Raw genomic sequence first — 72,089 nt, 5'->3', positions numbered from 1 at the left:
AAAAGATTGAAAATATTATTCTAATAATTTGCTTATTATAGAGTAACTCAATGACATCAAACAAAATGATGCTTTTATGTCACTTAAATTATTTCCTTCAATTCAACAAAAAGAAGTCCTAAATTCTAAATGGATTTTCTATTAGTTACCAATCTAAAGGTCAGGTGCTTCTTAATGATAGTTTGCTTTGTATTTCATATATGTTAAAGCTGTGAATTTTAGCTGTTACATAGGTGCATCCATGCGGTCAGTATCGTAAGAACACTGTTGTTGGCATCCTTCAAGCAGAGCATGGGTTGGCGCCTCTATTTCGTATCCAAAAATGCTTTTTGGAAGTATGTTATGTAATCATCATAAAGATAAGTCTCACATGCTAATAAGGTTTTCAATTTCCAATTAGCATAAAATATGGTTTCTCTCTTGCAATCAATATTTCTGCATACCCTTGCATCTGAGAATCTATCCATTTTGTACATGCATTTTCCCTTGACATGATCCTCTTAGCTGTTCATCGACTGGATCGTCTTGTCTCAGGACTTCTTATTTTGGCTAGAAATGGGTCAAAAGCAGACAATTTTAGGCAACAGGTAAATTTTGGCAGGGACTTTCCTTTTGTTCTTCATTTTTTTCTTCTCTTATAATATTTGTTCTTCTATCTTTAATAATAGTAAGTGTTTCGACTAAACATAGGAGGTTCCGTTGTTTTGCTTAATGAAAATATTGCAGCTGAAATATTGCATCAGAAAAATACAAGTATTAGGTATATTCTGTTTGGTTGTACTTGTATGTTAGTTTTTTTTTTTAACTAGATTACATGTTAGTCTCTTTCTTTTTCTTTGAACAGTGAACTTGCATATAGCAAACATAATTAGCATGTATCTGCATATAGATACTTTTTTTCTATACATACATTATAACTGTAGAATTTGAATGTTACAGATTGAAGCTGGCTTAGTCCGGAAACAGTACATAGCAAAAGTAGTTGGAGAATTTCCTGAGGATGAGGTATTTTTTTATTTGGGCTGGAGAAGTTATGTTATATATACCCATAATTACTATGATATTGAAGAAATAAGCCCTGCTTGTATTTCATATTTGATAACAATATGATATCATTTAATTTCTTTCTTTTTTCATGAACACAAATTTGAACTCCGCCTATGTATGTTCACATAGTTTGTCCCAAGCTAGGATAAAGAACTAGGGTTGTGTCTAGCATAGCGTGCTGGATGTAAAAAGAGCTACTTTTATGAGATGAACCCAAATAATATTTAATTGAAGTATTGAACATATTATGCATTAGGATTATTTTGTTGATTATGTCTGATATCCTTTTCTTCGGGCATGCTTAACGATTTATTGACATTTGAAGACCTCAACATAATAAACAGTGTCCTTTTTTTAAGTCAGCAGTATTTGCAAAGATAGTATTGATATTCACAAACTGAATGAAAAGTAATTAAAAGATAGAGTTGGAAAGAGAAAGTTGGCATAGCTGCATGTGATAATCAAAATTTACACATTTTGTACTTCTTTTGATTTTAAGATATTGTGGGCATGTTGGGTTCTATTCTTGCTTTTTGGGTTTCCTACATAGTTCTGCACAATTCCATAACAATTTCGAGACACCAAAACTATATAATTTAGAAAAAAAATGAGTTGGAAATATTAGGTTTGAAATCAGTTTTGAACAACTTGCTCAGTTTTGCCCATAAATGCTTTGAAATGGTAGAAACCATTGGGTGACATGATCCAATGTATTATGATTCATACTTTTTATCAAGGCCTGCTCATAGTTATCAAATGCGGATTGTGGCATGTCGCGGCCAACCTCGAAAAACGCTATAGCGTCATAGCGGGTTGCGGTTGCGGAAGTAGCGGAATAGATATATGACAGAAATAATGACAAAAAAAAACATTTTTTAAAGGCAGAGATAGCAGAAGAGACAGAGAGAGACGTGGATAGACTAAAAAACCCTTAAATTTTTTCTGTTGCACATTTAGATTTAGGACAAAATTGATATTTTGCCTTATGACAGCAATATGGCCGCAAATGCGATTGCAATGGTCGCTATTGCGTTCTGGCGCGGTGCGGCACGGTTTCTTGCAGCGAGGCACCGCAACCCCCATATGGCGCAGCTCGTGGCGCTATTGTGGCGCAATTAACTACTATGGGCCTGCTCATAAGGATAAATATTTACTATTCTGCCAAGTTTCTCGCATCTATTTACTAGTAGTAAATAATTGCTTTTTGGACGTATTGAAGAATCCCATTATATACTATTGCAGATGGAAACTGCCTACATTAACAAATAACTCTTTCATATCTGACAAAACCAAGTAATCCATTCTTACTTATATGGGTTCATTAACCGCTGATCCCAACAAGTTTGGGATAAAGATGATGATGTTGATATTTGACAAAACCAAGGAAATAATTTATCAGTTGATCTTCTGAGTGAATCTGTTTCTTGGAGAAAGAAACTAGTCGGTTATGGGATGTGTTTTGCCATGGGCCTAAAGAGATAAGCTTTGCTTGAGATGCATAAATTACCCAATTATGAGGAGCTTCGGTTGTGCTGTTTATGAGGTTTGAGAGAGTTTTAGATAGGGGATGTGGCTAAATAACAAAATATGGAAGTAAGATCTGCAGTTTTGTCTAAGAAGTTGTTGTTTGTGCAACCAAAGTTGTTTATTGTCACATTGGGCAAATCAGTGCAGTATTGCTGTTCATTATAAGATTACCATTAATTATGTTAGAAATATTGAAAATAGGTTGATAAGAAGTCTGAAATCGTTAAATTAGTCTTATGTAACTGTTATAGTTGCTCTATATAATAGAGCCTCCACTATTTATCACACGGAGTGAATCATTTGCTTTTTGTTTCCATGTTATTCAACAAATTAAAATCTCTAATTACAATATTTCCACCATGAGAACAGCTGTTCTGGAAATATTATTTTTGAAAACTTTTAAAAAGTTGTACTTGGTTTGAATTTTAAGAAGTGCATGTTGACTGCTGAGTAATTATTTTTAGAATCTTGAAAAATAAAAAACAACCAAACAGGCTTTGGTTAACTGAAAGTTCAGTCTGAGAATCTAGGCATTTGTTCTTCAGTGAACTTTCATTTGTAGAATGTTTGATTTTAGCTATATATAATTAGGGTTATATTTATCTTATGTCGTAGGAAAATGGTTATCTCATGTTATAGAAATAAAATTATAAGTGGGACCCACATGTAAGAGGATAGAGAAAAAATAGATGTGGGACCCACCTCCACTTTGTGTGTGTAGGAAGCTTGTTTATCTTATGTAACATATGATAAATATAACCCATATAATTAAGTGCTGTTCTATCAGTGAAGATTGAGATACTTTTCTCCTCATTTGACTAATGTTTTTACTTTCCAGTTAATTGTTGATGCAAATGTAGACTATAATGCTCGAGAAGGAAGGAGCACAGCAGAGGTGAGGCCTTTGGTTTTATGTGGTTTATTGTAAGAGAATTTTGTTTTTTCGTTTTTCTTAAACTCCATTTAAGATAGTAGTGCTAATTTATAATCTTGTCTGTCTTAATTTGTTTCTTCTTTTATCAAAAAGGAAAAAAATGCTGCAAAGGCACATTATGGCTAATTTTTAAGTTTCTATCTACCAGTGCTTTTACCTGGATGTAACAGAGAAACATTAAATTTCAGGAGGCACTTATTTCCTAGTTGTCTGATCTTTTCTAAATGTGACATATTGATAGAAGCAAGAGGGGAGAGAATTGGTTCTCTATAAACAATGGCAACCTTTTTTTTTTAAATTTTAAAAACCTAATCAAATCCATAGCACAAACCAATGATGCACATTATAAGAACTAGTCATATAAATGAGTTTAGGGGTTGAGAAAATCATGCAAAGAAGGATTTATACCTGGTTTGCCTCTTGTCCTCAAACAGTCGCTTGAGATTTTCTTCATTTACAGTGATTTTTGCTTACAAGGACACCACAATAATCTTCTTTTTCTTTTCATCTACAGTAACAACAGTGATGTTGTAGTCTTTTTGAACTAAATAGGTGTTACAGTGATTTCTGCACCTTGATTCTTGTTGTTTGTGGTCTCATGCTTAATCCTGGTAATTTGAAATAGGTACCCCATGGTCATAGACATTTACCTGGATGCAAGTTTTAAATAGTGGTTTGGTGCTGCAATTGCAGTCATTTCAGTTACATCTTCTAACAATGATTTGCAATTTGTGTAATTGCAAAATAATCACAACTGCAACTGCAATTTAAAACCTTGGCTAGGTGTTTTGTGATATAGATGGTTTCTTGATAACCTTTATTGATTAACAACTATTTAGGACTGATATAGCATCCTTCCTTTAAGTTCTTAAGCCCATTTTAATCATTTAACACTTGCACTCATCTAACACACATGTTAAGTGCAACCTGTTTGCAATTCATACCTGAATTTCAGCTCAAATAAATTGTCATACCTTTTAATATCTACGTCTAGAGTTTCACAAAATCACACAACATTGCTCTTGTCACAATTCAAAATATATATCTAAAATCAGTGCAATGTTATCACAAAACCAAAGTACTAGGCAATTATATCTTCCAACTCAACATGAGTGGCATCATAAAAAACATAAATAGAACTAACACCATGTGTTCCCTTGTCATTGCTAAATGATCTGATCTCTAGAACTTTAGTGGCATATGTCAAAAAAGAAAAGAAAAAACAAGCTTAGTATTGGTGATTATATTGGTTATTCTAATATTTCGGTAATAACTGACATTGTCAGGAAGAAAAATGAAGTTGATGCTTAATACATTCTGTTCTTGATGAGTAAAATACAGAGTGGTGGAATGAGATGAAGTTATCTTGTGTGATAAATCTGAATGAATATATCTTTGTTAATGAAGGTCAAAGACTCTGCAAAGGGGAAGACTGCCTCTACGAAATTTACTCGGATTAGTTCCACTGGTACTCAAAGTGTTGTTTTATGTGAACCAATCACTGGACGTACTCATCAGGTAAGAAAAATGTGGGCTGATCTGTGGATTGATTGTGTTAGAAACTGAATCAAAACACTCTTTAGTTCGGCTAAATCCATCGTACTATTCTGTTAGTAGCAGGCCTGCAATTAGGAATGTGTATGTGAGCTGAAATAAGGATGGATTCAACCATCTAGTGTGATAAACTTGCAATAAACAATAAAGACTAAACTGTAAAAGATACTATAGGTTATTTGAGAGACCCTGCACAATCCTTTACTATCATCTACTTATTTTCCTGCTTCTATCTTCTCTCTATCTCCTTTTTATAATCAGGTCAACTTTCCCTCCTGATTCCTCTTGATTGCCCTACTCGAAATATGCTACACTAATTATTTAATTTCCCTTGATTGCTTCTCATGGAATCTGTTACATTAATCATTCAATTCTCCTTGATTGCCTTTCTGTGCTCTTTCCTAAGACAAACCTTACTAATTGGTGGTTTCCTAAAATATGGTTTCTTGCCACTCAAAATTTTGCTGCGGATTTGAATATGCTTTCCCAACTAGTTTTGGATAAAGGTTATTTTGATGTGGATTTGAATATGCTTCTATTTTTACTTTATTCTCAGGTGAATATGATGCTTTTGTTCTTTATAGTGTGTTGTTGATGTGATTCCATTTACATGTCTCTTATATCTTCGACTTAAACATTACTATCTTATGTCAAAGGGAAAATCTCGGTGCACAAGGCCTCTTGGTCTATAAGATAGTATCGTAAGTCGAAGATATCAGAGAACATTACTATCTTATGTACCAAACAAAAAAAAAAATCGCCATCTTCAATGTGTTTTGAGGCTGAACGCTTACCATTTCATGGATATAAATATCATGTGGTCTATTTGCCGCCACTTGCTGACTTGCCGAATGCCGATGTGTCACAACTGTCAGTGACAACACATTCCAAAATAAGGCATATGCTAGCCATGCTGTCACTGTGTAGCCATATGTATGCTTGTCATTGTTTCATTGATACAACTGATGGAAAAGAGAGGCAATAAAGGAAATGGAATAAGAACCACATATGCAATTGAAAATGTTAAGTCAACTATGAACCAGAGACATCCTCCACTTATCTTTGTCCAACTTGTTACTAATATAAATAGAGGTGCTAACAAATACTAACCTCTGGTGTAGATACGCGTTCATTTACAGTATTCAGGACACCCAATAGCCAATGACATGCTGTACATCTCAGAAAAGATTGTTGATCGATCGATTAAAGGGTCAAGTGCCGATAGATCAGCTCGCACATCTGATGCTTCTCTAATATCAAATTTTGATGAAAAAGTGCTCAATGAATGTGAAGAAAATTCCAATGGGGATTTTAGCATTGATCCCATGTGTACTAACTGTCCAAATTTGGCACCCAAAGGGTAAGAAACCCTTCATCTTAGAAGACAAAATATTTGCTTCTCGTTTGCATTGTAAATTGTAAGAGACAAAGATGCATGGCTAACTTTCAAAGAAAGGTAAGAGTACATTTTCTCGCACTCAAGCCTTCCTATCTGTCTATAGTAGAATGAGCATCATAATAAGTTAGTTGAAGTTAGATTTTCTCGTGGTCAAGCCTTGTCATTATTACATCACAAGGGAGCATAATTAGAGAAGGGTAAACAAACTTTTATGGTTCAATGCTGCATGCAAAATGATATCAGTTTTTACTGTTTATCAGGTGTGATAAAAGGGTTGTGATCTTAGGACATGAGGAATTTGGAATTAGGTTAAATAATTTCTTAACAAATTAGAAGCTTAAAGTTGCAGATAGTTGTTCATCTCTATTTACTTATGTTTGTTTTTGTAGCAGAAAGAGTCTGTCACTGTTGATCCAAATAAATATTTAATGTCTGTTTAGTGCAACAATATTGACCCTTACAAAACAATTGGTTAAAGTATACACTTTTTACGTGTATACTCTTTTTGTTTTTTTGTTTTTGTTTTTGTTTATGTTTTTATGTTTGTTTATGTTTTTATTTTTGTTTTGTATTTGTAATATGTGGAGGCTTATTGTAAGATTTTGGTTTGTTTTATAGCAAGCATGCAGTAACTTGGGAACTTGTAATTCTGACGATTCTATGCTGACTAGTTACTGTCCTTGTAGTTATGAATCTCAGACAGCTTGATCACTAAATTTCCTTTTATAATTGCAGATATGATGGCGATGAGGAAGGTCTATGGCTACATTGTATTCGGTACTCTGGACCTGGATGGATGTATGAATGCCCATATCCTGATTGGGCGAAGTTTAGCTAGACAACTTAAATATATTTTTCATGGGACACTTCCAAACAAATATACAACAGCGTTTTATTTGACGTTCAAATCCAAAATGCTGCTGGTTGATCATAAGATATGTATACATCGTGGGAGTTTTCCATGAGTTGGTCCTGCAGGTTAGTGAACAGGTTAGTTAATCTTCTGTTATTAAGGGACGCTGGAGATGAATAGTCATTATTATTATTATTATTATTATTATTATTATTATTATTGTTTTTTTATTCTTTCTCCTAGCGGTGGAAAGGATGAGGAAGAAACATCAGATGTTTTCCATTTGAAGATGACTACATGTTTTGTTAGTGCACATTTACTACAATTTTTTGGTCAAACCCATGTGTTATTAAAGGGGAATGCTTTGCATTTGCCGACATACTGACTTTAACATGGAAGCCAAGTTTATTTAGACATATGTTGTACAGTTGTCTGGATTTTAGAGTATGGACCAAGGTTGTCAAACTCGCAATTTTACGTAAAATCGTGAGGGGATAGTAAAATCGTAAATCATAAAATCGCCACGAATCGTAAGTTTTTACTTTTAAAAATATATAATAAATATAATAATATCCAACTAACATTATAAATAAAAAGACACAAACTCATAACAAAAAATTTAGAGACTAAGTGCTTAGAGTACAAAGTTCATCAAATTCTCAAAGTTAGCATCGTCGTCGTCATCTCCCACGGCAACTTGTACTTGTTCTTCAACCATTTCTTCTACTTCCAAATTTACAACCATGTTTTCTCCACTTTGGATTCCCACCATGTTTTCTTCAATTTGAGTTTCTAAATCCAAGTTTTCCTCTTGTTTTTCTCTTGGGCCAAATCGATTTTTTGTCCAAATTTTTTTTGTTTTGACATCACTGCCCATGAATCGCTAACTCGTCCCAAATCGTACGAGTTTGCGATTTTGCACAGTAAAATCGCGATTTTAACGAGTTTATTCAGAATTTCGATTTTACTACCGATTTAACTCGCCAAACAAAGTAAACTCGTAAAATCGTACGATTTTACGAGTTAACTCGCGATTTTGATAACCATGGTATGGACCAATTCCGAAAATTGTTTGAGTGTAAGTGGTCGTTGCTTTTTGTTTACTATTATGTGATACACTTTTGGAAAAAATGGCTGCAGAAATAGATGTTACATTTCTACAACCAATATCAAGCTTTATCATCTAGCAAGGAGTAACTTTACATTATTATTATTATTATTTTGGGGTTGGGTATATGGTATATATATAAATATTTTTTTTTGATTCAATATTTGGTATACTTTTAATTAGGTCTAACACCTGTGTGATTCATGAAATAATTTAAAATTTGATTTTAGCAACAGCTAATGTGGTAAGACCATCAATACAAATTCGGCTGTTTTAATTAAAATTTGAAAAAAAAAAAGTTTCAATTGAGAAATATCAATCACTTAAATGAAGTCAAATGGCATAGAATTGAAATCTAACTTCCTAAAATTAGAACATATGAATAATAAGGTTGATTAAATTTATGTGGCAGTAGAATTGAACGATCATGAATTTGAAGGAGAATTTTTTTTTGTAAAAGTGACATGTGGCTTTGGTTTTACACGTGGGGATTCTGTTCTACACTATAGTTTATATTAATGTTTTAAAAATCGAATTAGAGATTGACTAAGGAGACTTTGGAATTATGATTTTAATTGGTTAATAAAGAGTAATTAAACTTGACGATCTGATTAATTGAATTGGCTAGTACAGTTTGTGTCTTAAGGTTTTTTTTTTTTTTTTTTTAATACACGGGTTTGTTTGAAAAGTGGATAGATAGTAGTATATTTACCTTTAATTTAATATATATTGTGATTTTAACTCATTAAAATTTAACAGTAAATAGATTTTTTCTTTTATGTTCTACGAGTTTTATTAATCTCATATTGTAGAAGAATAGTTTTTATTTCATATTTTATATACAAGTTTGATGCATTAGGTTTGACCATCTTAGAATGGGCTCGAACTTGACCGGGCCTTGAAATCTGCATTCCGAGCAAGTGACCACTAGCGTTTTTTGACTTTCATTGTTGTTTTTATAGAGATTTTAATTCTTTTATATTTAATTTTGTTTATGTTTATGTAAAGACAATTTATTTTTAATTAAAGTTGATTTGTAATTTTAAAAAGCATAAATTTAATTCATCTCTATATATTAAATTAGAGTTGTTTTCTTGAAAGTAGTTAAATCTTAGTCTACCCAACCTTAAACAATAACACATGTTAAATTTTTTTTTTTTTTTTTTAGTTTTACTTATTTTTTTGAATTAATTATGCATATCTTTTTTATATTTTTAATTTTTTTAATTTTTAATTTAATTTTCGTATTATACTTGAAATTAAAAATACTGATGTAATCTTGCTAGATAACGTGTAAATAGAATTTTTTGGAAGACATGCCGACAAACAATTTAAACAACCTTGCGACCAAATTATCATATGAGGATTTTATTTTATTTTCTTTTTAAATTGATATGTATACACAACCTATTTTATTATATGGATAGAGATGTCTAGTTAGACACTACTGTATTGATATTAAATTTGGAAAAACTACTCTTATGTTATATGTGATAAATTTCTCTCCTACACACCCTTCGATAGTTATGCCACCTTTTTCTTTTCTTTTCTTTTTATTTTTCAGGTGGTGGAGCTCACAAGTTTATCTCTATGACATGAGATAACTTATCTCCTTTAACATGAGATTAATAAAACTCATTAAATTTAGGGCTCTCTTATGTATCTATGAAGGAGATATCTTTGAGGTAAGCAAAGCATTGTACACAAGAGTAACAGCATTGCCAAAAAGGTGGTGTGTATGCAAGTGATAACAAGTAATGAGAGAGAGTAAGTGTCATACCTGTAGGCTCTATTACACGGACAAGCAATTTTTTTGAGAAATGGCGTGTCGGACACGTGTCTGACACGGACACTCTCCAACACGCTCAAACACGCTTCCGACACGCGATCAATATTTGGGGACACGCGGTCAACTCTCGGACACGTTCCGACACGTTTTTTCGACACGCGGTAACGTTTGGACACGCTCGGACACATTTTTTTTTATTTATAAAAAAATCTTAATTTTATTTTGTTAACTAAATATAAAAGAAATAATTTATAAATTAATTTTTTTCTGTTATGAAATTTGACATGAAAAATTAATAAAGTACGAAAAATTGTTATTTTTTATATCTATGTTATGAAATTTAAATATTTGATTGGTTGTAGGATTTATTATGGACTCTTATATGTATTAAATATAAATTATATTATATATATTAAAAAATTTATTTAATATCAAAACGTGTCCCAACGTGTCCAAATATGACATTTTTTAGAAATAACGTGTCGACGTGTCGTGTCCCGTGTCCGTGTCCGTGCATCATAGCCTGTAGGCTTTATCTCTTATTTATAGAATTTACTTGTGTGTAGTGGAATTCTGGACCTTTAATTTTTATCGCCATCCAACCAATTTTCCCTTTTTATTCTCATTGAATGAACAATTTCCAGAGTTATGATGACATTGTCAGTGCTATGTCACCCACGAACAAAGCAGCACTGATTTGCGGACACCAGAGTAGGCATTATCTGCTTCAGCTTGTTGGAGATCAATTTTGTAATGATCTTATATGAAACATTACATAAACTGATTGGCCAAAATTGTTTGATCATCTTTGGTGCCCCCGTCTTCGAAATTAGACAAATATGGGTCTAGTTAATCTTCGTCACGTATTCAGGGTTGATGAAAACCTCCTTCACAAGGTTACAAACAGGGGGCCCAATAATCTTCCATTGGGATTGAAAAAATGCAGTGTTAAGCCCATCAGGTCCTGGCTACTTAAAATTTCCCTTTGAGTAGACAACTCTACAAATTTCGTCATTTGATGGTAAGCCCTCAATATCCTGTATGACTTGGTTATCTAGAGGAGGAAACACCCCTTTCAAAGGGAACTGATCTCTGAAGCTTACGTCTTTGTTGAAAAGGGATTTGAAATAATCAGTAACAAGCTGAAAAAGATCTTGCTCTTTAGTTATCCAAATTCCCCTTCATCCTTCAAAGCTTTGATCCTATTCTTTCTTCTCCTATCCATCATGTAACACCCCGTGTATACCCGAATTGTTATCATGATACGATATTAAGCGCAACTCAATTAAATGCGGAAGCTAACTTTTTCTTTTCCATTTTGACGTCATTATTATTAACCAAGTTGATTACTTAATCTTTTTTCAAAACATTTCCTGTATATACATTGCAATGAAAGCTAACTACACTGAATAACCTCATAATATAATTGTGTATCTAGTCATGGATCTACGACACGTAGACCGGACAATATTCTGATACAATTATACAACTCAAAGCTAAATAAACAAGCATAATCAGTGTGGCATGGACAATCCCCATGCTCACCAAATAGACAACATGATCATCAAGTCTCAAATACAATAGTCATAGCAGCAGAATCAGACATGATCATATAAGGTAACTAAATCATCAAGCATATATCAGTTAGCTCAGCTCCGGCCTCTTGCCGTCTGAGGTACCTGAACTTGAAAGTGTGCCGCAAACGTGGGGTGAGATCTCTAAAAAGAAATCTCAGTAAGACAAGGGATCCTCAAGGATCTCTCTACCCCAAGCTCACTTACATGTGCAATATAAGTTCAAAAGCAGTAAAAAAGTATAAGTTCCAAAATCTGTGCAATGCAGCATATAATCATGTCATGTGTGTCAATATCCTGCTGGCCAGAGAATAAACATGCAGGAATTACATACATCTACAACCTACAGTACAAGACGCTACTTGTACCTCACCCACAGAATCACCATCTTGTATGACGCTATATACTCAGGCTTACCGTCTAGGTGAAACAACACATACATGTCATAAGGCACTTGCACTTAACAACTCAATAGCATTTCAATAAATATCATTTCGTGAAAACACATCATGCATATAAACCATCCCCCCATGAGGTACGGTGGAACCAACAATGGGCAAAACCGAGAGCACGAAAGCTTACCTCACAAGCTATCTATCCAACTCAAGAGTCCAACCCAGTCCAAGGTCAACAAACAACACTCTCACAGTCTGTTAATACCAGTAATCATTTCAACATTCATAATCTAAAGTTTATGACATAAAGACAACGTTTTCCTTTTATGTTTCATGCCATTAGGCTTCTCACAAAGCCATAGGCCCTTAATCCATCTGATTCTGACTTAGATTAATTACTACAGAGGTTCAACTTAACCAATCATGGGTTCACAAACCCAAAATCTCATTCTGTATGAACAGAACAGTGACCACTCGCACTTTTCTAGAATATCCAGATATTTGTCGGGGACATATTCAGATATCCATATCCGGATATCACAAGTCCCATATCCGAATATCATATCCGGATATTTCGCGACAGAATGCAGTTCTGCATTTTCGTGAAGATATCCCTTCAAGGTTCCATTTTTAAGGGTTCCAGACATTCAATCATGCGTTTTTAGGTGTGTTATACTTGATCAACCCTTAAGTTATCAACTTTCACTTATTACATACATCAAGGTTCATTCTTTCCAAAGAAAATTCAAGAACAAAGGTGATGAAGCTTACCCAAGGCTCAAAACTCAGAAAATGAGTGCTCTTGGAGCTCTCTATGCAGCTCCTATGGTTTTGACTTTAAGGACCACGAAAATGAGCATCAAAGTTGGTCTTTTACTTCACAAGGTAGCTCCTTGGAGCTACAATGGCCCAAGAAAGTGGTTTCCCAACCCCACAACCAAAGGTATCATCCTCACACACTCAACACAGTGGTTGAACACTCAGAAAGTGGTGTCACTCTACCTCCCAAGGCTTACTCACAACATCTATGGTGATTGAAAGAAGAAACTTGAAAGAAAATGCTCACTTGGTTCACAAGTTGAAGAGAAGAAGAGGTGACAAGCTTGGGAGACACTAAGCTTCAGAATGGAGGCACGTAGGGTGTGAGATTTCTGACCTAGAAATCCGTGCCTCCCCCTTATATAGTAGTATTAAGTTTAATCACATTGTATTAGCATTATTAATAGCTACGCTTATCATTTTAATCCCAAACTTTAGATTCTGAACCTAGCCATTTTTCTAGGATTTTTCATATTTTTATTATAATTTTCGCAGCATTTTTTCGGTACGCGCTTTTACGTAGCCGGTATCAGTCCTGACGTCAGTTCTCATTATTTTGACTCAAAACTTGTTATACTAGTCCTAGATATTGTTCTAGTGATATATACATATTTTTCATAATTTTCCGGGATACTTCATCGGTACGCATTTATACCGTGAGACAGAACCAGTATCTGCACTTTTCGTCAGAAAAGAGACTTTCAACATTATTAATAACTTACTATAATTATTTAAGCTCTCTCATAATTATTCAAGGTTAATTATGGAATTTATCTCTTAACTCATAATTAAATTCCTAATTTAACGGTGCGAGTTCTTACACATTACATTGGCATGAGAAAATCTAGTATTCTTGTATCCAAGATTGGTCCAGTTACAATGAGAATTCTGAGACCATTCAAGTTCTTCGCAGATTAAAATCGATTCCAGATGATTCCAAAGCTCTTTCTGAAGTTTGATCAGGCTACTGCTGTATTGGATATCAAGTTGACAATCAATCCCATTGAGTCTCGCAAAAAGACAATGTTTTCCCATGGCTTGCGCTCTGAAAGTCCCTGGAATGCCAAAGACAGGCCTCTAACATAAATTCCCTGGATGCTAAGACCCAGTCCTTGTTAATTAATGGGCCAACAACTACTCGCTATGGGCTCAAAATCCTCATAGGTCAACCAAGCATTTAAGAACCTAAATGGGTCTGTTACCTCTTGGACCCGTGGATGGGATGCCATCCATAAGGAGGATGGGCCTGTGGTCCGAGTTAAAATAAGGGAGGTGACTTAAGAAGCTACTATGCCAAGCTAAGCTCCAGGCCTCATTAGCATCAGCTCGGTCCAACCTTTCTTGAAGCCTACTTCGTTTCCACGTGTATTTTGGCCCTTTAAACCTAATGTCTTCCACGTAACAATCATCAAAGCATTCCTTCATTTCTTGTGCACTCCCTCTACAGAAAGCAACACCACCATTCTTCTCGTGGCTATGGAGCAAAGTATTAAAATCTCCAAGTATCACCCAAGACTCATTATCCGAAGGGGTAAGAAGCTGGAGATCATTCCAAAGCGTCCGATGTTCAGCCTCCTGCCATCCATATCTAAGGACAAGGCGAAGCGTTTAATGTTAGATTTTTTTTAATTATTGTGGGCTTCAATCAATTGTAGTTTTTCTTGTTTTTATAAAAACAAGCTAAATCATGATTCATATTGGGATGCAATATAAAGTCTATTTAATTAAGTGATCTTTTGGTTTGGGCTTGGATATACGTAACACTGATAAGTGTGGGTAACGGTATAGGCGTAACCCATAGGCCCATGATGGGAAGAGGACTAGGGCTACTAAGTTTGACTAGGTCCCCTCTGCATTCACAGTATGTGAAAAAAAAGTCGCTCCACAACTTGCCCTATCGACAGTTGTGATCAAGGAGTGATGTGAACTACATACGAAGATCATAGTCTTTCAAACATTGCTGGAACATCGGAGCAAGTAAGAAGAAGAAATATAATCTTTCAAGAAATTAAGAATCATGTATTCAATAAGTAAGTTTAAAATTTTTGGTGTTCTAATTTCATGTAATCCTATTTTATGATTTCATACATTTAAAACAAGGTAAGCAGAAAAGACAAAAAAAAAGTAGGAGCAATGATAAGATATGATTGAATTAAAGCATGAGCTAAGCCAGGCCCGCCACAAAATCGATGCATGGCACATGGTGTTGCGCTAGCGCCTAGCTAGTCACTGAAAATTTAAATCAATATGAACCAAATCGTATATATATATATATAGGACAACATTATGAGGCAATCATTGGCATAGGGTCGAGGTTAACCACTAGAAAAGAGAAAAACATTAAAAAGCAAAAAAATGAATCATATCTATATGGCCGAAGTGGCAGGTTGGCAGCGTCATGCTCATGTAATTTACACCTATATATCATTTCAGTGACGTATGAATAGAAACATATAAAGCATTAGAAGAAGACGGGTTTGAGAGGCTTTAAAGTCGTCCAATTAAGTGTTTTATTGCATCAAACTTATCTTTGCATGCTGGCACATCTTCTTATTGTAGGATTGAGCATGGGAACCACCTAACCAAGTGTTGTATTCGGTTACGTATGGCAATGTTATCTTTCGATACAATCATAGGCAACTTTAACAATGACATTGGATCACTCATCTGCGTAAAGCTATCAAATGCTTATCGGGAGGCGCACGAGTCACCTTTCCTTCATTATCTTTCACTCTCTGTGGCCCATTCTTTGGTTTCATGTTTTTAATTATTAGTGATTCTTATTCTTGCATTTTCCTCCTCAAACCGTTTCCTATTAATTGAGCTTGTTCCCACTCAGAAACTTCAATATTGTAAGACATTTGGGACAAACTCCTTCATATTTTTTCAATAATCTTGATTAGAATGCGACATCTTATCAGAAGCATACACAAATTCATGGCACGAACATAGGTGATCAATCTTTTTCCCACGGAGATTTTGATATTGAAAAAGAAAGGATAGAAAAAGATATCCAAGATCTCTTCTTTCTACATACCTTTTATTCAGCGACGTTAATTATGTCCACCCTGCGAGGTTACCACGAAACAATATATGGTAGGCCAATATAATTCGTCTGGTTTCTAGTTATTTGATATTATTGACAAAATATCATATTTCCTCCCCCTTTGGGTTATACATATAAAAAAAAATTGAGTAAATATCCTTTTGGGTCCTTGAAAAAAATACGGTCCCTATTTTAGTCTCTTACAAAAAAAAGTACTCCTGAGGTCCCTAAAAAATTTAAAATGGACCCATTTAATTGAGATTGTAGTCCCTCACAAATTTAAAAAAGATCTACATTAGTCCTTTAAAAGGATTAAAATGGGTCCATTTTGAATTTCTTAGGGATCTTCAGACTAATTTTTTTTTGTAAGGGACTAAAGTGAATACCGTATTTTTTGTAAGGGACCCAAAAAAATATTTACTCAAAAAAATCAATATTTTTCCTTTTAATCTGGTTGCAATTTCATGATTACAAAATGATATGACGGGAGGTTCAGTGATGTATATTAAAGAAATATAATATAAAATCATTAAAAGTGATATTCACTTAATAAGTTGAGCTTTTGGGTGAAATAATTATTTGACGATGTTATCAAAATTTGTGACCAAACAGTTATGAGTTTCAATGTCGCCACCCCGTTTTCTAATATAATTCAGAAAAGTAAATCAATATCAGCACAAGGTTAAAAAAAAAGGTCTATGTATTATGAGACACATGTGACCAAAGGATCAGTTATCTCTCCTCGTTTTTTCTAATAAATATTTAAATATAGAAATTTCATGTTTAAAGGATGTGTTAGGGAAGTCACTTGTCCTCTGTTTTGACTGTATGTCCTGTAGGCTACACATGTATCTCGGGGTTGAAATTTTGAGCAAACCCAAAGTAAATTATAATTGAGAATCCATCATTGTTTTGGCCGTCTAATCTTAGTAATTCCAAATAATTGGCATAGGTTTGTTTAAAACGTTTTCTTTTGATGAATAGAATGGAATCAGACCGGATTAGTATATTACAATCATAAAGACATACATCTTTACTTTTTAGTATTGCCTTTTATTGACATCATAAAAGAGAATAGAAAACCCCACTCTCTATATCGCTTTATTTATTATTTAATTACGAGGATATAACAATAACGTATAAAATAAGCATTCGGATAACGATGATTGTAGCATATTAAAGTGAAAGCGTACGTCCCCATTAATCATAGACTACAAAATCAGTAAAATAATTAATTCCCATCACATGAACATAGATTGCGCAAACATGGAAAAAGAGAATTGACGAGTTTGACTGAGGGACACATTGAAAATAGAGAGAACATCCTACGTTACTCGCTTCCTACTACCTAATAGTGATGGACATGGCCAAAGAGACGCTAAGCATCATAACATATATAATTGAGTCACTGAAAATTACAGCTACACCCATTCATGCAAATACATTAATCAATTGCATTTCCATGATATGAAAGGAGATAAGGCCCCACTCGGCAAAGTAAAGTGATTGCTCTTTTAGGTTAAATTATTTTGGACCTCGTTTCTTATCTTCTTTGGATTTTTTCATAGGTTAATTAATCACACCTTGCCAGCGAAATCCATATTATTATGGTTACCCTTTCCTGTTTCTTCTTTTCCAATTGGATCCTCAACAGCTGTCACAGTGACAGCACCACCTTTAGCTATATGATTTGGATCGTAGGGCACCATTGTGCTCAGCTTCACAACATCAATGATATGGCCATTTAGTTCCTGCTGCTTCACTGGCTCGTCAAGTGCCACTGTCTTGGCGTTTCTATATATCAAATACATCACCATCTGAATTATGCCAAACAGAAATCCAAGCGTATTTGGGAGCTGCATCATCCAAAAGCAAATATTAAATCATATTTTTTTTTTGGTAGGTCAAATATTTATTTATTATTCTATTTTCTTCAATCCAAGAAAAAAAAGAAAGGAATCAAATTGAATTGCTTTACACTTATATAAATAAACTTGTTCTTATTAAATAATAATGCATTAGAATAGTCTACCAAAAAAATAAATAAAAAATAATGCATTAGAATATGGGGCCACGTTAATTCTTGTCATGGGATTTCAACATTAACGGAGTACCACACATTTAATTTCGTTATAATGAACTTGGCATTATCCCTTAGACCCTTACAAAGCATAACGAAAAGTTAAGGGATCTACAAATTAAAGAAATGAGAAAAGTGAAAAAAGAAAGCCTTTTAATAATAGGAATAAGACAAGAGTCCAAAGGTCAATAATACGAATATGCTCCTAGCCGTATGTAGTAGTGTAGAGTTGAACTTACAGCAATGTAGTAGTCCTTGAGGAGAAGACCATAGAAGAACCACATGACAGCATTTATGGTCAAAAAGAAGGACAAACTAAACGGCATGAATTCCACGCTCTTGGTCTTTATGACGAGTTTCTGCACATGTTAATTATGAGAATTTAATTTATCCTTTAGCACATGTGGAAAAAAATATTGCAAAAAGGTTGATTATGATAAATTCTCACCATAATGCAAAGAGGAGCAGCAAATACGCTTATGTTGAAAACCAGGCATATCCATCCTATAATAGAAAGACGTTTGGATCCCGTTGTAAGGTAGAGGGTTGAAAGAAGCATCGCTCCGAACCCACACACATTCAACAAGAGAAGAAGCTTGATGGTTGAAAACTGTGGCATAAAAGAAAAGGAACAATGATTAATTTTTTATGCAAGAAAAAAATAAAAGAGAAAGAAAAAGAAAGAAAGTCTTGAATGAGAGTTATTAATTAGATGAATACCCTGGTGTTCTTTGAGGCGTAAATTAGGAATACGGCAAGGTAAATTGACTCTATGACACATCCAAAGGAGTTAATGGTGATGAGAAGGAGGGTAGCGTCCTTTTTGACGAGTGCGTAATAAATCCAAAGCATACAACTGAACAATGCAACAACATAAGGAAGTGACTGAAACCCTTCGGTAGATTTCTTCTTGTAGATTTTGTAAAATGTTGGTCTGCACTCAAATATTAATGTATAGTTAATATACTACTTCATTGGATAATCATATGCTAATTCATAAATCAGGAGGAGCACGCTAAAGCGAAAAATATCATCACTTACAATGGAGCAAGGAACACCATGAAGGAGATGACGTTGCCTATTATAAGTCAGCAAAAAAAATACAAAAATATCCGTCAGTACTTGCGAATAAATGGTAACAAACTTTAGTTTCTACCAACAGATTTGCGATCTTCAGTAGTGCAAAATTAGAAATCGATAAACCTCAAATATTATCAGATAAATTTACTCCTGAATTCTCCATGCTAAAACTATAATTGAGAAACTTCCTGAATAGTTATAATTATATTTCTTGTTACCAAACTAACTACGTTAGGGTTGCTTCTTAGCATTCTTCGAAATTAGAAAAATGCCATGCAATCTGCATGGCACATATGGTTCTAGATATCATGTTCTCTTAAACTAGAAATTGCAATGATAGTAAATTAGTAATAAATAATAGAAACAATAAAAAATTGATGCTAATTTATATAAATCACTCCTGAATAAACCTCGATTAGCAATAATAGAAATGAGGGTAATACTTATACCCAATCTTACTCTTACATATTTGTAAAAAAATTGTGGCTCGGATTTGAATCCGTAACTTTTCAGTTACAATGGGAGCAACTTTGCCACTGTTTTGTGCTGGCCCTGTTTTATGTTAGTAAATAATATATTTGCGACTATGATGAGAAATAGTACGTGATAGAGATAGAGCTACGCTAGTGAAAGAATCGAAAGCTGCAAAGTAGGGCTATAGCAAGTTAGTATCTACCTAGAAGGCCGAAAACAATAGCCAAAGACTCGTGGTGAATGGCCATCTTTCTTGAATCTGATTAAACTTTTGGAGTAGTACTGTTCTCTTTCTTAATTTTTGTCACTCTCTTTGGATGAGGAAATGGTAGTTGCTCTCCAAGTGAAAACCCTCGGTTCAGGTTATTATCTTATCTCTCTTACAATTATGTGAAGAGTGGGGGGCTATTTATAGTGAGCAAAAAGGAAGTAATCTCAGTCAAGTTGCTAACAAGAAATGCGAAGGATCAATGCAACTTTAGTATACTTTCCAGTTGTTCCACCCAAATACTATTCACTTTAACACAATCCCAAAAACTTCTCTTACCGTATTGCCCTCATTGGTTCTTTATGACGTGTCACCCACGATGTGATTTTAAGGCTTACAACTCATAGTTTCAGTTCCAAGGGGGAATGAACTGAGACTTGCTGTAAAAACTTATTAATTACATTACCTTCTTGCTGCTCCTAAAGGTTGGGTGGGGTGGGTCCTCTACCTCTCCAAAAACACTTTCAACATCTTTGGTATTATTCATTTAGATAATATTTACTGGCAAATGGATCTGCATTACAATACCAATATTAATATCATTATTATGTGTATCCGATTGCCCTAGCTGCGGTTGGCTAGGTCCCAAGAAGTATCTTGTTAATGGAAATGGATTTTCTCATATGAAAAAATAGTTATATTATTTGATCACAATCACTCATTTAAAAATTATACATTTTTTTCTCTCTCTTATCTCGGAGCTGTTGCACACTTTGCCACCATTTTTATTCCAGAAAAAAAAACAAAAATCATTATTATGTTGATGCGCGTCTAGCATATGATGCTTTCTACCTCAAAAGAAGCAGGGAATTAATCATAAATGTGTGAAAATAGTCATTAAATGCAAGAAATATTGATTATTCCTTTTCAATCATGCTCTCACTCAAGTTCTGTGTTTTAATAGCAGGAAACGCCACAAAAGGAGCAAAAACGGAGAAGTCAAGTTTCCCGCTGGTGCACAATGCGCTGAAGTCGGCGCACGGTGCGGGGGACCGGCGCATGGTGCGCGGAACCTGGCGCACCCCGCGCCATTTGAGACGAATTGCTACTGTATCTCGGCGCACAGTGCGCGGTAGGGGGAGCACGGCGCGCCAACCCGGGCGCACAATGCGCGGGAGGCGGTGCACGGCGCGCCAACCCGGCGCACGGCGCGCGGGAGGCGGCGCACGGTGCGCCATTTTTGCAGCTCCTCTTCTGTTTTCCCAGGCACGGTGCGCCAGTCCTGGCGCAAAGTGCGTGGGTGAGATATTTTTGACTCCAATCTGATGCGAATTACCCAAAATGAGGCCCAGTTGGAGTGCAAGTGAAAGTAGGTTTTCCAAAACCTAATAAAAGGATCAGAAACAGAGGAGGGAAAAACGTTTGGACAACCAAGAAGAGAAAAACAACAAAGAGAGTGAAAATTCCTTGGAGCTTCGAGGAGATTCAAGGATTCGATCATCAAGACGGAAGAGCTTCATCTTCCTTTTCTCTTTTAGGTTCTAAATGCTATTTTCTTTTATTGTTATTTTGTCAGACATGAAAATGTCTGGCTAGTTTAATCATTGTGCTAAGGGTCACAACCCCTTGATGTGAACCCCTTGTGATTTGGTTAAATTTATATTCATATATGTTAATTGAGTTTATTTTACCTTGTTCTTCATCTATAATCCTTCTAGAACTGATCACTCTTCTAGGATTGCGAAGGTTAAGGTTTTCAATAGGAATATTAGAATTCTAATTCCTGACAAGAGGTAAGATAACTGTTCATGTATGCACTAGAGATAGGCTACATGAACCGCAAACGTGAAAGATTCATTGATTCGAAGGCTCAACTTAAAAAGGGATTTCTAAGGGATTAGGATTCTAATAGGGTTGTTAAGGTTAAGATCATTAAAGAATTAAGACTTAACCAATTAAATAAAAGATAGTGAATCGTTTGATCAATTGCATAATTGATGTAAACGTTAATTCAAGTTACAAGGTGGGGATCATAAAGGTGTTAGCGTCTCTTTACCGCAATATTCCCTCAAATATTTTCTAAACCTTTATTCTTTGTTCTTGAATTCTAAAAGAATTTTGGAATCATTTACATTTCTTTAATTGTTTTCATTTATTTCATAAACCACAATTGTCCTTAAACCAATTTTATTAATCCAACAAGAAAGGAATAGTTATAATAACTTAGGTGCCTCAATCCTTGTGGAGACGAGACTCTACTCATCATTATTATTACTTGGTACGATCGGTGCACTTGCCGATTCTACGCAACATATGTGTATGTGTTTATATTATTTTTCCTTTTTACATAATTGGGCAGCTAACCACAAATGGCCTTAATACGCGGAATGATGTAATTTCCACTATTGGGAGGCTCGTGACGTTAAACAAGCGCTGATTGGGAGGCAACTGTGATGCTTTCTAACTTAAAAGAAGTAAGGAATTAATCATAAATGTGTGAAAATAGTCATTAAAAGCAAGAAATATTGATTATTCCTTCTCAATCATGCTCTCACTCAAGTTATGTGTTTTAATAGCAGGAAACGCCACAAAAGGAGCAAAAACGGAGAAGTCAAGTTTCCTGCTGGCGCACGACGCGCTGAAGTCGGCGCACGGGACCGGCGCATGGTGCGCGGAACCTGGCACACCCCGCGCCATTTTGGACGAATTGCTACTGTATCTCGGTGCACAGTGCGCGGTAGGTGGAGCACGACACGCCAACCCGGCGCACAGTGCGCGGGAGGCGGCGCACGACGCGCGGGAGGCGGCCCACTGCGCGCCAACCAGGCGCACGGAGTGCGGGAGGCGACGCACGATGTGCCATTTTTGAAGCTCCTCTTCTGTTTTCCCAAGCACGGTGCGCTAGGCCTGGCGCAAAGTGCGTGGGCGATATATTTTTGACTCCAATCTGATGCGAATTATCCAAAATGAGGCCCAGTTGGAGTGCAAGTGAAAGTAGGTTTTTCCAAAACCTAATAAAAGAATCAGAAACTGAGGAGGGAAAGACTTTTGGACAACTAAGAAGAGAAAAACAACAAAGAGAGTGGGAATTCCTTGGAGCTTCGGGGAGATTCAAGGATTCGATCATCAAGACGGAAGAGCTTCATCTTCCTTTTCTCTTTTAGGTTCTAAATGCTATTTTCTTTTATTGTTATTTTGTCAAACATGAACATGTCTGGCTAGTTTAATCATTGTGGTAAGGGTCACAACCCTTGATGTGAACCTCTTGTGATTTGGTTAAATTTATATTCATCTATGTTAATTGAGGTTATTTTACCTTGTTCTTCATCTATAATTCTTCTAGAACTGATCACTCTTTTAGGATTGCGAGGGTTAGGGTTTTCAATAGGAATATTAGAATTCTAATTCCTGACAAGAGGTAAGATAACTGTTCATGTATGCACTAGGGATAGGCTACATGAACCGCAAACGTAAAAGATTCGCTGATTCGAAGGCTCAACTTAAAAAAGGATTTCTAAGGGATTATGATTCTAATAGGGTTGTTAAGGTTAAGATCATTAAGGAATTAAGGCTTAACCAATTAAATAAAAGATAGTGAATCGTTTGATCAATTGCATAATTGAATGTAAACGTTAATTCAAGTTACAAGGTGGGGATCATAAAGGTGTTGACGTCTTTTTATCGCAATATTTTCTCAAATATTTTCTAAACCTTTATTCTTTGTTCTTGAATTCTAAAAGACTTTTGGAATCATTTACATTTTTTTAATTGTTTTCGTTTATTTCATAAACCACAACTGTCCTTAAACCAATTTTATTAATCCAACAAGAGAGGAATAATTATAATAACTTAGGTGCTCAATCTTCGTGGAGACGACACTCTACTCATCATTATTATTACTTGGTACGATCGGTGCACTTGCCGATTCTACGCAACATATGTGTATGTGTTTATATTATTTTTCCTTTTTACATAATTGGGCAGCTAACGACGAACGGCCTTAATACGCGGAATGATGTAATTTCCACTATCGAATTATTTAATTGTCATTGCTAGCTACTTCTATATCCTTTGCATCTCAATGACCACATGTTACCGCAAATGGATTAATTATTAACTTGATTAATTAGCAGTAGAGATCATTTACAATTTAGTGAACTAACTTGGTTTATAATTAAATTAGAAACCTAAGAAACTTAATTAAATGACTAACAATCTTAATTCTATTTTTTACTGACTTGATTTATTCGAAATATTAGTATATATACATATTTATATTTGGCCTGGTCCTGAGGTTCCGGGCGCTAGCTATACTGAAGGGCAATTTATTGGGGAAGGATAGAAACAAGATGAGAGAATTTGAGAGAGAAGAATTGTGATCAACTTTCCATGCTTTCATTGATCTTTTTCCAAGATATTTATAACAAACAAAATAACAAAACAAAATAACAGCCTCTGGCTTAAGGATTGCCAGCTAACATCTAATCGACGAATAAATAACAAACTGAAGATAATAACAAATCCTAGCACAACTAACTAACAAACGGATAATTGCATGGAATTATTAAAATAGATTAAAGACTCCTAGATAATAAGGCAGTTAAACATAATCCTTGAGATGGGCTGGTGGCTTTGGCATGCGTTTGGGCCTTGCATGAACTGGGTCCGCTACACTCCCTTGCCCATCAGAAAAGTGCTTGTCCTCAAGCCCAAGCTCATCCGTCGCGGGGCTGGTCCAATGCCTTCCATCATCAACACGATCAACGGTGGATATTGTAGGTGGAGTAAGTTGTGGATCAGGTTGAGGTGGAGCAATGTTACTGGTCCGAAATCCGTCGCTTGAAACCGGATTGGCTCCTAAAGGATCATCTGCAGCGCTAATGACAGCTTCCCCATGTGATGCTTCGGGCAGCGTGTGAGACTGACTAGGTGCAGTGGAGTGGTTGGGAGCATTAATGTCTTGGGCAGCTGAGTGGGTTGGATCATTAAGTGTCTTTTGAACGTTGAAAGGGGCATGGTCATCTATCTCACTGCGCATTCCAACAGAGTCTTGTATATGCTTTTTTTCTAAATAGAGCTCCTCTTCCCCAACCCCTTTTCCTTTCCTTGCGCCGCGAGAATAGAGTACCTCTTCCCCAACCCTTTTTCCTTCCCTTGTATCGCGTGGAGAGACCCCTCCGTTCCAGGTTTCGAGTGCGTCCTCGTCCTCCCAAGTGGCTGCCTCCTGTGGTAACTGGGACCATTGTACCAGGAGTTGTTTGCGGGGTTTACCTTGACGCCAAATGGTACGGGTGGCCAGTATGGCACTTGGTGTGTGTTCTAACTCACTCGGTTCTACCGCGAGGGGGAATGTGGGGACTGGTTTATCCGGTCGAAGGTGAAACGGCCGTAGCAGTGAGATATGGAAAACCGGATGTATCTTTGCTTCTGGTGGCAGAAGTAAACGGTAAGCCACGTTACCAATCTTCTCTAATACTTTGTAAGGGCCAAAAAACCTTGGTGCTAACTTGTGTGATGACCTGTTTCGCAGGGAAAGCTGACGATAAGGCTGGAGACGAAGGAGTGTTAAATCTCCAGGTTGAAAGGTAAAGTCTTGCCGTTTTTTGTCAGCTTGTGTTTTCATGGTCTGCTGTGCTCTCTTTAAATGCTCACGAAGAGTTTTCAGGATTGCCATGCGTTGACCGAGTGTGGAATCCACAGCTTCCAAGGACGACATGCCCAACGAGTACCGCAAGGAGCACGACGGTGGTTTGCCATACGTTGCTTCGAATGGGGAGGTTCCGATGCTGCGATTGTAGGCTGTATTGTAGTGATACTCGGCGAAAGGTAAGAACTTTAACCATTCCGTCTGTTTTTCAAATGTATAAGCCCTGAGATACTGTTCTAACGTCCTGTTGACTCTCTCCGTTTGGCCATCCGTCTGTGGGTGGTATGCAGAGCTGTAGCGGAGACGTGTTCCCTGGAGTTGAAACAGAGACTTCCAGAAGGCACTGATAAAAATGGGGTCGCGGTCGCTGATAATGGACTTGGGTGGCCCATGCAACTTGCCGACATTATCCCAGAAGGCTTGTGCGACTTTGGTTGCTGTGTAAGAGCTTGGCAACAGAATAAAATGAGCACCTTTGGTCAGCAGATCGACGACAACGAGAATAACAGAGCTTCCTTGAATCAGTGGCAAATGGGTGATGAAGTCCATGGTGAGTTCGGACCAGATTTCCTTGGGTGTTTCAAGCGGCTGTAGCAACCCATACGGTGAGTGGTTTATGGATTTAACTCTTTGGCATATGTCACAATATTTTACAAACTCCTGAACATCGTGTCTTACTGTTTTCCATGTATAAAACGTGCACACGCGGGAAAGAGTACGACGGACCCCAGCATGTCCTCCTACAGGCGAGGAATGGAACTCTTGCAGCAAATTGGGGATCAACGAAGACTGTGCCGGAATAAAGATGCGGCCTTTATGTAGTAGCAATCCATTTTGAACATCCCAGTCCCCCTTTTTGTCTTTGGATGACTGTAACTCCCCTATTATTTTGCTGGCATAGGGATCTTTGTGTAGCTCGGTCTGTAATACGGATAAATATTGAGTGCGTGGTGTAGAGAGGGAAGTGAGGTGCGCCGATGGGGACCCAATATCCCCCTGTAGCTGGCGGGATAAACCGTCCGCAGCCGCGTTAGTAATTTCTGATTTAAAAGTGATTGTATAATTGTACCCCAACAATTTGGCCAAAAATTGTTGCTGCTCTGGTGTCTGTATCACTTGATTCATCAGGTGGTGCAAACTCTTATGGTCCGTTCGTATGACGAAATTGGATCCTAAGAGGTATTGACGCCATTTGCCTACGGCCGACGTAATAGCATACATTTCCCGTATATAAGTGGACTGCGATTGCATGCGTGGAGAAAGTTTTTTGCTAAAATATGCTACTGCCTTGCCATCTTGGAGCAACACCGCTCCGATACCCGTACCTGAGGCTTCTGTCTCAATGATAAATTGTTTCTGAAAATTAGGCAGCGTGAGAATCGGTGCTTCAGTCAGACACTTCTTTAAATTGATAAAGGCCTGGTTAGCTTTCTCTGTCCAATAGAATTTGCCCTTGGTCAGGAGATCAGTGATTGGGGAAGCTATTTTTGCATACCCTTTTATAAATTTGCGATAGTATCCCGAAAGCCCTAGGAATGCTCGAACTTGAGTGACCGTAGTTGGAATAGGCCATTCAGAAACAGCTATAACCTTATCCGGATCAGGGGCAACACCTGCGCTAGATACAATGTGTCCTAAGAAATGAATAGATGATGTAGCAAACGAGCATTTAGAGAGTTTCGCATACAATTTGTGTTTCCTCAATATGTCTAGGACCTGGCTTAAATGGGTGACGTGTGTTTGTAACGTAGGGCTGAACACTAAAATGTCATCAAAGAAGATGACCACACAACGTCTGAGGAGGGGTGCAAAAACATCATTCATGGTAGCCTGAAAGGTGGAGGGAGCGTTAGACAAACCAAAGGGTAGAACCAGAAATTCAAAGTGGCCGTGGTGTGTCCGGAATGCTGTCTTATGACTATCCTCTGAGTGCATACGAATTTGGTGGTAACCAGAGCGGAGATCAAGTTTGGAGAATATTGTGGCTCCGTGGAGTTCGTCCAACAATTCGTCGACGGTTGGGATAGGGAAGTGATCTCGTACAGTGATTGCATTTAAGGCTCTGTAGTCCACACAAAAACGCCAAGTACCGTCTTTCTTTTTCACCAGTAAAACAGGAGAGCTAAATGGGGATTGGCTAGGACGAATAATGCCGGCTGAGAGCATTTCATTACATAATTTTTCAATCTCACTCTTTTGGAAATGTGGGTAACGGTAGGGGCGAACTTGGATAGGCTTTGTGTTAGGGAGTAAATAGATGTGGTGGTTATGTGGACGATGGGGGGGTAAGGTGCTGGGAATGGTGAACACGTCATTGTAGGTGGAGAGTAGTGTTTGAATATCGGGTATGGTGTGGTGGGGTTTCGTGTCATGTATTTGTGGTGGGTTAGGTGGTTTGGGTTGTGGGTGGGTAAAACACATAAGACAAGAAGTGTAGGCATCGGTGGCCATAAGTTTATTTAACTTAGCCGAGGATATAAGGATGGGGTTATCAGGTTGGTGTCCGTGAAGTTGAATTTGGGTTCCCTGGTGGTCAAATGTCATGATTAATTGGCTGTAATCAGTGAGAATTGGTCCCAAGGTGCTGAGCCATTGAACCCCGAGGACGATATCTGCACCATTTAATTCCAAAGCATAGAAATCCATGTAGAATGTGTGGGATTGCATCACGATTGGTACTTCCTTGCAATACGCCTGGCATTGAAGTCCCTCACCATTGCCGACCTGCACAGTAAACGGTTCTAAAGTCTGCAAAACTAGTCCCAAATAAGTTGCCATTTTATGAGTGATAAAATTGTGAGTGCTTCCTCCGTCAATTAAAACTTGGACATGTTTGCCAAGTATCGTTCCCGTCAATCGAAATGAACGTGGGGAATAATGGCCAAATAAAGCGTTCAAACTGATCTCAGAAAAAGAATTAGAAATCTTATCTTGAATTTGAGATTCTGTTGAGTCCTCAGAGTCATACGGAGGGGGTTCTTCTTCGGTGCCGTCAAAATAGAGCAAGGTGGCCTTCCCTTTGCATTTGTGGCCAAACACGTATTTTTCATCACAACTATAGCAAAGCCCTTTTTCTCGTTTCTGTTGGATTTCTTCTGGTGACAGCCGCTTGATAGAAAGCGGGGATGTGGTGGCTGGATATTTGGTGGTGTGTGATGGAGTGGCTGAAGTACTGGCTGGTAACGGTGGACGTGGGGTCCACTGTCGTTGGGTTCGATACCCTGTAAGGGAATCTGTGTGCTGGGCTTCATATATTTTGGCTAGTGAAAATGCAGCATGGATATCTAGAGGACGTTGAATTAAGACTTGGCTCCGAATGTTTGGTTTGAGACCGGCCACAAACAGAGCTCTTTTAAGTGTATGTGAAAGGCCAGGTACCCTGCTGGCCATGACTTCAAAGCTAGCTTGAAAGTCGCTGACCGTGGTTTGTTGGCGAAGGTTGGCAAGACATACTGCCGGATCTTCAAACTCCGATGGCCCAAACCGTCTTTGTGCCGCCACCACGAAGGCTGGCCAATTGGGAATTAACCCATCATTAAAAAGTCCTTGGAACCAAGAATTGGCTGGCTTGTCAAGGTTGAACGAAGCAACTAGCACACGTTCTGCCTCCGGTATTTGATAGAAATCAAAATAGCGATTGGCATGGAAAATCCAATCAGTGGGATCGCCATCTGCAAACCTGGGAAAAGTGATTTTCGTTGGTTGTGTGCGGTTATTGCCAGCGTTGGGTTGAGATTTGAAGGGGCCGGAACCGAGAACCCCAGAACCGTTGGACTGATTTTCAAGAATGCGATTGATATCCTGCCTGAGCAACGTAAATTGTTGGTTTTGCTGTGTTTGTGATTGCAGCAATTTGGCCTGTGAGTCCTGTAATGCCAATTGTTGTTGCTCACGAACGAGTTCGGCTGCCTCCAGTTGTTTCTCAAGGGTTTCGATGCGTTGAGTCATTTCACGCATGCGTGTGTTCTCTGCCATTGGGGAGGGAGATCAGATGAAAGCACCAATGAAGGGCAATTTATTGGGGAAGGATAGAAACAAGATGAGAGAATTTGAGAGAGAAGAATTGTGATCAACTTTCCATGCTTTCATTGATCTTTTTCCAAGATATTTATAACAAACAAAATAACAAAACAAAATAACAGCCTCTGGCTTAAGGATTGCCAGCTAACATCTAATCGACGAATAAATAACAAACTGAAGATAATAACAAATCCTAGCACAACTAACTAACAAACGGATAATTGCATGGAATTATTAAAATAGATTAAAGACTCCTAGATAATAAGGCAGTTAAACATAATCCTTGAGATGGGCTGGTGGCTTTGGCATGCGTTTGGGCCTTGCATGAACTGGGTCCGCTACATATACCTTCCCTATAGGCGATTATTTTTCTTCCTTTTGAGTTTCTTTCTCAGAAAAGGTTTTTGGATCACCTACAAGTCTGGCTACAATTACCATGAGAGGCCAAGTTGAACCAAATAAAGTTCGAACATACAAAAGCCAAAATTGTCAAGGTCAATGTTATGCACTGCATGATGAAAGAATACATTTTATATATGGAGAGTGAACCCACTTGCCCCCGATCATAATCTTTTTTGAAGGATTAACCAAGAGAAATTTGAGCTACATTCTTGAATGGTGAAATTCAGAATCGCACTAGATAGCTCGCTAGATATAGGGGGAGCTTTTTGGATGCATAATCGTTTGGAGGCTTATATCTTAACTGGTTTGGAAAAAAGCTAGGAGAAAATGAACTGAAAATTAGCTGGCTCAGCATCACAATGGAGAATATGCTAACATATTGAAACAAGTAACTCCTTTGCTTGTTAGCTGCTGCAAATCACACTACTCGAACCAATACTGTGTTCAAACAACGATGTTATTGTTAGGGGTGTGCATTGAGCGGTTCGGTTCAGTAATTGTCAAAAATCGAACCAAATCAGTTTTAAACGGTTTGTATTTTAAACCGAACCACTTTTTTTTTTTAAAATCGGTTTTTAATTTGTCCAAACCAGTTTAAAACTGGTTTCAAAACGGGTTTGTGGTTCATAATCGGTTTTGATTTAAAACCGGTTTTAAACTGATTTTAATTCAAAATCGATTTTAAATTAAAACTGGTTATGAACCACAAACCGGTTATCAAAATTAAAACCGGTTTTATAACAATTTTTATTTTTGAATGAATAGGATGCAGATCAATGAATTTATAATGTAATTAAATGAATTTAAGAAATTGAAACCAGTTTATAACAACTTTAATTCATAATGTAATTAAAACCAATTTTAGTGAATAGGATGCAGAGTCTTCTTCCTTAGGTTGTTCTGGTTCTTCTTTCTTCTTGTGGGAAGTCAAGAAATTCGCACACATCAAAGTTGTCGCAGAAGTCAATTGGCAGCTACTCATTGAAGGCATGGAGGCTGAATTTCATGGCCATGTCTTCCCTAGCACTGGTCTTGAACGCTGCCTCCACAAACTCCGTAAAATGATTAAAAAAAAGAAATTGATATAATTTGGTTATCCGTATATTCAATCCATTTGATAAATGGATAACCAAACCATATTTAAAATTAAAAAGTGTATATATTTTTTAACCGGTTTTAAAAAAAATCGGTTTTTAGGGTCTGTTTGATTGTGTTCTGATTTTTTTTGTTCTTAAAACTGTTTTGTAAAATAGTTATGAAAAACAGTTGTTTTCTATATTTATTTATTTTTGAAAGTTAAAAATCAAAACAGAAAACAAAAACAACTCAGATATGTTCTCTAAATTTGATTCTAAAAACAAAAAAACAGTTATAGTTTTCAAAATATTTTTTACAAAACAGACTTTACCAAACGAGTTTTTTAATTTTTTTGTTCTGAAAACTAAAAAACTATTTTTAAAAACAACAATCAAAGAGAGCCTTAATTTGGTTTAGTTTTGTTTTTAATTTGGTTTGGATCAATTGGATATTTTGCACCTCCCTAATTATTGTTATGCTTGGTCTTTTACACCTCTTTTTGACACTTATATGTCATGAGAAAAAGGAATGGTAAAGTGTAGGAATAACGTTGGGCTGCTATGGCTTATGTGTGTCAATTCCGCAGCGTGAAATTTGGAGTTTGTTGCATTTAGTGTACGTGGAACTTGTGTTGTGTTCAAATCTACACTATCCTGTTTGATCCAATGGTACATGTTAATGTTGAGAATTGTTGGACTTCCTCTTTCAATGCTAAGCCCAAGCCCATTTGAGGGGTTTCCTAAAAACCTTAACCCTAATTTCCACCTCTTCTATATATACTCATTAGTTGAGGGTGGAGGCTAGGTCAGATTTGAGAGAACAAATTTGAGAGAATTATTTGATTGTTTGAGCAAAAGCTTTATGCTTTGCATTTGAGAGATCTCTAGAGAGAGTTTGAGTGAAACATCTCTAGGGTAGTTTGATTATCACCATTGTTGGGGAGGTTGAGTTAACCACCACATTAGTGTATTTGATTATTTGTAACCATTATTTTCATAGTGGATTTTTGATCTGGACTAGGTCCCGTGGGTTTTTACTTCTTAATTCAAGAAGGTTTTCCCACGTTAAATCTGGTTGTGTTCTTCTTCTCTCTCTCTCTCTCTTGTTTTCGTTTTGATTTTCCGCTGCGCTACCTGACCTGGTGAAGTTCAGGCTGAGGTATTGCCGAGATCCGAGATCAGGATCTTGTTGATTGACTTCCGCACAAAGGCCCCTGAGCCGAGCTTGAGGGAACCGAGTTTTCCCAACAGTGGTATCAGAGCCCGAGTTCGACGGGTTCTGAGGGAGACGAGATGGAGACCAGTGGCATAACTCATGATGGAGATATGTTCAAGTTGACCGCAAATAATTTCACATATTGGATACCGATGATGGAAGATCATCTCTACTGCAAAGATTTGCATGAGCTCATTATCCTTGATGAGAGACCAGCAGGCAAGACAGATAAGGAGTGGGAGATCCTGAGTCGGAAGACGGTAGCCACGATCAGGAAATATATTGATAAAAGCCTCTTTGAGCACGTGTCCGAATTCACGAACGCGTATGAGTTGTGGACGAAATTAGAGTCCATGATTCAGAAGAAGACTCCCAGGAACAAAGCACACCTGGTTCGCCGACTTGTTAAGCTTGAATACAAGGACGGCATGAGCATGATTGAACACCTGAACACCTACAAAGGTATTGTGAATCAGCTGTCAAAGGCTGATACGAAAATTGATGAAGAATTGCAGGCATTGCTGCTGTTGAGCTCGCTGCCAGAAAGCTGGGATACACTGGTGGTGACCCTGAATAACTCGACTCCAGATGGAAAATTGAAGATGGATGTCGTGACAGACAACCTCCTGGGTGAAGAATCCAGGAGAAGAGAACGAGGTACTTCGAGTACGTCTGAGGCCAACGTTGCTGAGAACAAAGGAAATCTGACTCCCGCGGTAGAAGCAAAAGCCGAGGTAGAGGTCGTGACAGACGAGACAAGTCCAGAGGTCGGTCAAAGCCGAAATATGAGTTGAAGTGCTTTTACTGTGGAAAGACAAGCCATAAGAAGCCAGACTGCTGGACCCTGCAGAATGATGAGAAGAACGGCTCTGTGAAGCCGGATCAGATTATCCCCAAGAAGAGGGAAGACAAGAGCACCACTGCGGTGGCTGCAAACTCGAATGCCGAGATATTCCTCCTTGGTGAGGATAATTATTTGAATGTTGCTTATGATGACTGCACCTGGATTGTTGACTCCGATGCCTCCTTTCACGTTACTCCACACAAAGGTTTTTTCTCTTCTTATCGAGGTGGTGACTTTGGAGTCGTGAAGATGGAAAATCAAGTGACCAACAAAATTGTTGGTGTCGGTGATGTAACTCTGACCACGGATGTCGGGTGCCGACTTGTGTTGAAGGATGTGAGGCATATTCCTGACATGCGTTTGAACTTAATCTCGGTAGGCAAACTTGATGATGCCGGGTTAGTGAACTACTTCGGTAGTGTGAGATGGAAGCTGGCCAAGGGAAACTTGGTCGTGGCCCGAGGTAAGAAGGAAGGCTCCTTGTACGTGATGCAAGGAAAAATCAATGGCGGAGAAGCCAATTCTGTCCGAGATGAACCTAGCTTGGAGCTATGGCACAAGCGCCTCGGCCACATGAGCGAGAAAGGGCTACAGATCCTGAACAAGAAAGGGATTACTGACTGGGTTGAAAGGCCAAGCGTTGGAGAGTTGCAGGCACTGCCTAGCTGGAAAGCAGCACCAGGTTTCTTTTGTGAGACCGGATCAACCAAGAAGACGAAGGAATATTCTTGACCTCGTCCATACTGATGTTTGCTCCATGTCGGAGAAATCTCTTGGAGGAGCTCAGTACTTTGTTTCATTTATTGATGACCATTCCCGCAAAGTGTGGGTATATTTGTTGAAGACTAAAGACCAGGTACTCCAATCCTTTAAAGAATTCCATGCAATGGTTGAAAGGGAGACTGGCAAGAAATTGAAGGTGGTCCGATCTGACAATGGTGGTGAGTATTGCGGCCCATTTGATGCATATTGCAGAGCGGCCGAGATTCGACTGGAGAAGGCGCCCCCAAGACTCCACATTTAAATGGACTGGCTGAGAGGATGAACAGAACAATTGAAGAGAAGGTACGAAGCATGATATCCAGTGCCGGGTTACCAAAATCATTCTGGGGAGAAGCCGTCAAAACTGCTGTTGACTTGATCAACCTCTCACCATCACGGCCACTTGAAGGAGAAATTCCAGAAGAAGTCTGGACAGGTCGGAAAGCGGCCTACAATCAACTGAAAGTGTTTGGATGCCGAGCTTTCGTGCATATCCCTAAAGATGAAAGGGCCAAACTTGATGCAAAGACCAAAGAATGCATTTATCTTGGTTCGCCGAGATGTGAGTTCGGGTTCCGACTTTGGGATCCAATCAATAAGAAGATAGTGAGAAGCCGAGACGTGATCTTTCATGAGCATGAGAACATTCATGACATCTCGAAGCCCAAAGTCCGGGTTACTGTCAGACGTGAAGAACCGATCCCTCCTGTCCGAGCTGAAGCAGGGGGAGAAAATCAAGAAAATGATGATCAGCAACAAGCTGAAGATGACCAAGACATTGAGGTCCGAGTTGATGATGAGATCCGGGATGAGAATGATGAACCGGGTTCTCAAGCTGAAGAACAGCCGAGATATCCAACTCGAGAAAGAAGACCCTCTACGAGATACCCATCTGATGAATACACCGTTGTTGCTGAAGACAGTGAGCCTCAGAGTTATGATGAGGCTATGATGAGCTCAGAGAAAGAAGAATGGGAAAATGCAATGCAAGACGAGATGAAGTCTCTGCACGAGAATCAAACTTATGAGCTGATTGAGTTGCCAAAAGGAAGACGAGCTCTGAAAAACAAATGGGTCTACAAGATTAAGAATGAAGAGAACGGGCAAAAGCCGAGATACAAAGCCCAGATTGTAGTGAAAGGCTGCAATCAGAAGAAAGGAGTAGACTTTGAGGAGATTTTTTCTCCTGTGGTGAAAATGATCTCGATCCGAACCGTATTAGCCATGGCGGCTTCAATGGACCTCGAGGTAGAACAAACGGACGTGAAGACGGCATTTGTTCACGGTGATTTAGAAGAAGAGATATATATGGAGCAACCAGAAGGGTTCCAAGCTCCAGACCAAGAAGACTTGGTATGTCGATTGAAGAAGAGCCTCTATGGCTTGAAGCAAGCACCTCGGCAGTGGTACAAAAAGTTTGAATCATTCATGACTGATCATAAGTTTGAAAAGACAGATGCCGACCACTGCGTATTTGTGAAGAGGTATGAGGCCGGAGATTTTCTGATTTTGTTGTTATATGTTGACGACATGCTTATTGTAGGGAAAGATAAATCGAGGATAGCCGCCCTGAAAAAGGCGTTGAGCTCGTCCTTCGCAATGAAGGACCTCGGTCCTGCAAAGCAGATTCTCGGAATAAAGATTATCCGAGATAGACAGAAGAAGCTACTGTGGCTGAGTCAAGAGAAATATATTGAGAAGATTTTGAAGAGATTTAGCATGGACAAAGCCAAAACAGTGAGCACCCCCTAGCCGGACACATAAAGCTAAACCAGAAGCAATGTCCGAGATCTGATGAAGACAAAGATGAAATGATGAAGGTCCCTTATCAATCCGCCGTCTGAAGCTTGATGTATGCAATGGTTTGCACTAGACCCGACTTGGCGTATGCTGTTGGAATGGTAAGCCGGTATTTGTCAAACCCCGACAAAGAGCACCGGGAAGCAGTGAAGTGGATCTTCAAGTACCTCCGAGGTACGTCCGACTTATGTCTTCGATTTGGAGAAGGCAAAGCCGAGTTGCAAGGCTACTCGGATTCTGATTTAGGGGGAGATTTCGACTCGAGGAAGTCGACGACGGGATACATGATGAGATCTGTCGGAGGAGCTGTCTCTTGGCAATCAAGAATTCAGAAATGTGTTGCACTATCGACAACAGAGGCTGAGTACATTGCCGCTACTGAGGCAAGCAAAGAGACGCTGTGGATGAAGAAGTTCCTCATGGAACTTGGCCATGATCAAGACAAGTACGAGCTGGGTTGTGACAATCAAAGCACAATCCATCTTGCGAAAAATTCGACCTATCACTCCCGCACTAAGCATATTGATGTGAGGTATCACTGGATCCGGGATGTGGTGGAAGGTGGAGAGCTCGAACTCGTCAAGGTGCACACTAACCAAAATTGGTCCGACATGATGACAAAGCCGGTTCCAGCAAGAAAATTTGAAGACTGCTGTGAAGGAGCCGGGTTGATGCTGAAGCCGACGCATTGAAGTCGGAGGGAGATTTGTTGGGCTTCCTCCTTCAATGCTAAGCCCAAGCCCATTTGAGTGGTTTCCTAAAAACCTTAACCCTAATTTCCACCTCCTCTATATATACTCATTAGTTGAGGGTGGAGGCTAGGTCAGATTTGAGAGAACAAATTTGAGAGAATTATTTGATTGTTTGAGCAAAAGCTTTATGCTTTGCATTTGAGAGATCTCTAGAGAGAGTTTGATTGAAACATCTCTAGGGTAGTTTGATTATCACCATTGTTGGGGAGGTTGAGTTAACCACCACATTGGTGTATTTGGTTATTTGTAACCATTATTTTCATAGTGGATTTTTGATCTGGACTAGGTCCCGTGGGTTTTTACTTCTTAATTCAAGAAGGTTTTCCCACGTTAAATCTGGTTGTGTTCTTCTTCTCTCTCTCCTGTTTTCGTTTTGATTTTCCGCTGCGCTACCTGACCTGGTGAAGTTCAGGCTGAGGTATTGCCGAGATCCGAGATCAGGATCTTGTTGATTGACTTCCGCACAAAGGCCCCTGAGCCGAGCTTGAGGTAACCGAGTTTTCCCAACAAGAATATCTGGAATTAAGAAATGAATAAAGTTTCCTTAGATTTTTTATAAAGTGATGGGACGAGGGAGGGATGCCCCCTCCACTAATATTGTCATACGACCAAAATTTAATATCATAGATGATGAGTTTGGATCTTGAGCTATTAACAAAAGTTATATATATTTATTTTATCTTTTTAATGAGATCAAAATTGCATACATCGAACAAGTACAACTCAAGTTATGAGTGAAACACGAAAACAATACGTGAACCCGCCAAAAAAAGCGAATAGGCATGCAAATTGCAAGTCTAATCTTCGGCTACATAAGCGCCTAGGTGTGAAATATGCATGCCAATATGCACGTTTAAGCACCCACAACACATAAAAAGTGCATATATTTGCGCACCTAGACATGTAGAATGCATGCCGGAATAAAGCCCATTCACTTAGGTTGTGTTTGGTAGGAGATTTCTTGAAATATAGCTAGGTATCTGATATTGGAATTTTGTGTTATCTATGTTTGGTAGAGGATATCAAAATTTTTTCCTAGCTAACCTATTTCCCCAGCCATTGAAGATTGTGTGTAAAATTGGTCAAAATGGATGGTGCTCAAATCCCACTTTCAAAGTGGTATTTCACGATGTCTAGATAAATGAATTTTTTTTTACATAATAGCTTCCAAAAATAACCTCTTGTAACTTGCTGAATGTAAGTTAACTGGTTGGACCTGCTAAGAAATATTGGACGTGACAAGAACATCAGTGTAACTCTGGAGGTGGAAGGAGTTGATTTGATGAGCAATGAGAGAGTTTTGAAGGAGAATGGGGAGAAGAATTTAATAAAGTCAGATGTTAATATTTTAATAAAGGGTTATTTTCGTCATTTCAATCCTTTTTCCCATCAATATTCTATCATCAACCAAACATAGACTTTATAAATCTTACTTAATTTGCCCGGTAAATTTTTTTCTAACCAAACAACTTTTTTTACATTTTCCTACCAAACTCACTTTCCAATCATTTTCCTATCAATTACATTTCCCTAGTATTCAAGAAATTTCTCTTCAACCAAACGCCCCCTTATGGCCAAGGTATATTTTTTTCCTTATAAATAGGAGGCTACCATGTAGGGTTAAAGTATCTAAATTGTGAATATTTTTATTCAATCATATATTTTTTTTATTTTAACTAGTGGCAGAGCTAGGATTGGGGAGGCGAAAACTATTTTTGGGCTACGGAGCATCATATTAGCAAATTTTTTTCTCTGTTCTATGTTTCCCTTCCCACATGCATCTTTTTGTGTTTTCCTCTGTTCTGAAACAGACCCATATCAGGAAAACCTTTCATTATTGAAAGCCAACGCTTTTTTTATGTATTGAGCAATTTTTTACATCCAAAGAAATCCCAACAATCATTTTCACAGATGCCCAATCAGAAAAGAAGCCTCTGCTCTCATATTTTAACCTAAAAAAGATGCCTCCTTCGCCATTGCAATCTCAACTTTGTGCCTTTGTCCGTTGCCAGAGAATGATGAGATCCACTTTTGATTCACCATCAATAAAAAAATTTCTTCAAATTTTTTTTTTGTGGGGAGGGGTGGACCACCTACCCTAGCCCTCGCCCCTGATTTTAACAATGAATTTAAAAATATATAATTTAGCCTAAAAAACCTGGCTAGTTGATTCAATTATATATGAGCACTAGAGGATGATCGAGGTTGCCCACGCTTCATGTCTAATTGATTCATTTGAGGTAAACCAACAAATTATTAGGAATATAAATCTGTGATCGTTAATCTGACACAAAATAATAGGGTTGAATAAAACACGTAAAAGATGAATTTCGCAACCATATCTTAGTACTAATGGAAGAGTTGAAAACAAGGACAATTGAAAAGACAAAAAGGTAGAAGGATTAATAAGACACGATTAAAGCATGAGCTAAGGCAGGCCCGCCACAAAGTCTAAGCATGACACATGGTATTGTGCTAGTCACTGAAAATTCAATTCAATCAGAAACAAAAGATATATTATATCTATCTAGGAAAGCATTATGAGACAATCATTGGCACAGGGTCAAGGTTAGCCACTAGAAAAGAGAAAAATATTAAAAAAAGAAAAAAACGAATCATATCTAAGGTCGAAGTGGCAGGTTGGCATCCCCATGCCCATGTAATGAACATCGATATATCATTTCATTGATGTATATGAATAGAAACATATAAAGCATTAGAAGAAGACGGGTTTGAGAGGCTTTAAAGTCGTCCAAACAAGTGGCTTATTGCATCACCCTAGAGCATGGGAACCACCTAACCAAGTATTGTGTTCGGCTACGAGCACGGCAAGGTTATCTCTCAACACAATCATAAGCAACTTTTAGAATGACCTTGGCTCACTCATTTGCGTAAAGCCCTCAATGCTTATCTTGAGACGAATGACTCACCTTTCCTTCATTATCTTTCACTCTATGTGGCCCATTCTTTGGTTCCACAATTTGTTAGTGCTTCTTATTCTTGCATTTTCCTCCACCTACCGTTTCCTTTTAATTGGGTTTGTTCCCACTCAGAAACTTCAATATTGTGAGACAATTGGAACAAACTCTTTCATATTTCTTCGTATCATGGATCAGAACGCGACATCTTATCTGAAGCATCACAAATTAACGGTACAAACATAATTGATCAATCTTTTTTTCCCACGGGGATTTGATAGAGAGAAAGATAGGAGAAAAAAATAATCCAAATTCTCATAATTACACATACCTTTTATTTAACGATGTGAATTATGTCCACCTTGCATAGGAGGCTAACACGAAACAATATGGTAGGCCAATATAAATCGTCTGGTTTCCAGCCATTTGATATTATTGACAAAATATCATATTGTATATGAATAATATGTCGGGTTGGTCAGTGGTGTATGGATGCGCATGTACCTAATTAATCAACCCAAGATAAAACTGCCAAAATACTTATTAATTCATTGTCCGTACAGGTACTATTTCAAAAAACCAACAAATACACGGAATCTAAGGAGAATAATGTGAAAATAGAGAAACATTGGCAGCGGGTTGTTTAATCTAGTAAAAATGGAAATCGTTTTAGGTTCGATTTTCCGTACTGGGAATCTCCTAAGTATCAAAGCAAGTCTTGCCCTTGAAATGCGGTATCTTCTTGGAAAAATATTTCTTGCATTTTTATATGCGTACTAGCCTGGTAATTATACCTCATGTTTTACTTTTATTTTCTTTGTCAAATTTGTCTATTTTAGCCGGTGTTTAAAAATCTGGCCCGGCCATCGACCCGACTGAGGTCAGAAGTTACGGAGTCACGGGTTCAACCAGGAGGTCATAGGGTCACTACGCTGACCCGGTTTTATATATAAAAAAATATAAATATATATATCCTGTATGAAAATATTAAAAATAAATCACCAATAATCAAAGATTCAAAATATACTTAACATAATTCACCACTTACAACCACAAGTCAATATTACACAACCTAATTAAAGTATCAAGATATCAAAGTACAAAACTCATATTCTAATGGGGTCACTACGCTGACCCGGTTCCGCCTCTTTTGAGAAGGTCCCTGACAAAGAAAAATTTAAAAGAAGTAAGAATGAGTTTTTGTTTTCTATCGATAATCGTAAGGATTTCATTTGAGTGGGTAAAATTCTTATCTTTTCTAGAAGATTCACGAAAGCGAGGTGATGATTGAAGACGTCTAGGCCGCTGCTAGAAAAGAGAACAATTAGATTTAGGTTTGCAAGCATTTTTATTTTATTTTTTTAATAAAAAAATGTTGTTTCATGGAATTTAAAAAAAAAAATATGCAGTGACCCCCTTTGACCCCTCTGACCCGGGAGTCACTGAAATTCGCCCGAATTTTGAGGGTTGGAGGGATCAATATGCATGTAAGGTCCAACTTGTGACCCCAACCCTCAGAGGGGAGGAGTCAGGGTTGACCCGGGTTAACCCGGGAGACGGGATGAGATTTTAAAACACTGATTTTAACATGGTTTTTTGCGTCTTGTATATATCAAAAAAATAAAATCCAGATGTCATTCATGCATTTTTATATTTAAATAGAACACTTTTTTTCATCATATTAGCATGGCATCTTGCATCCCGTAAATCTGTAAATTAAAATGTTGCATGCTGATTTTGCCTTTCATAAAAAATAATAAAAAATTATTTTTCATTTCATAATAGCTTTACATGTATACAAAATTTCATGCAAAGAATTTACAAAAAAAAAAAAAAAAAAAATTTCATGCAAAGACAATCATAACTTCTCCTGTGTGTATGATTGCATTATTATATTCGGTAAAAGACAATCATCTGTTTTGACTTTGTCCTAAAAGGCTATACAAATATCTCGAGGTTGAAATTTTTAGCAATTAAACATCGAAAGTAAATAATAATTATGAGTCAATCATTGTTTTGGCGTTCTAAGTAATTTCAAATATTTGCCATAGGTTTATTTTAACACTTTACTTTTGATGAATAGAATCTCGCATTCGAACCCAATCAATATTTTACAATCGTATTGTCGGGCTGTTTTGCCAACCCTTGTCATGCTGCCGTCATCAAGATATACATTTTTACTTTTTCGGATGTCCTTTATATCTGCCCCCTTCTCCATGAGATCATAAAAGAGAAGAGAAGACCCCACTCTCTATATCGCTTAATTTATTATTTAATTGTGATATTCTAACAATAACAATATAAAATTTAACATTAGGATAATGATGATTGTAGCATATTAAAAATAAGTGTGATCATTAGTCATAGACTACAAAATCAGCAAAATATTAATTCCCATCACATTAACATAGATTGCGCATACATGGAAAGAGCGATTGACGAGTTTGACTGAGGGACACACTGAAAGAAGAGGACATAAAAGAAGAGGACATAATCGGTGGTAGAGCCAGGCTCGGAACACTTATCAAAATGTCATTATTTATTAAGTTTTTTATTTAAAAGTCACGTGATCAGTGTTATTTCTCAATCTACCACGGGGGCAAGTTTGTTACCCAGTATAGCGAACTCGGTTCGCTGACGTGTCACGTTTGTAGTGGACACCAATTTGATTTTAACCAAGTTCGTCTACATGGTAGGCGACCTTCATTTTTTTTATTATTTTTTTTAAAATTTGATATTTGTTATCCATAAAAAATGTGACACGCAGCAAACCGAGTTCGCTACACAGGATAGTGAACTTGCCCCCGTGACATATTGAGAAATAACACTATTCGCGTGGCATTTAGGTAAAAAAGTTGATGAACAGTGACATTTTGGTCAATGTTCCGCCAGGCTCCAACCGAAGTCTGAGCCAAAAAATTATATATATATATATATTTTTTAATTTTAGTTAATTCATATCATAATAAATTTAAATTATATTAAATACAAAATACTTGAGCAGGAAGTATAAAAAAAATTATAATTTTATTAAATAGTTTTTAATTTTATTAAATATATTTTAATTTTTTTTATATAAATAGAAATGAAATATATAACTTAATACAACTTAACCAAATCTCTCACTAAATATATTTTAATTTTTTGGTAGTGCCAAATTATAAATTTTTGTCCGGACTAAATTACAATTTTTGACTGGGCCAAATTATAATTAATTATATAATTATACATCATAAATATAATTTGTTAAAATTTAGTTCGAGCCGAAGCCACACCCAGATAGCTATGTGGCTACGCCGCGCTGGACATACTATGTTACAAGTATTACTACAATCTGAGAGTGATGGACGTGGCCAAAGAAACGCTAAGCATCATAACATATTTGACTGCTTCACAATTACAATTACAATTACCCTTTCAGGAAAATACATTAATCAAACCGAAAAACCTTAACACCAGACTAAGTACTATTCTTGCCTTTCTCATTACATGAGTGAAACGAGAATAGGGCAATTGCACTTTTAAGTTAATCTTATAATTTTTAGGACTTCAATTATTATTTTTTCTTTTTCTTTTTTGGATTTTTTAATTCGCTAATTAATCACACTTTGGCAGTGGCATCCATGTTATTATGGTTACCCTTTCCTGTTTCTTCTTTTCCATTTGGATCCTCAATTGAAGTGATAACATTCACAGCACCACCTTTAGCTATATGATTCGGATCGGAGGGCACCATTGTGCTCAGTTTCACAACGTCAACGACATGTACGTTTAGTTCCTGCTGCTTCAGTGGCTCATCTAGTGCCTCTTTCTTGGCGTTTCTATATATCAAATACATCACCATCTGAATTATTGCGAACAGAAATCCAAGCGTATTTGGGAGCTGCATCATCCAAATGCAAATATCAAATCATATTTTCTTTTTTAATCATATTTTTTTTTAGTAGTTCAAATGATTTATTACTATTCAAATTTTTTCAGTACAAAAAACAAAGGAAGGAATCAAATTAAATTATTTTACGCACACATATATAATATAAGCTTATTCTTATTCAATATAAAATGTATTTAGAATATGGGTCCCATGTTGCACTTTGATTCTTTTTCATGGAACTGAACCATAATGGAACGCGCACACATTTAGTTTTGTTATAATTGGCGTTATCACTTACAAAGCATAATGAAAGTTGAGGGATCTTTCTTCAAATAAAATAAGTTAAGAAGGGATCTACACATTAAAGAAATGAGAAAAGTGAAAAAGGAACGCCTTTAAAAGGAATAAGACAAGAGTTCAAAGGTCAATAATATGAATATGCTACTAACCGTATGTAGTAAGATAGAGTTGAACTTACAGCAATGTAGTAGTCCTTGAGGAGAAGACCATAGAAGAACCACATGACAGCATTTAAGGTCAAAAAGAAGGACAAACTAAACGGCATGAATTCCACGCTCTTGGTCTTTATTACGCGTTTCTGCATGTGTCAATCATGAAAATTTACATTGTCGTTTGGCACGTGTGGAAAAAAAATATAAATAAAATAAAAAAAGGTTGATGATGATGAAATTCTCTCTACAACAAATTAAAGTACATAAAGAAATAGTAAATTATCTTCTACACTATTATTAAATTCTCACCATAATGCAAAGAGGAGCAGCAAATACGCTTATGTTGAAAACCAGGCATATCCATCCTATAATAGAAAGACGTTTGGATCCCGTTGTAAGGTAGAGGGTTGAAAGAAGCATCGCTCCGAACCCACACACATTCAACAAGAGAAGAAGCTTGATGGTAGAAAGCTACGACATAAAAGAAAAAGGACCAATAATTAAATTTTTATGCTAGAAAAAACAAAAAAAGGAATAGAAAAGAAAAAGCCTTGAATGAGAGTTATTAATTAGATGAATACCCTGGTGTTCTTTGGGGCGTAAATTAGGAATATAGCAAGGTAAATTGACTCTATCACGCATCCAAAGGAATTAATGGTGATGAGAAGGAGGGTAGCGTCGTTTTTGACGAGTGCGTAATAAATCCAAAGCATACAACTGAACAATGCAACAACATAAGGAAGTGACTGAAACCCTTCGGTAGATTTCTTCTTGTAGATTTTGTAAAATGTTGGTCTGCACTCAAATATTAATATATAGTTAATACGTACACTACTTCAGCGGATAATTATATTCTGCTCGTTCATTAATCACGAGGAGAATGGTATAGCAAAAAAATCACTTACAACGGAGCAAGGAACACCATAAAGGAGATGGCGTTTCCTATTAAAACCACAGCAAAAATAGAGAAGATACTCATCAGCACTAGAAAACAAATGGTAATTAGAAAAATGCCATGCAAGCTGCATGCCACATATGATTTCAGATATCATGTTCTCTAAAACTACCAACAATAATAGTAAAATAGTAATAAATAATGTAGAAACTATAATATACTCTTCTAAGTAGTTAAAAATCGACGTTAATTTTAGGTTTTTGCAATAATGATGATGAAGAAAAATAGTACGTGATAGAGATAGAACTATGGTATTAAAAACAAAAGCCGGCTAGTATCTACCTAGAAGACCGAAAACAAAAGCCAAAGACTCATGATGAATGGCCATCTTTCTGCTTGAATCTGGATAAACTTACGGAGCAGTGTTCTCTCTCTCTTAAATTTTGTCACACACTGTGTCTGAGGAAATGGTAGATGCTCTCTTAAGTGAAAACCCTAAGTTCAGGTTATCTTATCTATATTTCAATTATGCGAAGAGTGGAGGGTATTTATAGTGAGCAAAAAGAAAGTAATCTCAGTCAAGTTGCTAAGAGGAATGCGAAGCGCATCATTGTAGCTTTAATGTACTTTCCAGTTGTTCCACCCAAATTACTATTTACTTTCACACAATCCCAAAGACTCGTCTTACCCTATTGCATTCTTTAACCTTATATGGTTGGAATCTCTTCTAGAAAGAAGACCTCTCCCAGGGTAAATCGTGTTAGCTAGTGCCATTAGTGTCCATACACAAAATTCCTTGGGGCCCACATTGGTTCTTTATGACGTGTCACCCACGTTGTGGGTTTAAGCCTTACAACTCATAGTTTCAGTTCCAAGGGGGATTGAGAGCTGCTACAAATTAAAAACTTGTTACACTACAACAAAAAAGTTTAGTTGTGAGGAAAAATTTAGTCATAATTTTTATCACAAATGTCAATTTTTGACACAAATAATCAAATTTCGTCACAAATAAACTTGCGACGCAGAAATTTGTGACAAAATTTACTTGCGACATAGGAATTTGTGACGAAATTTCACAAAATTTCGTTACTAATAAGATTTTTTCTTGTAGTGTTAATTACTAATCCAAAAATAAAATAAAATTGTTAATTACTTTAGCTTCTTGCTGCTCCTAAGGGCCAGGTGGGGTTAGTGTGGCTCCTCTACCTCACCAAAGACATACCTTCACGATACATATGTTTAGCTTAACTATATGACCATCTTTGGTATTATATATTTAGATAATAATTATTCAGATCCACCTTGTGAGCTCTTATTAATATTTACTGGCAAATGCATTTTCATTACTCTATCAATATAAATATAAATATTGTGTTTATGTGTTTATTTAATTTTTCTTTTTACATAATTGGGCAGCCAGCCACGAAAGACATTAATAAGAGGAATGATGTAACATCCACCATCGAATTACTTTACGGTTTAGCTAGCTCGTCCGAATATCCTTTGCTTCTCAATGACCACATTTTATCGCAAATGGATTAAGGGGAAAATGTGTGTTATTTTAAATGACATGTTTTATATTCTTTCATTCTCACAGAGATGTGAGACCCATATCCTTAAAACTTTTTCTCCCCACTCTCTTTTCCATGATTTATCTCTTTCTCACTCATAAAAACACAACTTTGTGTCCTTTGAAATGATACACACTTTTTCCATGGATTAATTAATTATTAATATAGTAGTATAGAACAATTACAATTGAGTGAGTCAACTTGGTTTATAATTGTTGAGACCAAATAATCACACACACGTCGCAAAACAGAAAAGAGAGAATGGAAGAAAGAAAGGAGACACAAATTTACCGTCGTTTACCCAAAGTGCGCTACATATATTATTATTTCACTATATACTCTTCACCACATTTTTTTTACAAAATACCTTATTTACAAAGGGAATATAAATAGACACAAAATTCCTAAGCAACAATAATTATTAATTGGCTCAAGCCTAAACTACAAAAAGAGAAAAATAAAATAAGCATGAGGCGCACAACAATTATCTTCTGAATACTAAGTATGGACCATACATAATAATAATTAAAAGACTATTATAGAAATCTAAGAACTCAATGAAAAGATTAATAATCCAAATTAAATTTTTTTATTGGGTCGATATATAAGAAATAGAGGAGGGATATTCTCACTACTAAAATTTTCCACTGTCAACTTACTACCTAAACTTACTACCTATCTAATCACCATTAGATTAATATTTTCTCTCTCTTCAAAAACTTTTTAATATGCTCTCTCTTTGATCCAATGGTGATGTGATGGGTAGTAAGTTAGTAATAAGAATTTTTGGTAGTTAAAATATCCTCATTCTAAAAAATATATATAAATATATATATCCATATCTATAATTGGCCTGGTCCTAAGGTCCAGGGCACTAAGTTCCCTATACGTGATCATTTTTTCTTCCTTTTGGGTTTCTTTCTCACAAAGGGTTTTTGGATCACCAACAAGTCTGGCTACAACTATCATGGGAGGACAAGTTGAGCTGAATAAAGTTCAAACTTACAAAAGCCAAAGTTGTCCAGATGCACTGTAATGCACTGCAACATGAAATAATACATTATATATATGGAGATTGAACCCACTTGCCCCCGTCCATAATCTTTTCTGCAGGATTAATTCAAGAGAAGTTTGAGCAACAACATTCTTGAATCGGTGAGACTCAGAGGTGCACTAGATAGCTAGCTAGCTATAGGGGGAGCTTTTTCGACGCGCCATTGCATTTGGAGGTTCGGATCATAACTGGTTTAGCATAAAGGTAGTAGCAAATGAATGGTAAATTGGTAGGCTCAGCATTACGATGGAGAAAATGCTAACTTAAACAAGAAACACATTTGTTTGTGGACCTGAGCTAGCAGCTATAAATCACACTGCTCGTACTTCTACTAAAACAATAATGTTATTCTTTTTTTTTTTGGATAATACAATAATGTTATTTCTCATCCTTGATTTTGTACCCCTATTTTTTACGCTTATACTTTACGGGAAAAAAAGAATAGGAGAGTGTAGGAATAACTTTGAGATGCTTTGGCTTTTATAGATATATGGGTCATTTTGCATTTAGTGTTATCAATGTTATGTATGTGGTACTAGTGTGAATTCTCACTACGTATTGATATTTCCATTATGAAAAGAGTGCGTAACATTGTTATTACCAACGGGTACCAATCACTTACAAAATCACGACTTTTATATTCTCAGAGACGAACAAGTTAAGAATATCCAAGGTATAATAAGAAGTTAGGTTAATTAACTTGTTACTATTAAGGCTTTGTTTGCGAGTTGATTTTAGGAGGGAAAGGAAAGGGAAGGGAGGGTTTTAGTAAGCCCTTCTTTTGTTTGTGAGTTTTAAAAGATGAGGAAAAGAAATTGGAGATTTTTACTAAATCCTCCAAAACCCTCATATTTCTTTTTTTTTGGTAAGCTGCCAAAACCCTAATTCTTCTTAAAATTAAAGTTCTCCCAATTTGGAGAGTTTAAGAGGGAAAATATTAAAAATTATTTATCTACCCTTAGCATTAAAATGTAAAAACTACATAAATGTGAATCATTTTTAAATTTGACATTATTAGAAAAGTCTCAAACACCGACAAAATTTATCGACGAAAAATATTTCGTCCAAAACGGTGATAAATTTATTGATGAAAATCATATACGTCAAAAAATTTCCGTCAAAACTAAAGACGAAACCAAATTTTTCCATAATCACTGACATCAATTTTGTACAGAAAAAAAAATTCAATCAAAAGTATTCTATAATTCCTTCGAAACTTTCAACGAAAATATTTTCGTCCAAAATTTTGACGAAACACATTTCCATCGAAAAGTTTTGACGTAAAACAATTACGTCAAAATTTTTTACGGAAAACATTTCAATCAAAATTTTCCGCAAAAATTTTTGACGAAAAATATTTCAATCAAAATGTGTTACTAAAAACATTTCTGTAAAAAATTTTGACAGAAATTTTTTTTGTCAAATTTTGTTACAGAATCTAAATTTCGTCAAAACATTTCCCTCAAAATAATTCACAAAAAACATATTCATCGAAATTTTTGACGAAAAATATTTCCATCAAAATTTTCAACGAAACACATTTCCATCGAAAAAATTTTAACGAAAAAAAATTTCATCAAATTTTTTTACAGAATTCAAATTCCGTTCAAAATTCATTTTCGTTAAACTTTTTGACAAAAAAAATTTCTGTCGAAATTTTTAACGAAACATATTTTCATCGAAAAATGTAACACCCCGTGTATACCCGGTTTGTTAACATGTCATCGTATTAAGCCACACTTAATTAAAAATGCGGAATAACTTTTTCTTTTCAATTATGACGTCATTATCAATTACCAAGTTGATTACTTAAATCACTTTCAAAATATTGCCTGTATGTAATTGCAAATAGATAGCTATCTACAATAAATAACCTCATAATATAAATATATGAGTATCTAAGCCACAGATCTACAACACATAGTCCGGACATAATCCTACTACATTAATACAACTCGAATCCAAATAAGACATAGTCAATCAATGTGGCATGGACAACCCCCTTGCTCACCAAATAAGGCAACAAAGCCCAACAGAGTCTCAACAACAACAACATAATAATAAATGTAAAGCAGTCAGCATCCAAACATAATAATCTAAATAGCAAGTGTAAGAACCCACACCGTTAAATTAGGAATTTAATTAATTTAATTGACATAATTATGATATTAGGAAATAATTTCATAATTAAACCTAATAATTATAAGAGAGCTCAAATAATTATAATAAGTGTTAATAATGTTGAAAGTTGCTTTTGTGACGAAAAGCACAGACATCGATTCTGCCTCACTGTATAAATGCGTACCGATGAAGTACCCCGAAAAATTATGAAAAGTGTGTATATATTACTAGAATAATATATAGGACTAGTATAACAAGTTTGAAGTCAAAATAATGAGAATTGGTGTCAGAACTGATACCGGCCACGTAAAAGCGCGTACCGGCAAAGTGCTGCGAAAAATAAATTAAAAAAATGATAAATCCTAGAAAAATGGTGTAACACCCCGTATATATCCGGTAGTGTTATCATTACATCGTATTAAGCTACGCTTAATTAAAATGCAGAATATTCTTTTTCTTTTCAATTATTACGACATTTTCAATTACCAACTTGATTACTTAATTAATTTCATAAAATATCGCTTGAATGTAAATTGCAATAAGACATCTACTGAAATACTTCAATATAACATATAAAGTGAGTATCTAAGTCACGATATTACATCACGTAATCCGGACAATATCCTGATACATTATTACAACTCCAATTCAAACTAAGACATAACTAGTCTATGGGTCATGGACAATCCCCATCCTCACTAAATCAACAGCGTCTCAACAAGATAATCATAAACATAACATGAAGCTAAAAGCATAAAAACAGCAAGCATAACCAGCATCCAACATGTCAGCATATAATGTCATCATTATCTAACTCAGCTCCGGCCTCCTACCGCCTGAGGTCTCAACATTATCTGACCCTGAAATAAGCATTCCCCAAACGTGGGGTGAGATCTCTAAACCAGAAATTTCAGTAAGACAAGGGGTCCTCAAGGATCTTCCACCCAAGCTCACTTACATGTGCAATATAAGTTCTAAAAACATTTATATCAATATCAGTTCCAAAACTATACAGTGCAACAAATATTCATGCCATGTGTGTTTATCACTATTCTACTGGCCAGAGAAATGAAGGAATACGTCTATACCTACATGTAGTACAAGGAACGCCGCTTGCACCTCACCCACAGCCTCACCATCTTGTATGTACCACATACTCAGGCTTACCGTATAGGTGGAACACCACATGCATATCATAAAGGCACTAGCATATAACAACTCAATAGCATTTCGAAAACATCAAAAGCATGTAACACAGCATGCATATAACCATACCCCCATGGGACATGGTGGAACCACAACATGGCTAAACCGAGTACACGAAAGCTTACCTTGCAAGCTCACTATCCAATGCCAAGAGTCCTCACAGCTCAAGTCCAACACACAGCAAATCACAATCTGATTTAGGACCAGCAAGTGTATCAACATACATAGCACAAAAGCATTAACATAAAACTATGTTTCCTTTTACGTTTTACGTCTTAAGGCTTCCACAAAGCCATAAGCCCTTAATCACATGATTCTGACTTAGTGCATTAATTACAGAAGTACAACTTCATCACTCTATGGTCCACAAACCCCTAATAGTCTACTGTCCTCACAGCACAGCTACTGTTCTTCGAAATCCCAGAATATCCGGATATTCCTCGGGACATATCCGGATATGCAATATCCGGATTCTTACTAACCATATCCGGATATACAATATCCGGATATCCAGATTCCCATATCCGGATATCCAATATTCGGATATCCAAATCCCATATCCGGATATCAAATATCCGGATATTTCACGGGCAGATATCCGGATATTTCATGACAGAATGCAGAAACTGCATTTCGTGAAGATATCCTTCCAAGGTTGGGTTTTTACCGATTATAAACACTTAAACATGCATTTCTAGGTGTGTTTGACATTACCCAACGTTAAGTTATCATCTTTTAGCCTTTAGATGCATCAAGGTTCCATTTTTAAGCATAAAACTCAAGTTAAAGTGTGATGATCATACCACAAGCCCAAAACAGAGGATGGAAATGCTCTTGGAGCTCACCAACAGCCCCTCAACTACTGACCACACAGGGTGTGCGAAAATGGAAGACAAACAAGGCTCTTCCTCACCAAAGGTGGCTCCTTGGACCTCAAAAATGAAGCACAAGATTCACTCACTTCACCAACCCAAATTCAGCCCCCAACACTCCCTCAAGCTGACCACTTTACTCAGAAACAGCACCACAAACCCTTTCCCAAAGGTGACTCTCCCTCACACAAGTGTGTAAGAGAAGCTTTCAAGGAAGAGAAAGCCTCAAAGCTCAAGAAATGGTGAAGAAAGGGATGAAACAGTGACACAATCAGACCAGCCACCAAAACCCACGAAGAAGAGGCAGTTTTCTAGGGCATTGTGCCCTTAGTAAGTGTATATATAGCCACTTAACAATTAAACACAAGGTATTAACTTTAATTGCTACGCTTAACATTTTAATCCCAAACTTTGGATTCTTAAATTATTAAATTTTACAAGAATTATCATATTTTTCTTATATTTTTCGGAGCACTTTTCCGGTACGCGCTTTTCATAGCCAGTATCATTTTCTGGCACCAGTTCTCATTATTTGATCTTGAAACTCATTTTACAAGTCCTACATATTATTCTAGTAATTATCATGTACTTACATTAATTTTCCGGGATACTTTTTCGGTACGCATTTATACTGACTAGCAGAACGGTATCTGCACTTTTCTTCCGAAAAGCGACTTTCAGCATTCTTAATCACTTATCATAATTATTAAAGCCTCTTAATAAATATTAGGGTCAATTATGGAATCATTTCCTAATTTAACATAATTAATCAGTTAAATTCCTTATTTAACGATGCGAGTTCTTACAAATGGCTAGGTTCAGAATCCAAAGTTTGGGATTAAAATGATAAGCGTAACTATTAGTGCTAATACAATGTGGTTAGACTTAATGAAACTATAAATAACCTTTGGCACAAAGACATAGGTTAATTCTTTTGTTTCCTACGTCAGTTTTTGGAGGCTCAGCTGCTGCCTCCTTTCTTCTTCACCATCTCATAGCTTTCTTCCTCCTTGAACCCTCCAAGTGATCATCTTTATGCATACTTCCTTCACCAAAATAGCTTAGGTGTGTGAAACCAAGCCTTGTGAGGGTGTGAGGCCACTAATTACTGAGTTTAGGCTTCTGAGTTGAGGTGTTTTGTGGCTGTGTTTGGGAGTTTTCTTTGGGTAAGCCATGTTCATGTCTTTTGTAAGAACCTGCACCGTTAATTAAGGAAGATAATTAATTATTTGTGAGAAATTAGGAAAGAATTCCTTAATTGACCCTAATAATTATTATGAGGATTAAATAATTACGGTAAGTGTTTATTAAAGCTGAAAGTCGATTTTCTGACGAAAAGTGCAGATACTTCAGCTATTCGGTATAAATGCGTACCGATGAAGTATCCCAGAAAATTACAATAAGTGCATGAATATTCCTAGAATATTATATAGGACTTGTAAAACGAGTTTCAAGTTAAAATAATGAGAACTGATGCCAGAACTGATACTGGCTATGGAAAAACGCGTACCGAAAAGGTGCTATAAAAAATATAATAAAAATATGATAAATCTTGTAAAATTGAATAGGTTCAGATCCCAAAGTTTGGGATTAAAATGCTAAGCGTAGCTTTTAGTGCTAATACAGTGCGTTTAAAATTTAAATGGCCTATATAAGGCCTTGGCACATGATCCTAGGTCTATTTTGGTGCCTCCTTCGTAGGAATTTTCTGAGTTTGGGCTCTCCTTGCTGCCTTCCTCTTCCTTCCTTGGGAACTCACCAAAGAAACTACCTTTCTTCCATTTCTCTTCACCTAAACACCTTGGGTGTGTGTGAACAATCATTGTGGGTGGGAAAGTGGCTTCTTTTCTGAGTGTGGCTGCTGCCTGTTGTCTTGTGAGGGTGAGTGTGCTGCCTTCTGGTTTTGGTGAGGAGGGAGCTATCTTCTTGGTTGTTGTAGCTCCAAGAAGCTACCTTTGTGAAGAAAGGACCCATCTTTGTGTGCCACTTTCGTGCACCTTGTGAAGTCACACTTGAGGAACTGTTGGTGATCTCCAAGAGCACCTTCTTGCTCTCTTTTGAGCTTGGGTAAGTGTCACCCACCTTATCATGAGTTTTAATGGTTAAAAGTGGAACCTTGATGCATGTAATGAATTAAAGTTAATAACTTAAGGTTGGGTAAGGTTAAATGTAACACCCCGTATATATCCGGTAATGTTATCATATCATCGTATTAAGCTGTGCTTAATTAAAAATGTGGAATATGTTTTTCTTTTCAATTATGACGTCATTAATCATTACCAACTTGCTTACTTAATCAATTAATAAAACATTGTCTGTATGTAAATTGCAAAAGACAACTAACTAAAATACCTCAATAATTAAACAACATAAATATGTCTCTAGTCACGGAACTACAACATGTAGACCGGACAAACTAACAGTTTATACAACTCAATCCAAAGTACTAACATCAAGTGGCATGACAAACCCCATGCTCACACAAATAAGGCAACAAGCCCAACATAGTCTCAACAACAGCATCATAATAAAATAAAGCTAAAAGCATAACATCAGCAGATAGATCCAGCATCCAAACATGTCAGCATATAAACAACAATAACCATCAACTAAGCTCCGGCCTCCTGCCGCCAGAGGCCTCAGCCCCCAAATTACCTGAACCTGAAATAAGCGCCCCCAAACGTAGGGTGAGATCTCTAAACAAGAAATCTCAGTAAGACAAGGGGTCCTCAAGGATCTTCCACCCCAAGCTCACTTACATGTGCAATATAAGTTCAAAAGCAGTTTAACAATATAATTTCCAAAATAGTGCAATGCAACAGATAATCATGTCATGTGTGTCAATTCTATTCTACTGATCAGAGAAATGCAGGAATACGTTTATTACCCACACAATATGCAAGACACTACATGCACCCACCCACGGGCTCACCATCTTGTATGACGCTACATACTCAGGCTTATCGACTAAGTGTAAACAACACATACATATTATAAGTCATTGCACATATCAGCTCAAAAGCATTTCAAAATATCCAAAGCATGTAACACAACATGCATATAAACCATTTCCCCATGGGGAATGGTGGAACCACAACATGGCTAAACCGAGGACACAAAAGCTTACCTTGCAAGCTAACTATCCAAGCCAAAAGTCCGCACAAGCTCAAGGCCCACAAACAGCACAATCACAATTTGTTTATATCAGAAATGTCATTAATAACCATACTTTAAAGGTTCATTTCACTATGACAACATTTCCTTATTCGATTACATCGGTTCTAGTTCATAATTATCAAGTATTAAGTCCCATAATTAAAGGTATCATTGTTTTCCAACAGTAATACAAACTTCTTAGGCCATCATGCCCAAAAGGGGACTAACCCACGCATAAAATTGATTTTTGGTCATTTTCACAGGTGGTAATCGATTACCAAGGGCATGGTAATCGATTACCAGTAATCGATTACCACCAGCAAGGTAATCGATTACTGCACATGGTAATCGATTACCAACCAAAAGTAATCGATTACCACGCGGGCAGAACAGTTTTCTGCAGAGTTTTTCTGCACAATCCGAAGCAAAAATGTCACCCAATGACCCAAGGTTCGGTTTTGACCCAAAATAGATATGCATTAACACTTATTAGCCTTAGATTAACAACACTAAGCTTGAATGATTAAAGTTATCTCATTTCATAACATAAACAAGCTATTTTCATGAAAATTTAAAGGGAAGTTCAAAGTATACCAATGGGGTCCAGCAACAAAGAAGGCTCTTGGAGCTCTCCAACAATGCTAAAAAATGCTGACTTTAATGAACCACGAAAATACAACTCAAGGTGAGTTCTTTCTCTTCAAAGATCACACTTTGAAGCACCAAATGCCATGACAATGGCCTTTCCAAGGAAAACTCACGTACTCAGCCCACAAAACCCCACAAACCAGAAACCACACTCATCAACAAGGCTCCTCACCCTTCTCACAACCAACTACTAAGTGTTTACAAGGTTTAGTGTGAAGGAATCAAAGGGAAAAGATGAGTTCTTGACTCACAAAGGTGCATGGAGCTCAAGTTCAAGAAGGAAGAGCAATGGCTGAAGGTGGTCAGCCCTCAAGTCTCACGCAGCGGCCAAAAATGTGGCCTAGGTTTTGTGCGACTTAGCTTATATAGGCTTTTTAAGATAAATCACACTGTATTAGCAATAATAGCTACGCTTATCATTTTAATCTCAAACTTCATATTCTGAACCTAGCCATTTTTCTAGGATTTTTCATATTTTTATATTAATCTTTTGCAACACTTTTGCGGTACGCGTTTTAACACTGACAGTATTAGTTCCGACATCAATTCTCATTATTTTGACTTCAAACTTGTTTTACAAGTCATATATATTATTCTAGGAATATTCATGCATTTATTATAATTTTTCGGGATACTTCACCGGTACGTGTAAGAACCCGCACCGTTAAATAAGAAATTTAACTGATTAATTATGAGAAAATAGGAAATGATTCCATAATTGACTCTAATAATTATTAAGAGGCTTTAATAATCATGATAAGTGATTAAGAATGCTGAAAGTCGCTTTTTAGAAGAAAAGTGCAGATACCGGTTCTGCTAGTCGGTATAAATGCGTACCGAAAAAGTATCCCGAAAAATTAATGTAAGTGCATGATAATTACTAGAATAATATATTGGAATTGAAAACGAGTTTCAAGTTCAAATTATGAGAACTGGTGCCAGAAACTGATACTGGCTATGAAAAACGCGTACCAGAAAGGTTATCCGAAAAATATAAGAAAAATATGATAATTCTTGTAAAATTGAGTAGGTTCAGAATTCAAAGTTTGGGATTAAAATTCTAACCGTAGCAATTAAAGTTAATACTGCGTGTTTAATTGTTAAGTGGCTATATATACACTTACTAAGGGCACAATGCCCTAGAAAACTGCCTCTTCTTCGTGGGTTTTGGTGGCTGGTCTGATTGTGTCACTGTTTCATCCCTTTCTTCACCATTTCTTGAGCTTTGAGGCTTTCTCTTCCTTGAAAGCTTCTCTTAAACACTTGGGTGAGGGAGAGTCACCTTTGGGAAGGGGTTTGTGGTGCTGTTTCTGAGTAGGGAGGTCAATTTGAGGGAGTGTTGGGGGCTGAATTTGGGTTGGTGGAGTGAGTGAACCTTGTGCTTCATTTTTGAGGTCCAAGGAGCCAACTTTGGTGAGGAAGAGCCTTGCTTGTCTTCCATTTTCGCACACCCTGTGTGGTCAGTAGTTGAGGGGTTGTTGGTGAGCTCCAAGAGCATCTTCATCCTCTGTTTTGGGCTTGTGGTATGATCATCACACTTTAACTTGAGTTTTATGCTTAAAAAATGGAACCTTGATGCATCTAAAGGTTAAAAGATGATAACTTAACGTTGGGTAATGTCAAACACACCTAGAAATGCATGTTTAAGTGTTTATAATCGGTAAAAACCCAACTTTGGAAGGATATCTTCACGAAATGCAGTTTCTGCATTCTGTCGTGAAATATCCAGATATCTGCCCGTGAAATATCCAGATATTTGATATCCAGATATGGGATTTGGATATCCGGATATGGGAATCTGGATATTCGGATATTGTATATCCGTATATGGTCAGTGAGAAATCCGTATATTGTGTATCCGGATATGCCCCGAGGAATATCCGGATATTCTGGGATTTCGAAGAACAGTAGCTGTGCTTTGTGTACAATAGGCTATTGGGGGTTTGTGGACCCTAGATTGATGAAGTTGAACTTCTGTAATTAATGAACTAAGTCAGAATCTTGTGATTAAGGGCTTGTGGCTTTGTTGGAAGCCTAAAGACGTAAATCGTTAAAGGAGAACGTAGTCTTTATGTTAATGCTTTTAAGCTATGTATGTTGATCCACTTGCTGGTCCTAAATCAGATTGTGATCTGCTGTGTGTTGGACTTGAGCTGTGAGGACTCTTGGCATTGGATAGTGAGCTTGCAAGGTAAGCTTTCGTGTTCTCGGTTTAGCCATGTTGTGGTTCCACCATGTCCCATGGGAGTATGGTTATATGCATGTTGTGTTACATGCTTTTGATGTTTTGGAAATGCTATTGAGCTGTTATATGCTAGTGCCTTTATGATATGCATGTGGTGTTTCACCTATACGGTAAGCCTGAGTATGTGGTACATACAAGATGGTGAGGCTGTGGGTGAGGTGCAAGCGGTGTTCCTTGTACTACATGTAGGTATAAACGTATTCCTGCATTTCTCTGGCCAGTAGATAGTGATAAACACACATGACACGAATATCTGTTGCACTGCATAATTTTGGAACTTATATTGATATAAATGCTTTTAGAACTTATATTGCACATGTAAGTGAGCTTGGGGTGAAAGATCCTTGAAGACCCCTTGTCTTACTGAGATTTCTGGTTTAGAGATCTCACCCCACGTTTGGGGAATGCTTATTTCAGGGTCAGGTAATGTTGAGACCTCAAGCGGCAGGAGGCCGGAGCTGAGTTAGATAATGATGACATTATATGCTGACATGTTGGATGTTGGATATGCTTGCTGTTTTTATGCTTTTAGCTTCATGTTATGATTTTGGATTATCTTGTTGAGACACTGTTGATTTGGTGAGCATGGGGATTGTCCATGCCACGTAGACTTGTTATGTCTTGCTTTTATTAGAGTTGTATTAATGTATCAGGATATTGTCCGGATTGATGTAATGCCGTGACTTAGATACTCACTTTATATGTTATATTGAGGTATTTCAGTAGATGTCTTATTGCAATTTACATTCAGGCGATATTTTATGAAATTGATTAAGTAATCAAGTTGGTAATTGATAATGACGTCATAATTGAAAAGAAAAAGAATATTCCGCATTTTTAATTAAGCGTAGCTTAATACGATGTAATGATAACACTACCGGATATATACGGGGAGTTACGGTACGCATTTATACCGAGTAGCAGAATCGGTATCTGCACTTTTCGTCAGAAAAGCAACTTTCAGCATTATTAATCACTTTCTATATTAATTTAAGCCTCATAATAATTATTAGGGTCAATTATGGAATTATTTTCTAATTTCACATAATTAATTAATTAACTTCCTTAATTAACGATGCAGGTTCTTACATTAAACACACCTAGAATTGCATGTTTAAGCCTCTGGAATCATGAAATAAACCACCTTTGGATTGATATCTCGCGAAAATGCAGAATCCGAGTTCTGTCGCGAAATATCCGGATATTGATATCCGGATTTGAATATCTGGATATGGATATCCGGATATGGGGTTCTGGATATCCGGATATATGTCGGGGGAATATCCGGATATCAATATCCGATATCAATATCCGGATATTCACAATCAAACTTCCAGATATTTCGCGACAGAACCCAGATTTTGTATTTCGCGAAAATATCCTCCAAAGGTCAAACTTTTACCGATTACAGAAGCTTAAACATGCATTTCTAAGTGTGTTAAGCATTACCCAATGTTAGGTTATCATCTTAAGCTCATTACATGCATCAAGGTTCTATTTTTAAACACTTAAACTCAAGTTCAAGGGTGATGATCATACCACAAGCTCAAAATAGAGGATGAAGGTGCTCTTAGAGCTCTCCCTACAGCTCCAAAGGTGCAGGCACCAAGGTGAATGAAAATGATGCAAAAGGTAGATCTTTTACTCAACAAGAAAGCTCCTTGGAGCCTCAAAACACCAAATAAAGGCCACACCCCACAAGAGCATAGAACACAGCCCACTCATACACTCTCACAGCAATTGGATACTCACAAAAGACTCTCCTTTCACTCCCACAAGGATGCTCTCAAGTGTTTACAAGGAGAAAGAGGTAGGAACCAAGAAAAAGATTAAGACTTGGCTCACGTAGGAAAGCATTCATGCCTAGGGTTTTGTGCTAACATGCATATGCCACTTAAGCCTTTAAACATACAGTATTAACATTAATTGCTACGCTTAGCATTTTAATCCCAAAATTAGGATTCTTAACCTACTCAATTTTACAAGAATTATCATATTTTTCTTATATTTTTCGCAGCATCTTTCCGGTACGCACTTTTCATAGCCAATATCGGTTTCTGGCACCAGTTCTCATTATTTTAACTTGAAACTCGTTTTACAAATCTTATATATTTTTCTAGGAATTATCATGCACTTATTATAATTTTCCGGGATACTATATCGGTTCGCATTTATACCGACTAGCAGACCTGGTATCTGCGCTTTTCGTCAAAAAAGCGACTTTCAGCATTATTAACCACTTTCTATAATTATTTAAGCCTCATAATAATTATTAGAGTCAATTATGGAATTATTTCCTAATTCTCATATTTAATTAATTAATTTCCTTAATTAACGGTGCAAGTTCTTATATTCATCCCACCTTTTTAGGATTTTGTCCTCAAATTCAGAAACATACATGTCTCGAAACTCGGCGTACTGCCAGAGAAGCTCGTCTTCACGCTCCCAAGTACACTCCTTAGGAGTTCTTCCAGTCCACTGCACTTTGACCATCGAAATGATCTTGCTCTTCAGCTGCTTCTCGCCACGATCGAGAATCTTGAGTGATCCGACAGGAGTCCTTAGGTCTTCCCGAACCTCCACATCATCAGGTTGCACCACGTGCGAAGGATCTGCTAAGTACTTCCGAAGCTGAGACACGTGTAACAGGTCATGGATGTTGGCCAAGTTCGGAGGCAAGGCAAGTCGGTAGGCAACAGGTCCTACTCTACCAAGGCTCTGGTATGGCCAAATATATCGCGGGCTCAGCTTCCTCACTCCGAGTGCCCGACCAACACCGGTGACAAGTGAAAGTCTCACAAACACCTGCTCACCCTCACTGAACTCCAGTAGACGATGCTTGACATCATAGTAGCTCTTCTGGCGATTCTGTGCCTGCTTTAACTTTTCTTTGATCATCTGGATCTGCTGGGTGGTATCTTGGACAAAGTCCAAGTTAAAAAGCTCCTTGTTTCCAACCTCAGACCAACAGGTAGGAGTCTGACATCTCCTACCATATAGTGCTTCGTAGGGCGCCATGCCCAGGCTAGCATGAAAGCTGTTATTGTATGAAAACTCAACCAATGGAAGGTACCTATCCCATGTCGAGCCCTGCTCCAACGTGCAAGCCCGCAACATGTCCTCCAAGGTCTGGATGGTCCTCTCAGTCTGAGGGTGATAGGCGGTACTCAATCTCAACTGTGTACCAAAAGCCTCCTGCAGCGCCTCCCAGAACCGAGATGTGAACTTCGGGTCCCTATCACTGATGATACTCTCGGGCACCCTGTGAAGCCTCACAATCTCGCAAACATAAAGCTTGACCAACTACTCTGTAGTGAAGCTCACCTTCACTGGAAGAAAATGGGCAAACTTCGTCAGTCTGTCCACAATGACCCAAATAGAGTCACAACCCGCCTGAGTCTTAGGAAATCCCACCATGAAGTCCATGGAAATACTTTCCCACTTCCACTGTGGTACTTCAAGAGGTTGAAGCTCACCGGACGGTTTCTGATGCTCGATCTTCACCTTCTGACAAACCAAACACTTAAACACAAAAACAACAACATCTTTCTTCATGCCCGGCCACCAGAATTTCTTCTTCAGGTCTTGATACATTTTAGTAGCACCAGGGTGGATAGAAAACTAGCCCTTATAGGCCTCTTCCATAACCTCCTCGGTCAACGGACCTCGAGGAACCACGATCCTCTGCTGAAACAAAAGAAGTCCATCTTCATTCCAAGACACACCGTCTTGGTTCTTCACGTAATCCAGGCATTCTCTCTGAACTTGTGCCTCTTTGATCTTTTCTAACAGCTTATTAACAACATCTGCTGCTTCCATCTCGAGAAGTGCGCCCCCATACGAAGCGGTCACTGCCAGGTTTCGAAACTTCTCAACCACATCAAAATTACAAAGTAACAAACTGGATGAGCTCTCGGGTTTATGGCTCAAAGCATCAGCTACCACATTGGCCTTGCCAGGATGGTACTTAAACTCAAAGTCGTAATCCTTTAGGAACTCCATCCATCACCTCTACCTCATGTTCAGCTTCTTCTGGTCGAAAAGATACTTCAAACTCTTGTGGTCACTGAACACCACAAACTTCAAACCAAAAAGATAATGCCTCCAAATCTTGAAAGCAAACACAATAGCAGCCAACTCCAAATAATGAGTAGGGTAGTTCTCCTCATGAGGCTTCAGCTGTCTCGAAGCATAGGCAATCACCTTGCCCAACTGTATCAACACACAACCTAGCCCTTTTCCGGAGGGGTCAGTGTAAAGCTCAATCTCAAGCGCAGGATTAGGAAGGACCAACACAGGAGCCGTAGTCAGTCTCTCCTTCAACTCTTGAAAACATTCCTCACACTCGTGAGTCCACACAAATGGAGTCTCCTTCCGGGTAAGACGAGTCAAAGGGAGAACCATCGTGGAGAAACCCTTGATGAACTTCCGATAGTAACATGTCAAACCCAAAAAGCTCCTCACTTCCGTAACTGTCTTGGGCCTCTCCCAATCCAGCACGGCCTCGATCTTGTTCGGATCCACTGCAACTCCTTCCGCTGAAATCACATGCCCAAGGAACTTCACAGACTTGAGCCAAAACTCACACTTGGAAGGCTTCGCATAGAGCTTCTTCTCCTTCAGCACTTGTAGAACAATTCTCCGATGCTCCACATGCTCCTCCTCTGTCTTGGAGTAAATCAAAATATCGTCAATGAAGACGATCACAAACTGATCCAGGTATGGCTGGAAAATCCGGTTCATGTAATCCATGAACACAGCAGGTGCATTGGTGAGTCCAAACGGAATCACCAAATACTCAAAATGACCGTATCTCGAACGAAATGCGGTCTTAGGGACATCTCAGGCTTCACCCGAATCTGATGACATCCGAACCAGAGATCAATCTTTGAATACACGCAAGCACCCCAAAACTGATCCAACAGATCATCAATCCGAGGAAGGGGATACTTGTTCTTGATCGTCACCTTGTTCAGCTTCTTGTAGTCGGTTCATAATCGCATTATCCTGTCTTTCTTCTTCACAAAGATGACTGGTGCTCCCCACGGATTCACACTCGGTCGAATGAAATCTTTTGCTGAAAGGTCCTCGATGTGCTTCTTCAGCTCTGCCAACTCCGGTGGAGACATCCGGTATGGAGCTAATAAATAGGCCCCACACCAGGTAACAGATCAATGGAGAACTCTATCTCCCTCTGTGGCAGAAACTCAGGAATCTCCTCAGAAAACACCTCGAGGAATTCCATCACCACAGGAATGCCAGTGATATCCTCCTGTGTCCCGCTCACCAAACCTCCCAACATAACATAGCCAAATGCCCCTGCTCTCAAGGCTCTCCTAGCCTACAGGACTGAAATATATGGCGAGGAACTGGCCGTGGAATCACACGGAGACATCACCACGCTCTTGGCACAACAGTCAATCAATGCACAGTTTCTGGACAACCAATCCATGCCCAGAATAATCTCCAAATTAGCCATCGGCAATCCTATCAGATCTACCGAATACTCGCGACCATCCCACTGAAACACGACATATCAATGTAAAGTGGTAGAATCACACTTTTCAATGGTGGCGGTGGTCACCCGCAACGGTGGAGAAAGCAAAGACATGGGCAACTCTAGCCCCACAGCAATCGGGGTTGCAACAAAAGAATGCGTAGCCCCAGAGTCAAACAAGACATCAACAGATGATGCACCAGTCCTGGTGGCGGTGGAGGTGGTGGCGGAGGAAAATGGCCAACTGTAGGACCAGTCCTCAACTCCTCTAACATGACTCTCATCATCGTCATGTTTGCCAGACGGTTGGCCTCCAAGACATCCTCAGTGGCCTTCCTGTTCGCCTCTCTGACGGCGTCCAGCATGGCCTGGTTTGCCATTGTCATTGCCTCCTGGTCGGCTTGTCGGGCCGCCTGCATCTCAGCCAATGCAGCCAGGATCGGGTTGGGTTGACCCTCATCAGTCTCTCATCCTGGATCCTACCATGACTCTGCAGAAGTTACACAATTATGAGTTGATCAGGCCCACGCAATGTGATCACATATGCATCATCATAATAAAATCCAACGGAGCAACACATAAGACAGACACAACCAAACATCCTAATCATTGCAAAACATACAGGCTTTTCCCTTAAACCGTCGCTCTGATACCATAAAATGTAACACCCCGTGTATACCCAGTTTGTTAACATGTCATCGTATTAAGCTGCGCTTAATTAAAACTGCGGAATATCTTTTTCTTTTCAATTATGACGTCATTATACTTAGCCGAGTTGATTACTTAATCATTTTCATAAAATATCGCCTGTATGTAAATTGCAAATAAACATCTAACTGAAATACCTCATAATATAGATAAAGTGAGTATCTAAAATCACGGATCTACAACACGTAGTCCGGACAATATCCTGATACATTATTATAACTCCTAATAAAACAAGACAATAATCAAGTCTGTGTGGCATGGACAATCCCCATGCTCACCAAATCAACAGCATAACCAACAAAGTCTCAACATAATGATCCATAAACTGAAGCTAAGAGCATAAGACAGTAAACAGGATCCCGCATCCAACACAATCATCATAACAGTAAATAATCAACTAAGCTCCGGCCTCCTGCCGCTGGAGGTCTCAACCCCCGCTTTACCTGAACCTGAAATGGTGCCCCAAACGTGGGGTGAGATCTCTAAACAGAAATCTCAGTAAGACAAGGGGTCCTCAAGGATCTTCTACCCCAAGCTCACTTACATGTGCAATATAAGTTCTAAAAGCAGTAATTCAATATAAGTTCTCAAAACTATGCAGTGCAACAGATATCCATGTCATGTGTGTTTAAAATATTCTACTGGCCAGAAAAATGGAGGAATACGTCTATCATCTACATGTAGTACAAGGAACATCGCTTGCACCTCACCCACAGCCTCACCATATTGTATGTGCTACATACTCAGGCTTACCGTATAGGTGGAACACCACATGCATATCCAAAAGACACTGGCATATAATAGCTCAATAGCATTTCCAAAACATAAAAAGCATGTAACACAGCATGCATATAACCATACTCCCAAGGGACATGGTGTAACCACAACATGGCTAAACCGAGGACACGAAATCTTACCTTACAAGCTATCTATCCAAGCCAAGAGTCCACATAACCTCAAAGTCCAAACACCGCAGAATCACAATCTGATTTGGACCAGCAATCATATCAATAAACATCGCTAATAAGCATAAACATAAAGACAACGCTTCTCTTTTACGTTTTACGTCTTAAGGCTTCTATCAAAGCCACAAGCCCTTAAACACTTGATTCTGACTTAGTTCGATTAAAACAAAAGTTCAACTTCAACAATCTAGGGTCTACAAACCCCCAACAGCCCACTGCATGAACAGTGCAGCTACTGTTCTTCGAAATCCCAAATTATCCGGATATATGTCGGGGGAATATCCGGATATCTCACTGGCCATATCCGGATATCAATATCCGGATATTCATATCGGGATATTCACAACCAAATATTCAGATATTCCGCGACAGAACCTAGATTCTGTATTTCGCGGAAATATCCTCCAAAGGTCAAACTTTTACCGATTACAGAAGCTTAAACATGCATTTCTAAGTGTGTTAAGCATTACCCAATGTTAGGTTATCATCTTAAGCTCATTACATGCATCAAGGTTCTATTTTTAAACACTTAAACTCAAGTTCAAGGGTGATGATCATACCACAAGCTCAAAATAGAGGATGAAGGTGCTCTTGGAGCTCTCCCTACAACTCCAAAGGTGCAGGCACCAAGGTGAACGAAAATGATGCAAAAGGTAGCTATTTTACTCAACAAGAAAGCTCCTTGGAGCCTCAAAACACCAAATAAAGGCCACACCCCACAAGAGCATAGAACACAGCCCACTCACACACTCTCACAGCAGCTGGATACTCAGAAAAGACTCTTCTTTCACTCCCACAAGGATGCTCTCAAGTGTTTACAAGGAGAAAGAGCGAAGAACCAAGCAAAAGATGAAGACTTGGATCACAAGAGGATGAGGAAGGCAATGGATTAGTGTTTCTGGTCAACCACCCAAGAGGTCTCACGTAGGAAAGCATTTATGCCTAGGGTCTTGTGTTAACATGCATATATATAGCCACTTAAGCCTTTAAACACACAGTATTAACATTAATTACTATGCTTAGAATTTTAATCCCAAGCTTAGGATTCTTAACCTACTCAATTTTATAAGAATTATCATATTTTTCTTATATTTTTCGCAGCACCTTTCCGGTACGCGCTTTTCATAGCCAGTATCAGTTTCTAGCACCAGTTCTCATTATTTTAACTTGAAACTCGTTTTACAAGTCCTTTATATTATTCTAGGAATTATCATGCACTTATTATAATTTTCCGGGATACTTTATCGATACGCATTTATACCGACTGTAACACCCCGTGTATACCCAGAATATTAAGATTACATCGTATTAAGCGGTGTTTAATTAAAAATTGCGAAATATTCTTTTTCTTTTCAATTATGACGTGATTATCAATTACCAACTTGATTACTTAATCAATTTTATAAAATATCGCCTGTATGTAAATTGGAATAAGACATCTACTGAAATACCTCAATATATAGATAAAGTGTGTATCTAAATCACGACATTACATCAAGTAATCCGGACAATATCCTGATACATTATTACAACTCCAAAAGACTCAAGACATAATAATACTATGTGTCATGGACAATCCCCATGCTCACCAAATAGACATAGTAAACAACAATCTCAACATAAAACTCCAAAATCATAACTGAAGCTATAAGCATATAAACAGCATGCAAATCCAACATCCAATCATGGCAGCATAAAATAACAGCACTCTAACTCAGCTCCGGCCTCTTGCCGCCTGAGGTTTCAACATTACCTGATCCTGAAATAAGCATTCCCCAAACGTGGGGTGAGATCTCTAAATTAGAAATCTCAGTAAGACAAGGGGTCCTCAAGGATCTTCCACCCCAAGCTCACTTACATGTGCAATATAAGTTCAAAAGCATTTATATCATTATCAGTTCCAAAAACTATGTAGTGCAACAGATATCTATGTCATGTGTGTAATCACTATCTACTGGCCAGAGAAATGTAGGAATACGTTTATTCCCTACATGTAGTACAAGGAACACCGCTTACACCTCACCCACAGCCTCACCCTCTTGTATGTTCTACATACTCAGGCTTACCGTATAGGTGGAACACCTCAATGCATATCAACAAGGCACTAACATATAATAGCTCAACAGCATTTCCAAAACATCAAAAGCATGTAACACAGCATGCATATACCATATCCCCATGGGACATGGTGGAACCACAACATGGCTAAACCGAGGACACGAAAGCTTACCTCTAAGCTAGCTATCCAATGCCACAAGCTCAAAGTCCAATCACAGCAGATCACAATCTGATATGGACCAAACATAAATCAATAACATGTACCACATACATACAAATTAAAGACAACGCTTTTTCATTACGTTTTCAAGTCTTAAAGCTTCTAACAAAGCCACAAGCCCTTAATCCCATGATTCTGGCTTAATCCATTAAATACAGAAGTTCAACTTCATCAAACTAGGGTCCACAAACCCCCAATAGCCTACTGTACACACAACACAGCTGCTGTTCTGTGAAATCCCAGAATATCCAGATATCTCACTGTCCATATACGGATATGCAATATCCGGATATACAGATTCACATATCCGGATATCCAATATCCTGATATCCCAAAACCACGTATCCGGATATCCAATATCCGGATATCAGTTCGACAAATATCCGGATATCTCACGACAAAATGCAGTTTCTTCATTTTCGTGAAGATATCCCTAAAAGGTTCCCTTTTTACTGATTTTAAACACATAATCATGCATTTCTAGATGTGTTAAGCCTCACCCAACAACAAGTTATCATCTTTTAGACATTGGATGCATCAAGGTACCATTTTTAAGCCTTAAAACTCAAGTTAAAGGTTGGTACACATACCACAGCTCAAAAACAGCAAAGGGAGATGCTCTTGGAGCTCACAATCAGTCTCAAGCTACTACAAGAGGATGCACGAAAATGAACACAAGATGACTCTTTTACTCAACAAGAAGACACCTTGAAGCATCAAAATGCCAACAAAAGGTCACACCCCTCAAGAACAGCAAACACAGCTCTTCAAACTCCCTCACACAGGTTCTCTAACTCGGAAACACCACCCCAATGTAGTCCCAAGGCCAACCCTCACCCTCACCAAGTGTTTAAATGGAAAAACAAGCATCAAAGGTGAATGCTTGCTCAAGAAATGGTGAAAAAAGAAAGGAAGGAGTGTTTTCTGGTCAGCCTCCAAGTTACTCATGAATAGAAATCTGATCCTAGGATTTTGTGCCCATAATGGGAGTATTTATAGCCCAAACACACTTAAACACACAATATTAACTTTAATTGCTACGCTTATCATTTTAATCCCAAACTTTGGATTCTGAAACTACATAATTTTCTAAGATTTATCATATTTTTCTTATAATTTTCTGAGCAACTTTTCGGTACGCGCTTTTCAAAGCCAGTACCGGTTTCTAGCACCAGTTCTCATTATTTGGACTTGAAACTCGTTTTACAAGTCCTACATATTATTCTAGTAATTATCATGCACTTACATTAATTTTCTGGGATACTTTTTTGCACGGATTTATACCGACTAGCGGAACCGGTATCTGCACTTTTCTTCCGAAAAGCGACTTTCAGCATTCTAATTCACTTACCAATATTATTAAGCCTCATAAATAATTATTAGGGTCAATTATGGAATCATTTCCTATTTTTTTCATAATTAATTAATTAAATACCTTAATTAACGGTGCAGGTTCTTATATTGACTAGCAGACCCGGTATCTGCGCTTTTCGTCTGAAAAGCGACTTTCAACATTATTAACCACTTTCTATAATTATTTAAGCCTCATAATAATTATTAGGGTCAATTATGGAATTATTTCCTAATTCTCATATTTAATTAATTAATTTTCTTAATTAACGATGCGGGTTCTTACACTGTTTATTTGGTGAGCATGAGGATTATCCATGCCACATTGATTTGACGATGTTTAAGTTTGTTTGCGTTGTATAAACTATCAGAGTTGTCCGGTCTACTAATAACTCATATTTTATTACACTTATTTGTTACTCTTGATTAGTCTTTTTAGGATTTATTTGAATAAAATAATGATTTTTTGAGTTAATTTACATTTTTAGTTTTTGATTGGGTTTAATTTATTTTCGTCAGAATTTTTCATCTTTACGTTACTTCTGTATTTTGGCCACATCTCGGTCCACAGTTGTCAGATTGACTCTGTTCTTGTTGGCTTTTTCAGATAACACAGAGGGCTATAATTCTTATGAAGAGTTCGAAGCCCAATTAGAACTGAAAGCTGGTCGATTTCTTATGCCAATTCGGACGCGTTTTGCTGAAGATTTATTTTATTATTGGACTTGTAATTTAAATTAAAACCCAGTTACTTAAGTGCCCCAAAGCCAAGTTTTAGTTTTATTTTATTTTAATTATTTCATTTCGTATTTTAGACAGATGGGCCGATCAGAACTGAACCCTAACCCACTTTGTGTAGGGATATATGACGGCAGAGTAGGAAACATTTTAGGGATGCTGAATTTTCGTATTTTGGGATCAAAGCACTTTCTCTGGAGCGTTCTTCGCGTTCTTCATCTTTTTCGTCTTCTTCTTTTTATTTTATTTTAATCATGTTTACCTTAGCCATGCGAGGCTAAGAACCTTTTAATCAACCTAAGGGTAATGGATTCCATGAATTAGTCTTGAGGGTCTGCGCTTTATTTTAAATCAGTTTCGTTTCCCTTCCCAACTCAGATTGATATCGTGCGATCGTGGATATTCAATCTGAGGATCGCGATTGCGATTATAGAAAGGGATTAATCATCAGATTTGATGGTTAGATTGATTGACCCTACGACCTTAAATCAAACGGGCTGATACTCTGCGATTGTATGAGTAGAAGCACTGTATTTGATCAAATGCTAAGCGATCGCTTAGAGAGGGTTGTCAATTGGAAATAAGGATTCTGATTCGATTGACGATCAATCACGATTCTGATATCTTTTTATCCGAGGAAAGACGTCCATGGAACCCTAACCTTAGGTTGGTTAATTTTTAATTAAGAATTTTTATTCCAAATTTATATTTTGTCTTTTTAATTATTCAATCAAAATCCAAAACCCCTCTTTTAATTTTCTGTCATCATAAGCGAGTTTTACCAAAACAATTTCCTTGAGAGACGTCTTAGGGTTTCCACTTTACTACAAATTTTCTGAACCCTAATAAAAAAATAATTTTTAATTTGCGCGAGTTCGACAGCTCGTGTCAAATTTGGCTGCCGGGGAAATTGCATCGGTCTAAATCATTTCCTGAATTTGATCATCTTCTTCTTCTTCTTTAATTTTCATTTCTATTTCTAAAAAAAAAATCAAAAAAAAATATTATGTTTGCGCATCTGTCTTGTTTCTGCGTTTGTACTCGTTTGTGTTTCTGATTACGATTTCTTCACCTTTGATTCTGCATCGGAATTTGATTCTGCACAGGCATCTTTTCTTAGTTTTTGAATTTTTTGCATTACGTTTTACGTTTTGGGCAGTTTTGGGCAAATTTGGGGAAATCAGTAAAACTTCTGTTTGAGAGATTGGCTTCGGGAGTTCTATTCCCAAAGGAATTCGACTAATCGGTAAACCCTTATTTTTGCAAAATTCTGTCATTTACTAACCGTTTTTGTTGTTTCTTTGTTGTTTAAGAACTTATCGGGTATTTCTGAACTTGTTCAACTTGCTCTGATCGCTCTGAAAATTGGTGAGCTGAAGGAGACGATCATCCCTGTCAAAACTCGTGAGGTTATGCCTCACGAATCAGGCCCTGGTTTTGCCAAAATCCTTCGTTTACTATTTTATTTTATATTTTGAAAAATTTTATTTGATTTTTGAGTCCGTAGGGTCAATTAGAGTTTAGGATAGTTGGTCCCATAGCATTCTGAGGTTATTTGGTATTTTTAGTATATTTATTTTGCTTCTGTTTGCTATTTTCGGCAATTTTTTTGTGTCTTATCGTATATTTTGTGATTTTACTGCTGTATGCCTTTACCTATGATGCTTGACTAGGAGTACCACCAGTGTTGATTATTTATATGCATATAGACCCTGAGATAGAGAGATCATTGCATGCTGCTAGTAGAGCTCGTAGGTTGACTTACAGTAGAGCTGTTCCTAAGCATACCTTAGAGTCTGAGTCTGTTGAGTCTGTTTGTTCAAGTCCTTTACATAGTGTCTATTCGATTGGTAATTTATTTGATTCTGAAATCATGGGTGATAGAACACTTAAGCAATTGGCTGCTCCTAATGTTGATAACGAGTAGCCCCTGTGTATTCGTTATGCTAATCTTGTTGTACCTTTTGAGCTTAAGTCTGGACTGATACACTTGCTTCTCAAGTTTCATGGTCTTGCAGGTGAGGATCCTTATAAGCATCTGAAGGAATTTCACATAGTCTACAGCACTATGAAGCCAACAGGGGTGGATGAGGAGCAAATCAAGTTGCGTGTTTTTCCTTTCTCTTTGGACAGTGGAGCTAAGGATTGGCTGTACTACTTGCCACCTTCCTTTATTGTAAGCTGGAATGACATGTCAAGATTGTTTCTTGAGAAATTCTTCCTTCATCCAGGGCCACCTCAATTAGAAAGGAGATCAGTGGGATAAGGTAGGCTAATGGGGAGAACATGCATGAGTATTGGGAGCGGTTTAAAAGGCTTTGTGCAAGCTGCCCACACCATCAGATTCCAGACAATCTCCTGATTGTTTACTTCTATGAAGGATTGCTGCATATGGATAGCAACCTTTTAGATGCAGCTAGTGGAGGAGTCCTGAGCAATAAAACACCTGATGAGGCAAAAGAGTTGATTGCTGAGATAGCGGCTAATACTCAACAATTTGGGACTAGAGCAAACAACAGTGTAGTGTTCCAAGTGCAAACTCCTCCAATGCAAAATCCAAACAGTGGAAGAAGCAGGAGCATCTACCACAGATAACCAGAGAATAGAGAACAGACTTGATGAGCTGACATCAATGGTGAGGCAGTTGGCAGTAACATAGACTGTGCAACCTTCTGCTCAACAGATAAGCAACATTTGTGGCATCTGCTGTGATCCTTCTCACCCCACGGATGCTTGTCCTTCTCTACAAGACAGTGGTTTCCAAGTTGATCAGTCTGTTGCTCTAGTTTTTCCTGCAAAGACACAATACCAGCAGATGTAGCATCAGCAGCAAAACAATCCCTTCTCTAATACATATAATCCTGGCTGAAAAAATCATCCAAATCTCAATTGGAATCAGAACCAGCAAAGTGCACCATTCCAGCAGAGGCAGCAGTTTGCACCTTCACAACAGAGGCAAAATTTTCAACAATTTGCACCTCCACAGCCAATGCAGCAGCAAGCCAGTAGCAATGGTCCTTCTTTGGAGGATTTAGTGAAGCAGATGGAAACTAACAATCTGCAGTTCCAACAAAGGACTGAGTCTTCCATCCAGAATCTGCAAACACAGATTGACCAACTTGCAACATCAATGAG

General features: G+C 37.5%; 3 protein-coding genes across 4 annotated transcripts in view; 1 reads left to right on the top strand and 2 right to left on the bottom strand.

Annotated features, from left to right (window-relative positions):
- Window positions 1–7,694, top strand: part of LOC133304849 (RNA pseudouridine synthase 7) — a 9,197-nt gene extending 1,503 nt beyond the window's left edge. Inside the window, exons 6-13 of one of the 2 annotated variants that reach the window (XR_009750679.1) lie at window positions 234–312; window positions 505–587; window positions 940–1,005; window positions 3,413–3,469; window positions 4,916–5,026; window positions 6,184–6,422; window positions 7,197–7,451; window positions 7,558–7,694. Coding sequence is in view for 1 of the 2 variants with exons in the window: in XM_061504911.1 (XP_061360895.1) it covers window positions 234–312; window positions 505–587; window positions 940–1,005; window positions 3,413–3,469; window positions 4,916–5,026; window positions 6,184–6,422; window positions 7,197–7,299 (738 nt within the window). In the remaining variant the exon portion in view is untranslated. Of the gene's footprint in view, window positions 1–233; window positions 313–504; window positions 588–939; window positions 1,006–3,412; window positions 3,470–4,915; window positions 5,027–6,183; window positions 6,423–7,196 lie in introns of both variants that reach the window. The other variant, XM_061504911.1, reaches the window with a different exon arrangement.
- Window positions 7,695–17,417: 9,723 nt separating this feature from the next.
- On the bottom strand, window positions 17,418–20,124 carry LOC133304847 (bidirectional sugar transporter SWEET10-like). The gene is made up of 6 exons (XM_061504909.1): window positions 19,882–20,124; window positions 19,167–19,203; window positions 18,846–19,059; window positions 18,574–18,735; window positions 18,365–18,484; window positions 17,418–17,901 (listed from the first exon to the last, which is right to left on the bottom strand). The coding sequence occupies exons 1-6, from the start codon at window positions 19,925–19,927 to the stop codon at window positions 17,623–17,625; spliced, it is 858 nt and encodes a 285-aa protein (XP_061360893.1). The 5' UTR covers window positions 19,928–20,124; the 3' UTR covers window positions 17,418–17,622.
- A 22,801-nt stretch (window positions 20,125–42,925) lies between these two features.
- Window positions 42,926–53,844, bottom strand: LOC133304853 (bidirectional sugar transporter N3-like). Its single transcript, XM_061504914.1, has 7 exons — window positions 53,836–53,844; window positions 44,888–44,933; window positions 44,556–44,592; window positions 44,232–44,445; window positions 43,960–44,121; window positions 43,677–43,796; window positions 42,926–43,207 (listed from the first exon to the last, which is right to left on the bottom strand). The coding sequence occupies exons 1-7, from the start codon at window positions 53,842–53,844 to the stop codon at window positions 42,926–42,928; spliced, it is 870 nt and encodes a 289-aa protein (XP_061360898.1).
- Window positions 53,845–72,089: the final 18,245 nt, after the last annotated feature.

This window comes from Gastrolobium bilobum, unplaced genomic scaffold, assembly GCF_033153095.1.
Source record: "Gastrolobium bilobum isolate Gb01-03AN ecotype WA unplaced genomic scaffold, APGP_CSIRO_Gbil_v1 utg5625, whole genome shotgun sequence".
Lineage (NCBI taxonomy): Eukaryota > Viridiplantae > Streptophyta > Magnoliopsida > Fabales > Fabaceae > Gastrolobium > Gastrolobium bilobum.
The sequence above is the reverse complement of the archived record's forward strand: the minus strand, read 5'-3'. Positions and strand labels throughout refer to the sequence as shown.

Coding starts and splice junctions, on each gene's coding strand:
- LOC133304853 (XM_061504914.1), bottom strand. Junction 44,446..44,555: donor ATGGTGTTCCTTGCTCCGTT/GTAAGTGATTTT, acceptor ATTTGAGTGCAG/ACCAACATTTTACAAAATCT. Junction 43,208..43,676: donor TCAAGGACTACTACATTGCT/GTAAGTTCAACT, acceptor TGGATGATGCAG/CTCCCAAATACGCTTGGATT.
- LOC133304847 (XM_061504909.1), bottom strand. CDS start 19,927: ATGGCCATTCACCACGAGTCTTTGGCTATTGTTTTCGGCCTTCTAG. Junction 19,060..19,166: donor ATGGTGTTCCTTGCTCCATT/GTAAGTGATGAT, acceptor ATTTGAGTGCAG/ACCAACATTTTACAAAATCT. Junction 18,736..18,845: donor ACGCCTCAAAGAACACCAGG/GTATTCATCTAA, acceptor TTTATGCCACAG/TTTTCAACCATCAAGCTTCT.